Raw genomic sequence first — 72089 nt, 5'->3', positions numbered from 1 at the left:
GAGGTATGCAGGTGTGTGCATCAGCATAATGACGAAAACTTCGTGCAAGTTTAGAAAAATAATAATTAGATTGGTTTCTGTCATTCTTCTCTATTACATTATTATTGCAAAAATGTGCTCTAGTATGGCACGATTAAAGATACAGTTCAAGTACATCATTTTCTAGCACCTTCAGATTCATAGCAACATAGAGAGGAATGGTTAAAAATTTGCTTTGCTTCTCTGACCTTCATTTAGGACCTTCTCATGTTTGCTAAGCTTCTTAAAGTATCAAAGACGCCTTCCAGGGTTTACAGGCAGCTTGAGTACATTATGCCAGATTGTGGAGAAGCTGCAGAGGTCGCAGCTTCTATAGTGGTGTCTGGTAAATGCAAGTTTCTTGCATGATGCATTATGCTCAGTACCAATTAGATTAAGTTATCATTTTAGCAAAAATCTTTGTTTTGCAGATATATATCAATGTGTGTCCTAAGAACTGCACTTTTTATTAGAGTTGCTCATTCTCTAAGTCTACTGTTCAGTGTTGTAAAATGCATGTTTCTTGGACAGCATAGTGTTTGGCCTTCCGCTGAACGTAGTACTGGCCCATTTGCATGTGCATAAAGCTGCAGTAAGCCAAATGTGAAAAGATAAGGGCTAATACGATACAGCCATGTAGCAAAATTTACACGTAAGCAAACTGTTTGATGCGATCCCTAGGAAAGTAAGCAAAAGTATAAAAATGTGCTTATATGATAAACAGTACCTATGTTTCAGGCGCATGGCTTTCTACCGCCATATTCCATAACAGTTCATTATTTAACACTGCAAAACTATTTGCCCTGTTTATGTCTAACTGCTCTAAATTCGAAAATTTTTATTGATTGCACTGTGAAGGTTTTGGCCGTGACTTAAGTCACTGCCAGAATAAAATTTATAGTTGTGGCCGTCCTATGTGTGATAACAAAAAACCATTTTGGAACCAGGTGACTGTTATGCAGTATGCTAAATGTGTGTATTTGAAGTCACTTATATTTTCATTGTAACCATGTATAAAGTATGTATGTACACATCTCGAAGCCATAGACTGTAATTTTAATTGAAGGTGTTATTGTGTGCAGTAGGTCTTTTTGTAAGCATTGTCTAGAATTTGCGCTACATTAAGGTGTAGTGAAGCCAAGCGAAAAATATTGTTAAGACAAAATGGGTGAAGTACATCCTTAAGAGCCTTAAGCGCATTTAGATGACTTTACAGCATGTAGTAAAACAAGAATGGGAACTGAGGTGCTTAATTTGTTTTCATTATTACCATATGGCACCAGCATGCAATGAAGGCAAAAGAGGAAGAGAAGTGAAGTGCACCAAAGGGCAACTCGCTCCTTATGGGAGCTGCATTCACATCTGCATGATGCATGCAATCTTTGAGTTATAGCAGCAGCTATCCACCTGTTCACTTTGTTGCACATTTGTATTGTTTATGTACTAAGTCTGGCCCTGGAAGTGCTAGGCAGTGCCACTCATGGCATTGGTGCTGCATGCAACACATCCTTCTAACCACAGATGTCATGTATTATGTGAACCTAAGTTCTTTTGAATTCATGTAACCCACAAAAGTTCCATTTGAAAGGATGTGCCATATTTGCCACCATTGCCATGAGTAGCACTGGCTGACAGTCATAGGACAAGACGTTAACCTTGCTCAGCTATTACGGAAAACTATTTTACATACAAATGTGGTAATTAGTATGTACATGCCAAAAGCCTCATAGAATAAAATCTTTTACCCGCATCTTACAATGATTGTTATTTTGCTTTAACTCAGGATGCCTTTCCACCTGCATTGCATCCTGTGGCTGACCACTCCAACGATCTTGGCAGAATCGTTACACCGGTGTGTTTTTTTTTAAATTCTCAGTAGTGATATTTTGTAGTTTACGTTCGATGTAAATGCCCAGATCGAATTAAAAACAGGTTAAAAGATGAGCTCACAGGCACTGTATCCAAACGTTTGTTAGGAAGGAAAATTTTTGTTTCAAGTTGTCATTATAGCAACACAAGAGGGTGTGCTCGTCAAACCACCAGTACCTCGCAAGCAACAGCATTATACCATGGAAGAAGCCAAAACAGGCGAAAACCTGTACTAAACTAGGGACTGCATTAAGACATTTTGGAGGCTTAAACTATTTCTTGGGTTACTCTAATTGCTTGAACTGAACTGACATGTCCTGCAAAACAGCTTGCATTCGCATTTGATACAATCTGCAGCAAAATGTGAACAAAGGGCTGCAATACTCTAAGGCCCTACTATTGAAGTAGCAACCAGTCTTCCCAGTCTACTGCAGCCTCAGGAAAATGATATGTGGTACACTGCACCACATGCACACACAACAAATTTTAATCCGTAAGCATCTGTACACTGTGCTTGTGCAGGACTGGGCAACTGGCTGTTCATGACTGAAACAACTACGTACTTCAAGACTATTGGGAGGCCACCATCTTTTTCAGTCATTGTAACAGTCCATAAACATATGGATTTCCATGAACATTTTGTGTGCCACACATTTCTTTGTCGTTTTTTCACACTCCTGCTTTGATGGCTGTGAGACACTTCAGGCTGGCTGAAGAAAGTGGTAGCCTAGTAGCTGGTCTCACAAAGTTATTTTGATTTTTTAGAGCCAACTTGCTTTGGACAATGTTGAATAACACATCAAAAGGCACGGGAATATTGACAAGGTTAGAATGACTTTGAAAGAAGTTTATGAGGGTTCTTTTTTAACTCTGATCTGTCTGCTGAGACCAAATAATGTCAGCTTTTAATGAAGCAATGTTCAGGTTGGAAAACTGCAAGGCTGTGTGGATACTCAAATACCATCATTGCTTCATATAGCTGAAGTTGCTCCATGACATCAAGGCAGAAGCAAATGACATGGCAAAGGAAAGGTTGGCGGAGTAAGGACTCTTCGTGGCAATTATGTAGGTTCAAAGGCTATCGCACTGAATAAGAAAATGTGTTCCCGATACAGCGTGAACATAGTGTTAATGCTGAAGAACAAACTGGCACCATCTGCCTAGTCGTACACAAGCATGTGCACAGAAAGGGATGCCTGTTGGCCTTGAGGGCCACCACTGCAGGGATCAGCTGCTATTGCTATCACATAGAATGTGACAACAGATGACTATAGTTCACACCTTTGCTGCAGCTCGCTGGCTGGGCAATTGAAGCCTTGATTGTAAGGTTGAAAAGTTTCAATCACAAGGTGGCAATTTAGTTGCCAACTCTTACAGCATGGTTCACTACTCGGTGCTGCAGTGCTGGATATATTCGACCAAACCTGGTGCGAGTTCTCATGACTACCCATGTTCAAGCTGCCGCTAGATACTTAGTTGATAAAGTCATTGAAAATTAAATTTGGTCATCGAAGGAGTCATGAAAACAATGCACACAAGGCTTGTAGCGTGCTCACTTGGTATGGCATCAGTTAAAACACTATGTGCAGAGATGCTGGCAGAAGTGCAGCAGAAGTGTGGATTGAGGAGACAAAAATATAAGCTGTTCAAGTTCCACATATAACAGACCGATAATAAATCGTCGTTCAGCAAGAACTCTGGCAAAAGGGGCAAGCCGCACTCCCCACGACGAAAGCTATAAAAACAGTACTGTTATTGCAGCAAAATTGCCTATAGCTCTTTTGTGAAAGATCATGCCAACTGAATAACCAATATAAAAGCATCAAGTTGCTCCAATAAAAGCCTTTGTTACACTACACACCAGACTGGGATGTAAGGTCTAGATTGTTTTGTAGCCAAGATGCCCACAAGCAATGCTTAAAACATGTAAACACTTGGAATTACCTGTGATTAAACTGCTGATTAAACTTATTAACACTTCACAGCTGGTATCACAATGTTGTTTTCTATGCGACAGAAAGATTCCAGCACATGGCGGCCACAATTCTCCTAGAGGCCAATGCAGACACACGGTGCCAGCAAGCATGGACTAAAGATTTTTCCATATGGATTGATGTAGTCTACCACATTTGGTTTTCTTGGGGGCACAGTCATATTTGGGGTAACAATTTTCTGCCTGAATATTCATCGCAGGGAGCACTGCAGCCAGCTAAAGAGAGTTTCTTGTTCACACCTTGCCACACATGTAGACTTGGCCCATTTTTCTAGGCACATTTGTTGGATTCAAGAAAGAACACAGAGTAACTTAAGAACTTTATTCCTTCTAGATTTAAGGCGTGGGCCAGGTATCCACCATTGTTTTAAAAATTTTATCGAACTGGGAAAGATTCTTTCTTGAAAGTCCTCGCATATCAGCTTGATACAGTCCCTGGCTTAGTATGGGTGCATGTGCTGTGGGTTTTTTTTAGTCTGTTTAAAAGGTCGTTTTCCTTTTGAGTGTTTCAGTTGCAAGGAAATCACAAATATATTTTCATTTCAGCAACCCTTGTGACATTACAGAATTTCTTTACATATTGCAACCAAGCTTATTTTTTAAACACATGCCTTTCTTTCAGCATGAAAAAAACATCTTAGATGAAACAAGGCAAAAACGGCTGCTTATGCATTTGTACGATATTCCATCTGAGAGGGGTGAAAAGTAATAAAATGTTCTACTTTCATAATTTTTCTACCATGTGTACAAAATTTCCTAATAGGAATGAAGCGAATTCACTTTTTGCACTAGCCTATTACAGAAACAAAAATGACGAACAGCTTTTAAGGGGGCCCTCAGAGGAGCCCAGTCCGTGCGTGTCTTCTTTTCTAGCGCAGCCGTCGCTGCACATGGCTGTGAGTACAGCTGAGCACATCAGCCTGCGCACCCTGTTCTATAGGTGAACTGCTGCGTGTGGAAGGGGTGGACGTGCTGATATGGCGTGGTATTATGTGCACAGTCTTCCCACGTGTTTAGTACTGGGGGTTGCGTAATCTGTAGTTTCGGAGATGCATTGAAGTGAGAGACAGACAAAGCGTTCGCCTCCACTGCGAGCACTTTTCATGATGGTGCTGTCCCACTGCGTGTGGCAGCATCAAAGAGGTCAGAGTGGATGCAAAAGCAAGGCTAGGTTTGCTTCATACTGCCTATGCGACGGTATCGTTGACACACCGTGAAGCCATATCTTTGGTCGCAGACTCTCAAATTCAAAATTTTTTTCTCATTCAGATTTGATTTTTCTGACTGCGGCCCTTTTTGTGGGAAAACAATCCATTTGCAAATGTACTTATTTGACTAAAAGGTGGAATCACAGTACAACAAACCAAATTGCTGATTTTAGTGGATTCGTTAAGCTGGGTCCTTTGTACATGCCTCCAGAAAAATCTGACCATCGTCTGCTCACACTCCACCGTGCCCGCCCGTGTAGGAATAAACTTAATTTTGCTTGGCCACGATGCTTATCGGTGTAGTAGCTGTCGTGTGTCCACCCATACACATTTTGTCGGCGACTCGAAAACCTCAAAGAACAGCTGTATTTTGCTTATGTGCATTCACTAATTAAATAAGTATGTGTTTGCTAGGATCCCCATAATATTGAGTTAGCTGGTGTACTTGAAAATGTTCAAAATATGGCAGTTAGATTTGTAATAGGAAGTCATACTAAAAAGCTTTGTATTAATGAGAGTAAGGGTAAGCTGCAGTGGCAGGATTTCAGACTAGGAAATCTCTTCAGTTAAAATTATTTCACAGCATGTACTGTTCCAAACATGTAGATATAGAGAAATCCATATCAGGCTATCATCATACCTCACAAGAAAGAGATTAGACTAAAAAGGTTTATTAATTTCCTTTTACTTATAGGTGATGCCGCACATTGTTTTTTTCTTGGACCAAAGTGACTGCAAGGTTTCTCCGCCTGCAAATGTTTGCATAGTTTTCAAAGATAATTCCCTCCGTGCTTTGTATGCTTGATTTGAATGTAAGTTACATTACACAGAATGTATACACCCCCTGCAATGCCAGGACAGGCGAAGCAGGTACTAAATGAATAACCACAAAAGGATTTTGGAGCGAGCAAAAATGGCATGTGTGTAAAGATATGCGTAGATGTCCTGTTGGTGTTGCTGTCAAACAAGAAATTGTGATATCGTGACTGATTGTGATATTGTGACTGAGCAAAATAACTAAATGTGTGCTTGCCAAACTATAGCTGTCCTTTGCACCTTGATTGTGACTTAGCTTCCAAAAGAAGTTTTCTTTGTTTTGTCTTGTTCTTTTTCTGTTAAAATTTACTTTTTTCTTTGTTTACTTTCGTTTGGGTTTTTGTAGCTATATCATGTGCACATGTGACCGATAATACCGTCTGGAAGTTAGTTGTGGCTGGCATTTCTCACTGCCTGTCGTTTGTTCAATGTGTGTATTAAAGTCAATAGAGCACCAACCAGTATAAACCAGTGTGTTGAATTTGTTTTCTTGTTTTAGTATGAATGATCTGACTGGTTATGTGCCAAAATAAACAATTAGATTATGAAAACAAAGTTCATCAGAACATGCCATTCGTTTTACTTATAAGTACCCTATTTCAACTACAGAACCCACATGTTCAGGCATGTAGATTTAAGTAGAACAAGTCTTCTTGCGATTCTTGGTTCTGAACAGGTAAGAGCAGTGCTAAGGACACAAAGTGAGTCCACATAGATAAATGGCATGGTGCACTGTGCGCTGACTGATAATTGATGTGTTTTTGCAACAGACAAGCAAATAAATATCCAGTAACGCCTTGTCAAAGGCACGAAAGCACATAAAGAAGCAGGGGGTGGTCACATACAAATATGCCGTGGTTGTAGGTTTGTTAACAAGCATGCCACTTTCCTATAACTTCAGAAAACAGGTGCTGTGCTGACACATTCGTCTTTTTTTTGTTGTTATTTTGTGGGATTTGGTTAGTTTCTGGGTTAATGGTTGCTGCTTTCGCTAACATGTTGCACTTGTGAAATTCGGGCCGTCATCTGCACTGTTTACAGTGTATGTACTCTAATGGTCACATTATAGTGGTGCTTAATCGTGAAGGCTCATTCCAATATAGACTTGTTTGCTCTACATGTGGTTTTCTTCGTGCCAAAGGAATAAGATATACTATGTTTGTGTCAGAAGGAAAGAAACTGAGACTGGTGTCTATTATTGCACATAAATCTACACTTAGTTGCGTTAACATTTTCGCATAATTTCAACAACTTATTTAGGGCATTTCTGTAACATTCACACTCTGGCTTATCCACTTAGGTGTAAGGAATAAAGGCAAAACAGCAAAGCATTGCAGTGGATTTCACTTAATGCTCTCGATTCTTGTTACCTTCCTGGCAGCTTTTCTTTTTGGAAAAGCATATGTACAAAAGCATGTTTTGACCAAATAGGCTGCTGTTTACGAGGCTTTCCAAGCACCACTATAACGCGACAAAACAGTGTGTGGCCATTTGGTTATACAAATTCTGGTGTAATGACACCACAAAAAGTAAATGAAGAAAGATATGTACGCAAATGACACAAGCACCGGATCTCACTTCAAGCTTTAAAATAAGGAAGCAGGCAAATTTAATAAAAGGTGGAGACATGATGTGATAATACCTGTTAAAAAAATTCTTTATGCAGTGCAACTAATGGGTCAGTGATACATTTGTCCTTTTTTAATGTTGCAAGCCACAATTACCTTTCATGTTGTCAGGTCGTAATACCTGGCTACAACGCAAGTTTTGTGGAACACAGGACTGCAGTCACATTCTTTGCAGTATCTAACATTGTGTGAGGGAGGGTTGTTTCACACAGGTGACTCATACTCCCTCAATCTACCTCATTTCGCATTAATAGAGCATCCCATCTGTCTGATGTAGGCACGGCCTTATGATGGCAGCAGACTACGCAACGCTTGCGGCCTAGCTCACTAGATGCATATTGTTCTTCAAGCCACAACCAACCTTTTCCTTTTTTTGGCTTCTGCCTTTTGTTACAGCACAAAACTCTCCTAGCAAGGGCCTGAGAAAACAATGATTTGTGCAACTAAATTAGCAATGAATATAGAATATAATGAATGAGATGATGAAGTAAAAAAGTGGTTGCAGTTGTTTCGTATGCATTTGTAATTTTCATGGATAAGTGTGTAGCTGATCCCTACGGGCAAAATTTTTTTTGTCTGTATGAAACGTGGAGAGATTTGCTCTGATGAGAAAAAAAGACTAAAGCCAGAAAAACAAATCAATTTGTTTGTTGCGTGCAGCACAATTTGCAGGAGGTGCACTGTGCAACGGAGGTTATGTACAGTCTGCCATTCCCATCCAGTCATGCTTGCATTACATAGACACACAATTTTAATAATTTCAGATTGAGGCTAATGAAGTTTGCATGCAACAACACTCATCCGCACGTTCTGATGCACTACAAAATAGATTGGTTCGTTCCTGTGTTCTTCAAAACTCATAGCCAGAAATTATGAGCAGACGTACATAACATAATTAGGCTTTGGAAGATTAGCATGAATAGGACAAATGCATCAGTCATTCTCAGTTACATTGCATGAAGAATTTGTTTTTGAAATAATGACATCACTTCATGTCACTACATGTTGTATGTGATGTCTGTTTTCTTATTAAAGCCAGAGTTGAGGTTAGGCGCTTGTGCCCTGCATGTCTTTCTCTTCGTTTGCTTCTGTGGTGCCATTACACCAGAATAAATCCATGACAGGAGCTGCCAGTCCATGCAGTTATACTACATTGGGCTCAGTACGGCTGGTGGCCTGACTGTGACAAGTTCGAAGTAGCAGTAAGAACTTCAGAAGGGCAGAATTTTGTGTCAGTTGGGGGTGCATATTAAAGTATGATGAAGCAATAGATGGAACAGACAGGTGGGAAAGTGCTACAGACAACTGTGAAAGTTTACTGGAAAGTTTCACTGCAGCAGGACAATGCGTGCATTATCCTGGTTCAGCAAAATTTGCCAATTTTCCTAGTTGTCAGTAGCACTTGCCCATCTACATTACACTTCACCGTACACTAATAGCAGTAACAACAGCAGCCAACTGACCCGAGCAATAATCAAAGCCCACAGAATTGCCAAATTGTAGGAGAAATGTTTCAGTGTAACACATGTTTTGCTAACTGACAAGTCTGCAAACCGATGATCAGGTCTATTTTTCATGCACATACATTCTTTTGTAGAACTGCTTCCTGCTTTGGTTTTTTATGGCTTTTAGGAAGCATTTTAAGGTACGTAACTGTTTGTCTGTTCTAAAATTAAATCTGTTGTCTGCCAGCACTATGTGTCATTACTGTATAAGCCCTTGCTTTGCCAGTGTCCTTCGCACTGTTCCCAACTAAATATGAATTACCAAATAACCATTTTTTTAATTTTCAGATTATGAAAAGAATACTCTAAATATGTATTTCATTAGAAAAATTTTCTCAATTTTAGGAAGAAGTCCGGCTGGCCCCAAGCCTGGTGTGAAATGAAGAAATGGCACTCCACATCAATTCATGTTTACTTGTCATCATAGCCAGTCTGTTAGCTTAATTTTTGGTTCTTCCTATTGAATTCCCAAGAAAGCTACCAACTCTCATTCATTGAAAAGAAATTTTTCCACTTGGAAACGCAGCCATGCACAAAGCCTTTGAGCTCATTAATATCTTTATTTTTTAAAGAAATTGCAGCTCCTGCGTGGAGCAATAGGTTGAATAAGACGCGGGTAAATGAAAACATGGCGACATTAGTCATCAACAGTTGTCCAACAAAGGAAGTCTCATGCTGGAGCGAACAGCTTTGCAAGGGAACCAAATGGCTCCAGCCTGAGACATTCGTTGTTCAACCTGGCAAGTCTCCTTGTCGAAATATTTCCTCTAGCCCGAGACCTATATCCGTTCCACCACCCTCAACCAACAATACACCTATACATTTGGCAACTCATGGCAAGTTAACAAATTCACATTCAAAGAAAGAGAAGGTAGGTAGTGTGCACCCTGGAAGGTAGCATGAACAGTATTTTATTTACTTAATGAAATGCAGGTTTGCTATCCAATTACTTTATTTTGATCCCCATTTTATAATTGGACAGCATGGTTCCTAAGGGAGAATAATAATTCGAAGCTCACAAAATTTTGCTCCTTTATGTCCGTTAAATCCGTCCTGGTTGCTACACTATCAGCCCTGTCTGCAATTGCATTGCAGTGTTTTGAGTATGCACCCCACTTCAAAAGAATAGTTAGGCTTCTACCTCAGAATGTCTTCTACTGCATTGCAGCATGAATTTTATATCTGGGTGGTGACTGTGATACCATGTGCTTTTTAAATAAGACCAATATGCTATCTGAAGTGCAATTAAATGCAATCTCAAATGACCTCAGCACGGGGGACGACACAATTGGAGGCCAATGTGATAAGGAGGATTTGATTTCTGATAGCAAGGCACTTAAACGTGAGAAAGCATGACTAATTTCGTCTAAAGATGCTGCTATTAGATATGATCAGGAAAGGTACTTGTTCGTGGCTGCATGTGCAACATGTTACATTGCTGGCTTTATATATTGCACAGGGTACAGTGAAATGTTGCTGCTTGCACAATATTCAACTAAACATGGTAGCCATGCTAAAGTGTCCATGCAGAACACAACTCATCCACTATTATGGTCTACAGTGGAACCTCGATAAACGAAAATCACTTAAACAAAACTGCCGCTTAAACAGGACACCATCCTGGTAGTTGGCTGGCTCTCTGGAATGTCTCTCAGTAAATAGAACGCCTGGTAAATGGAACCAATTTCCCTGGCCCCTTGAGGCTCCATTTAAAGAGCGCCCACTATAAAAATATAGGGGGGATCCTGTTTGGAAGTTTTGCAAGTCTAGTCGTAAACAAAACCGCATTTCAGTGGGAGCGAAATGCAAAAGCACCCGTGTACTTAGACTTAGGTGCATGTTAAAGAACCTCAAGTTGTCCAAATTAATCCGGGGTTACTAGAAGGTTCGTAAAATACGATAATTTTTAATAGCTTGCTCTGAAATACAGCCCAATAACTACACTAAATTATGTAGCTTGTTTGTGTGATGAGTCCCAATTTCTTAATTTAGTACTTTGACATTTATCATATTTGTGTGCTAATCCATGCAAAATGCTGCTGATCGGCCTCATTATACAAGCGATTGTTAATTTGGAATGGCTTATTCAAGCAACTTAAACTTACAGCACAAACACAAAAGGAAGATACGACACACACTGGCGCTAACTTCCTTATTTCTTCGTCGTCGATGCAATATAAACCCTAGGCCACACAACCGCGCAGGCACTCGGAATACATTACAGAGATCTGCCAAATTATCACGTACGCAAACGTAGGAAGTCAAATTCGGATGGGTGCAGGGACAAAGATATGTCATTGATACAATTATCGCCTTGCCTTTTTATGTGGTAGGCCTCTAAAGCAAGCCGCGCATGCTCATTCTTGCTTTTGCCAAGAATTGACGTCCCATCAAGTTGTGCCTCACAATTGTTGCAATAGTTTATATGCACACCAAGGTGTGCTCCTCTATCTACATTTTTGTTTACTTTTGCGCATGTTCCCCGAGTCGCTCATTGACGCAATGCTCTATCTAGCCAAGCTATGTCTTACCACATGAGAGTGGAATGGTATAAACCCCACCGACAGCGCGCGACACATATGAAGCAAATGCCAAATTTGGCATCCTCCTCTGCTCTCTCCGCAGATGCGGAAGCATAGCTTTAAAAGTTTGTTCGGCGCAGAAAATGCCGAAGGAACACTATGCCTGCAAGCAAATTTCTTGAGTTGATAGGTGACCTTATGTGTTTACGGGACCACGCAGGGAACATGCGCAAAAAGTGAACAAAAATGTAGATATAGGAGTGCACCTTGTTGCGCATATAAACTATTGCAACAGTTGTGAGACACGACTTGATGGGACGTCGATTCTTGGCAAAAGCAAGAATGAGCATGCGTGACTTGCCTTAGAAGCCTACCACATAAAAAGTCAAGGTGATAATTGCATCAATGACATATCTTTGTCCCTGCACCCATCTGAATTTGACTTGCTACGTTTGCATATGTGATAATTTGGTAGATCTCTGTAATGTAATCTGTGCGCCTGTGCGGTTGTGCGGCGTAGGGTTTATATATGCATAGACGATGAAGAAATAAAGAAGTCATTAGCGCCAGTGTGTGTCGTATCTGCCTTTTGTGGTCCGTCTTAGGTGTTTGCGCTGTAAGTTTAAGTTCAGAATTATGTACCAACTAGGCTCAAATGAAGTTTTAGTGTTAGTCAAGCAAGCTCAATATGTAGTCTGTGCAAAAGTGTGGAGTGTCAGTACTAACACTACAAAGCAACAATTCAAACACATGGCTCTGTAGTTACAGTTCAATATGAAACGAGGTAAGATTTCTTAGCATTTCTTTCATTTACTAATTTCATTGTGTTAGGACATGTAGAATACTAGTAACTGGCATGCTTACAATGTACATTGTTCTTTTTTAAAATCTAGAAGATTGTTTTGCTGGAGCAGAAATGTGCTTTTGGGCCCGGAAGTAAACATATTATGTTTCTTACATATGATGCCTAATAAATGTTTTTCACTGTCAGTGTGTGTCTCGTGCATTTTTCCTTTCAGCAAGGAGCAACTGCTCTCGAGGCGTTTGCTGGCCTCGGAGGCACTGCCGATAACTAGCATTTTCGCTAGGACGACTGTATAAAAGCTTTGCAAAGATGTGCTCTGTGATCAGCGAAAGGAAAAAAACTGAAGACGTGCGGTGACGGGTTCATTCGCCATTGGACCACGTGTGCGCGTGACTTGGTCGATTCAGCGGTGGCCCTGCGCCGTCGATTGGACCACGTGTGGCGAGCCCGCGGCGAAATGCTTCGTGGCGGTACGCCGCGCCTTTGCAGCCGCAGACGGAATACCGCAGGCCAAAGTGTCGGACGCCGGCGTTCGCTCCGAGCAGGTGCGACGCCTGCGCGGGTGGCCTTGAGCCTTGATCGCCGGTGTTCGACATTTCGGCCTGCGGTGTTCCGTCTGGTGCTGTAAGCGCGTGACCCGCGCCACCAAGGATTTCGCTACGTGCTTGCCGCACCTAAACTAAAATGCCTTTAATTGCTTCACAAAACTCCCATTGTACCTCCCAGTCAAATGGGGGTGAAGTGGGCATATTACGTACTCCCGTTGTGTGCCCAAATAATGCCCGTCAATGGGAGTTTTATTGTACGCCCTTTCAATGGGCGCAAAAAGATGTACAAAAGGGAATGCGCTAGAGGACAAGCAAAAAATGCCCATCTGGGTGTTTTTTTGTTTACAGTGTAGAGCTATACTATTGCCGCGCAACCTTGAGCGATCGGAAAGCGCGTTTCCCACTCTTGGCCGGCGGAGAGGGGAGGCTTCGTTCCGGCCGCGAAACTCTTCACATCTCTGTAAGGTGCCTGGTGGTGGGCTCGTGCTGACGATGCCCTCTCGGTGAGCGCATACTTCCCCCCTCATCTTTTAAGAGGTTCACTACATACAAGCATTTGTCTCGCAAACTAGATTTATTTCAAGGGAATTTTCCACGTCTCAATAATTTCTTTCATCGTATTCGACTGCTGATTGCCGTGTTATAGTTTGTTAACGAAGCTTTCCCTCAAGTCAAAATATTTTAAGGCAGTTTTCCCAGTCTCTAAAGCCGCTCGAGTTCACTCTGCTCCTCTGGCGGCCATTTTTCCAAGAAATTATGCCTTCCTACCACTCAGAATCAGCAAAAATCGACTGTCGCGGACAACATCAGTTCCTTTCCACATAAGTATGAGGCTCGGAGCAGGAGCTATGGCGCTTGAAAGTAACCAGTGGCTTGACGAACCAACCGACTGAGCTACCTTTCCGGGCAACATTGAAGTTATATTTATATTCGAGTGCTGATTGCAGTGTTATAGTTTATTAACGAAGCTTCCCCTCAAGTCTAAATATTTTAAGGCAGGTTGTCGTGTGCGTATCATGGACACGCAAGCTTATATCGCTTTCCGTTTCCCTTCCATGGTTACGCTTTAAAACCACGGCGCTGAAATATTGCTTTCCTCTCCTTCAACTGCTACACGCAGAGACAAAACAACAGCGCGCGCATGCGATCCCATAGATGAGATGAATACATATATATAGATATGTATCAGTCATAGCTCTCGTAGTATAGCCTTCTGAGCCGTTTCCTTTCTTTTCTTTTTTTTCTTTGAAAGAAGTCCTATTAGGGTTATTATAGTTACACGAAGGTATTTTGCCCTCGCCAGCAGCAGTACTTGAGATAGCTATTCTGGCGGCTAGCTTCCCACGCTCTGCGTGCCGACCTCGCACCTGTTTAAGCTTTTCCTAGACACTAGAGCTATACTATTACCGCGCAACCTTGAGCGATCGGAAAGCGCGTTTCCCACTCTTGGCCGGGGGAGTGGGGAGGCTTCGTTCCGGCCGCGAAGCTCTCCACATCTCTGTAAGGTGCCTGGTGGTGGGCTCGTGCTTACGATGCCCTCTCGGTGAGCGCATACTTCCCCCCTCATCTTTTAAGAGGTTCAATACATACAAGCATTTGTCTCGCAAACCAGATTTATTTCAACGGAATTTTCCACGTCTCAATCATTTCTCTCGTCGTATTCGAGTGCTGATTGCCGTGTTATAGTTTGTTAACGAAGGTTTCCCTCAAGTCAAAATATTTTAAGGCAGTTTTCCTAGTCTCTAAAGCCGCTCGAGTTGACGCTGCTCCTCTGGCGGCCATTTTTCCAAGAAATTATGCCTTCCAACTGCTCAGAATCAGCAAAAATCGACTGTCGCGGACAACATGAGTTCCTTTCCACATAAGTATGAGGCTCGGAGCAGGAGCGATGGCGCTTGAAAGTAACCGGTGCCTTGACGAACCAACCGACTGAGCTTCCTTTCCGGGCAACATTGAAGTTGTATTTATATTCGAGTGCTGATTGTAGTGTTATAGTTTATTAACGAAGCTTCCCCTCAAGTCTAAAAATTTTAAGGCAGTTTGTCGTGTGCGTATCATGGACACGCATGCTTATATCGCCCTACGTTTCTCTACCACGGTTGCGCTTAAAACCACGGCGCTGAAATATTGCTTTCCTCTCCTTCAACTACTACACGCAGAGATAAAACAACAGCGCGCGCATTCGATCCCATAGATGAGATGAATACATATATATAGGTATGTATTAGTCCCAGCTCTCGTAGTATAGCCTTCTGAGCCGTTTCCTTTTTTTCTTTTTTTTTTCTTTGAAAGAAGTCCTATTAGGGTTATTATAATTACACGAAGATATTCTGCCCTCGCCAGCAGCAGTACTTGAGATAGCTATTCTGGCGGCTAGCTTCCCACGCTATGCGTGCCGCCCTCGCACCTGTTTAAGCTTTCCCTAGACGCTAGAGCTACACTATTGCCGCGCAACCTTGAGCGATCGGAAAGCGCGTTTTCCACTCTTGGCCGGCGGAAAGGGGAGGCTTCATTCCGGCCGCGAAGCTCTCCACATCTCTGTAAGGTGCCTGGTGGTGGGCTCGTGCTGACGATGCCCTCTCGGTGAGCGCATACTTCCCCCCTCATGTTTTAAGAGGTTCAATACATACAAGCATTTGTCTCGCAAACCAGATTTATTTCAAGGGAATTTTCCACGTCTCACTAATTTCCCTCGTCGTATTCGAGTGCTCATTGCCGTGTTACAGTTTGTTAACGAAGCTTTCCCTCAAGTCAAAATATTTTAAGGCAGTTTTCCTAGTCTCTAAAGCCGCTCGAGTTCACTCTGCTCCTCTGGCGGCCATTTTTTCAAGAAATTATGCCTTCCAACCACTCAGAATCAGCAAAAATCGACTGTCGCGGACATCAGTTCCTTTCCACATAAGTATGAGGCTCGGAGCAGGAGCTATGGCGCTTGAAAGTAACCGGTGGCTTGACGAACCAACCGACTGAGCTACCTTTCCGGGCAACATTGAATTTATAATTATATTCGAGTGCTGATTGCCGTGTTATAGTTTATTAACGAAGCTTCCCCTCAAGTCTAAATATTTTAAGGCAGTTTTTGGTGTGCGTATCATGGACACGCATGCTTTTATCGCCTTCCGTTTCCCTACCACGGTTGCGCTTTAAAACCACGGCGCAGAAATATTGCTTTCCGCTCCTTCAACTACTACACGCAGAGACAAACAACACCGCGCGCATGCGATCCCATAGATGAGATGAATACATATATATAGGTATGTATTAGTCATAGCTCTCGTAGTATAGCCTTCTGAGCCGTTTCCCTTTTTTCTTTTTTTTCTTTGAAAGAAGTCCTATTAGGGTTATTATAATTACACGAAGGTATTCTGCCCACGCCAGCAGCAGTACTTGAGATAGCTATTCTGGCGGCTAGCTTCCCACGCTATGCGTGCCGCCCTCGCACCTGTTTAAGCTTTTCCTAGACGCTAGAGCTACACTATTGCCGCGCAACCTTGAGCGATCGGAAAGCGCGTTTCCCACTCTTGGCCGGCGGAGAGGGGAGGCTTCGTTCCGGCCGCGAAGCTCTCCACATCTCTGTGGGGTGCCTGGTGGTGGGCTCGTGCTGACGATGCCCTCTCGGTGAGCGCATACTTCCCCCCTCATCTTTTAAGAGGTTCACTACATACAAGCATTTGTCTCGCAAACCAGATTTATTTCAAGGGAATTTTCCACGTCTCAATAATTTCTCTCGTCGAATTCGAGTGCTGATTGCCGCGTTATAGTTTGTTAACGAAGCTTTCCCTCAAGTCAAAATATTTTAAGGCAGTTTTCCTAGTCTCTAAAGCCGCTCGAGTTCACGCTGCTCCTCTGGCGGCCATTTTTCCTAGAAAATATGCCTTCCAACTACTCAGAATCAGCAAAAATCGACTGTCGCGGACAACATCAGTCCCTTTCCACATAAGTATGAGGCTCGGAGCAGGAGCTATGGCGCTTGAAAGTAACCGGTGGCTTGACGAACCAACCGACTGAGCTACCTTTCCGGGCAACATCGAAGTTATATTTATATTCGAGTGCTGATTGTAGTGTTATAGTTTATTAACGAAGCTTCCCCTCAAGTCTAAATATTTTAAGGCAGTTTGTCGTGTGCGTATCATGGACACGCATGCTTATATCGCCTTCCGTTTCCCTACCACGGTTGCACTTTAAAACCACGGCGCTGAAATATTGCTTTCCTCTCATTCAACTACTACACGCAGAGACAAAACAACAGCGCGCGCATGCGATCCCATAGATGAGATGAGTACATATATATAGATATGTATCATTCATAGCTCTCGTAGTATAGCCTTCTGAGCCGTTTCCTTTTTTTCTTTTTTTTCTTTGATAGAAGTCGTATTAGGGTTATTAAAATTACACGAAGGTATTCTGCCCTCGCCAGCAGCAGTACTTGAGATAGCTATTCTGGTGGCTAGCTTCCCACGCTATGCGTGCCGCCCTCGCACCTGTTTAGGCTTTTCCGAGACGCTAGATCTATACTATTCCCGCGAAACCTTGAGCGATCGGAATACCCGTTTTCCACTCTTGGCTGGCGGAGAGGGGAGGCTTCGTTCCGGACGCGAAGCTCTCCACATCCCTGTAAGGTGCCTGCTTGTGGTCTCGTGCTGACGATGCCCTCTCGGTGAGCGCATACTTCCCCCCTCATCTTTTAAGAGGTTGAATACATACAAGCATTTGTCTCGCACACCAGATTTATTTCAAGGGAATTTTCCACGTCTCAGTCATTTCTCTCGTCGTATTCGAGTGCTGATTACCGTGTTATAGTGTGTTAACGAAGCTTTCCCTCAAGTCAAAATATTTTAAGGCAGTTTTCTTAGTCTCTAAAGCCGCTCGAGTACACGCTGCTCCTCTGGCGGCCATTTTCCCAAGAAATTATGCCTTCCAACAACTCAGAATCACCAAAATCGACTGTCGCAGACAACATCAGTGCCTTTCCACGTAAGTATGAGGCTCGGAGCAGGAGCTATGGCGCTTGAAAGTAACCGGTGGCTTGACGAACCAACCGAATGAGCTACCTTTCCGGGCAACATCGAAGTTAAATTTATATTCGAGTGCTGATTGTAGTGTTATAGTTTATTAACGATGCTTCCCCTCAAGTCTAAAAATATTAAGGCAGTTTGTTGTGTGCGTATCATGGACACGCATGCTTATATCGCCTTCCATTTCCCTACCATGGTTGCGCTTTAAAACCACGGCGCTGAAATATTCTGAATACATATATATAGATATGTATCAGTCATAGCTCTCGTAGTATAGCCTTCTGAGCCGTTTCCTTTTTTTTATTTTTTTTCTTTGAAAGAAGTCCTATTAGGGTTATTATAGTTACACGAAGGTATTTTGCCCTCGCCAGCAGCAGTACTTGAGATAGCTATTCTGGCGCCTAGCTTTCCACGCTATGCGTGCCGCCCTCGCACCTGTTTAACCTTTTCCTAGACGCTAGAACTATACTATTAGCGCGCAACCTTGAGCGGTCGGAAAGCGCGTTTTCCACTCTTAGCCGGCGGAGAGGGGAGGCTTCGTTCCGGCCGCGAAGCTCTCCACATCTCTGTAAGTTGCCTGGTGGTGGGCTCGTGCTGACGATGCCCTCTCGGTGAGCGCATACTTCCCCCCTCATCTTTTAAGAGGTTCACTACTTACAAGCATTTGTCTCGCAAACCAGATTTATTTCAAGGGAATTTTCCACGTCTGAATAATTTCTCGCGTCGAATTCGAGTGCTGATTGCCGTGTTATAGTTTGTTAACGAAGCTTTCCCTCAAGTCAAAATATTTAAGGCAGTTTTCCTAGTCTCTAAAGCCGCTCGAGTTCACGCTGCTCCTCTGGCGGCCATTTTTCCAAGATAATATGCCTTCCAACCACTTAGAATCAGCAAAAATCGACTGTCGCGGACAACCTCAGTCCCTTTCCACATAAGTATGAGGCTCGGAGCAGGAGCTATGGCGCTTGAAAGTAACCGGTGGCTTGACGAACCAACCGACTGAGCTACCTTTCCGGGCAACATTAAAGTTATAATTATATTCGAGTGCTGATTGCCGTGTTCTGTTTATTAACGAAGCTTCCCCTAAAGTCTAAATATTTTAAGGCAGTTTTCCGTGTGCGTATCATGGACACGCATGCTTATATCGCCTTCCGTTTCCCTACCACGGTTGCGCTTTAAAACCACGGCGCTGAAATATTGCTTTCCTCTCCTTCAACTACTACACGCAGAGACAAAACAACAGCGCGCGCATGCGATCCCATAGATGAGATGAATACATATATGTAGATATGTATCAGTCATAGCTCTCGTAGTATAACCTTCTGAGCCGTTTCCTTTTTTTTCTTTTTTTTTGAAAGAAGTCCTATTAGGGTTATTATAATTACACGAAGGTTTTTTGCCCTCGCCAGCAGCAGTACTTGAGATAGCTATTGTGGCGGCTAGCTTCCCACGCAATGCGTGCCGCCCTCGCACCTGTTTAAGCTTTTCCTAGACGCTAGAGCTATACTATTGCCGCGCAACCTTGAGCGATCGGAAAGCGCGTTTTCCACTCTTGGCCGGCGGAAAGGGGAGGCTTCTTTCCGGCCGCGAAGCTCTCCACATCTCTGTAAGGTGCCTGGTGGTGGGCTCATGCTGACGATGCCCTCGCCGTTATCGCATACTTCCCCCCTCATCTTTTAAGAGGTTCAATACATACAAGCATTTGCCTCGCAAACCAGATTTATTTCAAGGGAATTTTCCACGTCTCAATGATTTCCCTCATCGTATTCGAGTGCTCATTGCCGTGTTATAGTTTGTTAACGAAGCTTTCACTCAAGTCAAAATATTTTAAAGCAGTTTTCCCAGTCTCTAAAGCCGCTCGAGTTCACTCTGCTCCTCTGGCGGCCATTTTTCCAAGAAATTATGACTTCCAACCACTCAGAATCAGCAAAAATCGACTGTCGCGGACAACATCAGTTCCTTTCCACATAAGTATGAGGCTCGGAGCAGGAGCTATGGGGCTTGAAAGTAACCGGTGGCTTGACGAACCAACCGACTGAGCTACCTTTCCGGGCAACATTGAATTTATAATTATATTCGAGTGCTGATCGCCGTGTTATAGTTTATTAACGAAGCTTCCCCTCAAGTCTAAATATTTTGAGGCAGTTTTTCGTGTGCGTATCATGGACACGCATGCTTTTATCGCCTTCCGTTTCCCTACCACGGTTGCGCTTTAAAACCACGGCGCTGAAATATTGCTTTCCTCTCCTTCAACTACTGCACGCAGAGACAAAACAACAGCGCGCGCATGCGATCCCATAGAAGAGATGAATACATATATATATATATGTATCAGTCATAGCTCTCGTAGTATAGCCTTCCGAGCCGTTTCCTTTTTTTCTTTTTTTTCTTTGATAGAAGTCCTATTAGGGTTATTATAATTACACGAAGGTATTCTGCCCTCGCCAGCAGCAGTACTTGAGAGAGCTATTCTGGTGGCTAGCTGCCCACGCTATGCGTGCCGCCCTCGCACCTGTTTAACCTTTTCCTAGACGGTAGAACTATACTATTGCCGCGCAACCTTGAGCGATCGGAAAGCGCGTTTTCCACTCTTGACAGGCGGATAGGGGAGGCTTCGTTCCGGCCGCGAAGCTCTCCACATCTCTGTAAGGTGCCTGGTGGTGGTCTCGTGCTGACAATGCCCTCTCGGTGAGCGCATACTTCCCCCCTCTTCTTTTAAGAGGTTCAATACATACAAGCATTTGTCTCGCGAACCAGATTTATTTCAAGGGAATTTTCCACGTCTCAATAATTTCTCTCGTCGTATTCGAGTGCTGATTGCCGTGTTATAGTTTGTTAACGAAGCTTTCCCTCAAGTCAAAATATTTAAGGCAGTTTTCCTAGTCTCTAAAGCCGCTCGAGTTCACGCTGCTCCTCTGGCGGCCATTTTTCCAAGTAATTATGCCTTCCAACCACTCAGAATCAGCAAAAATCGACTGTCGCGGACAACATCAGTCCCTTTCCACATAAGTATGAGGCTCGGAGCAGGAGCTATGGCGCTTGAAAGCAACCGGTGTCTTGACGAACCAACCGACTGAGCTACCTTTCCGGGCAACATTAAAGTTATAATTATATTCTAGTGCTGATTGCCGTGTTATGTTTATTAACGAAGCTTCCCCTCAAGTGTAAATATTTTAAGGCAGTTTTTCTTGTGCGTATCATGGACACGCATGCTTATATCGCCTTCCGTTTCCCTACCACGGTTGCGCTTTAAAACCACGGCGCTGAAATATTGCTTTCCTCTCCTTCAACTACTAACGCAGAGACAAAACAACAGCGCGTGCATGCGATCCCATAGATGAGATGAATACATATATATAGATATGTATCAGTCATAGCTCTCGTAGTATAGCCTTCTGAGCCGTTTCTTTTTTTTCTTTTTTTCTTTGAAAGAAGTCCATTAGGGTTATTATAATTACACGAAGGTATTTTACCCTCGCCAGCAGCAGTACTTGAGATAGCTATTCTGGCGGCTAGCTTTGTACGCTATGCGTGCCACCCTCGCACCTGTTTAAGCTTCTCCTTGACGCTAGAGCTATACTATTGCCGCGTAAGCTTGAGGGATCGGAAAGTGCGTTTTCCACTCTTGGCCGGCGGAGACGTCAGGCTTCGTTCCGGCCGCGAAGCTCTCCACATCTCTGTAAGGTGCCTGGTGGTGGTCTCGTGCTGACGATGCCCTCTCCGTGAGCGCATACTTCCCGCCCCCATCTTTTAAGAGGTTCAATACATACAAGCATTTGTCTCGCAAACCAGATTTATTTCAAGGGAATTTTCCACGTCTCAATAATTTCTGTCGTCGTTTTCGAGTGCTGATTGCCGTGTTATAGTTTGTTAACGAAGCTTTCCCTCAAGTCAAAATATTTTAAGGCAGTTTTCCTAGTCTCTAAAGCCGCTCGAGTTCACGCTGCTCCTCTGGCGGCCATTTTTCCAAGAAATTATGCCTTCCAACCACTCAGAATCAGCAAAAATCGACTGTCGCGGTCAACATCAGTCCCTTTCCACGTAAGTATGAGGCTCGGAGCAGGAGCTATGGCGCTTGAAAGTAACCGGTCGCTTGACGAACCAACCGACTGAGCTACCTTTCCGGGCAACATTAAAGTTATAATTATATTCGAGTGCTGATTGCCGTGTTATGTTTATTAACGATGCTTCCCCTCAAGTCTAAATATTTTAAGGCAGTTTTTCGTGTGCGTATCATGGACACGCATGCTTATATCGCCTTCCGTTTCCCTACCACGGTTGCGCTTTAAAACCACGGCGCTGAAATATTGCTTTCCTCTCCTTCAACTACTAACGCAGAGACAAAACAACAGCGCGCGCATGCGATCCCATAGATGAGATGAATACATATATATAGATATGTATCAGTCATAGCTCTCGTAGTATAGCCTTCTGAGCCGTTTCTTTTTTTTCTTTTTTTCTTTGAAAGAAGTCCTATTAGGGTTATTATAATTACACGAAGGTATTTTACCCTCGCCAGCAGCAGTATTTGAGATAGCTATTCTGGCGGCTAGCTTCCCACGCTATGCGTGCCGCCCTCGCACCTGTTTAAGCTTTTCCTAGACGCTAGAGCTAAACTATTGCCGCGCAACATGAGCGATCGGAAAGCGCATTTACCACTCTTGGCCGGCGGAGAGGGGAGGCTTCGTTCCAGCCGCGAAGCTCTCCACATCTCTGTAAGGTGCCTGGTGGTGGTCTCGTGCTGACGATGCCCTCTCGGTGAGCGCATACTTCCCCCCCCCCCATCTTTTAAGAGGTTCAATACATACAAGCATTTGTCTCGCAAACCAGATTTATTTCAAGGGAATTTTCCACGCCTCAATAATTTCTCTCGTCGTATTCGAGTGCTGATTGCCGTGTTATAGTTTGTTAACGAAGCTTTTCCTCAAGTCAAAATATTTTAAGGCAGTTTCCCTAGTCTCTAAAGCCGCTCGATTTCACGGTGCTCCTCTGGCGGCCATTTTTCCAAGAAATTATGCCTTCCAACCACTCAGAATCAGCAAAAATCGACTGTCGCGGACAACATCAGTCCCTTTCCAGATAAGTATGAGGCTCGGAGCAGGAGCTATGGCGCTTGAAAGTAACCGGTCGCTTGACGAACCAACCGACTGAGGTAGCTTTCCGGGCAACATTGAAGTTATAATTATATTCGATTGCTGATTGTCGTGTTATTGCTTATTAACGAAGCTTCCCCTCAAGTCTAAATATTTTAAGGCAGTTTGTCGTGTGCGTATCTTGGACACGCATGCTTATATCGCCTTCCGTTTCCCTACCACGGTTGCGCTAAAAACTACGGCACTGAAATAGTGCTTTCCTCTCCTTCAGCTACTACACGCAGAGACAAAACAACAGCGCGCCCATGCGATCCCATAGATGAGATGAATACATATATGTAGATATGTATCAGTCATAGCTCTCGTAGTATAGCCTTCTGAGCCGTTTCTTTTTTTTTTTTCTTTTTTTCTTTGAAAGAAGTCCTATTAGGGTTATTATAATTACACGAAGGTTTTTCGCCCTCGCCAGCAGCGGTACTTGAGATAGCTATTCTGGCGGCTAGCTTTCCACGCTATGCGTGCCGCCCTCGCACCTGTTTAAGCTTTTCCTAGACGATAGAGCTATACTATTGCCGCGCAACCTTGAGCGATCGGAAAGTGCGTTTTCCACTCTTGGCCGGCGGAGAGGGGAGGCTTCGTTCCGGCCGCGAAGCTCTCCACATCTCTGTAAGTTACCTGGTGGTGGTCTCGTGCTAACGATGCCCTCTCGGTGAGCGCATACTTCCCCCCTCATCTTTTAAGAGATTCAATATATACAAGAATTTATCTCGCAAACCAGATTTATTACAAGGGAATTTTCCACGTCTCAATAATTTCTGTCGTCTTATTCGAGTGCTGATTGCCGTGTTATAGTTTGTTAACGAAGCTTTCCCTCAAGTCAAAATATTTTAAGGCAGTTTTCCTTGTCTCTAAAGCCGCTCGAGTTCACGCTGCTCCTCTGGCGGCAATTTTTCCAAGAAATTATGCCTTCCAACCACTCAGAATCTGCAAAAATCGACTGTCGCGGTCAACATCAGTCCCTTTCCACGTAAGTGTGAGGCTCGGAGCAGGAGCTATGGCGCTTGAAAGTAACCGGTGGCTTGACGAACCAACCGACTGAGCTACCTTTCCGGGCAACTTTGAAGCTTTAATTATATTCGAGTGCTGATTGTAGTGTTATAGTTTATTAACGAAGCTTCCCCTCAAGTCTAAAAATTTTAAGGCAGTTTGTCGTGTGCGTATCATGGACACGCATGCTTATATCGCCTTCCATTTCCCTACCACGGTTGCGCTTTAAAACCACGGCGCTGAAATATTGCTTTCCTCTCCTTCAACTACTACACGCAGAGACAAAACAACAGCGCGCGCATGCGATCTCATAGATGAGATGAGTAAATATATAGAGATTTGTATCATTCATAGCTCTCGTAGTATAGCCTTCTGAGCCGTTTCCTTTTTTTCTTTTTTTTCTTTGATAGAAGTCGTATTAGGGTTATTAAAATTACACGAAGGTATTCTGCCCTCGCCAGCAGCAGTATTTGAGATAGCTATTCTGGTGGCTAGTTTCCCACGCTATGCGTGCCGCCCTCGCACCTGTTTAGGCTTTTCCGAGACGCTAGAGCTATACTATTCCCGCGAAACCTTGAGCGATCGGAATACCCGTTTTCCACTCTTGGCTGGCGGAGAGGGGAGGCTTCGTTCCGGACGCGAAGCTCTCCACATCTCTGTAAGGTGCCTGCTTGTGGTCTCGTGCTGACGATGCCCTCTCGGTGAGCGCATACTTCCCCCCTCATCTTTTAAGAGGTTGAATACATACAAGCATTTGTCTCGCAAACCAGATTTATTTCAAGGGAATTTTCCACTCATTTCTCTCGTCGTATTCGAGTGCTGATTACCGTGTTATAGTTTGTTAACGAAGCTTTCCCTCAAGTCAAAATATTTTAAGGCAGTTTTCTTAGTCTCTAAAGCCGCTCGAGTACACGCTGCTCCTCTGGCGGCCATTTTTCCAAGAAATTATGCCTTCCAACAACTCAGAATCACCAAAATCGACTGTCGCAGACAACATCAGTGCCTTTCCACGTAAGTATGAGGCTCGGAGCAGGAGCTATGGCGCTTGAAAGTAACCGGTGGCTTCACGAACCAACCGACTGAGCTACCTTTCCGGGCAACATCGAAGTTAAATTTATATTCGAGTGCTGATTGTAGTGTTATAGTTTATTAACGAAGCTTCCCCTCAAGTCTAAAAATATTAAGGCAGTTTGTTGTGTGCGTATCATGGACACGCATGCTTATATCGCCTACCATTTCCCTACCATGGTTGCGCTTTAAAACCACGGCGCTGAAATATTCCTTTCCTCTCCTTCAACTGCTACACGCAGAGACAAAACAACAGCGCGCGCATGCGATCCCATAGATGAGATGAATACATATATATAGATATGTATCAGTCATAGCTCTCGTAGTATAGCCTTCTGAGCCGTTTCCTTTTTTTTATTTTTTTTTCTTTGAAAGAAGTCCTATTAGGGTTATTATAGTTACACGAAGGTATTTTGCCCTCGCCAGCAGCAGTACTTGAGATAGCTATTCTGGCGCCTAGCTTTCCACGCTATGCGTGCCGCCCTCGCACCTGTTTAACCTTTTCCTAGACGCTAGAACTATACTATTAGCGCGCAACCTTGAGCGGTCGGAAAGCGCGTTTTCCACTCTTAGCCGGCGGAGAGGGGAGGCTTCGTTCCGGCCGCGAAGCTCTCCACATCTCTGTAAGTTGCCTGGTGGTGGGCTCGTGCTGACGATGCCCTCTCGGTGAGCGCATACTTCCCCCCTCATCTTTTAAGAGGTTCACTACTTACAAGCATTTGTCTCGCAAACCAGATTTATTTCAAGGGAATTTTCCACGTCTCAACAATTTCTCTCGTCGTATTCGAGTGCTCATTGCCGTGTTATAGTTTGTTAACGAAGCTTTCCCTGAAGTCAAAATATTTTAAGGCAGTTTTACCAGTCTCTAAAGCCGCTCGAGTTCACTCTGCTCCTATGGCGGCCATTTTTCCAAGAAATTATGCCTTCCAACCACTCAGACTCAGCAAAAATCGACTGCCGCAGGCAACATCAGTTCCTTTCCGCATAAGTATGAGGCTCGGAGCAGGAGCTATGGCGCTTGAAAGTAACCGGTGGCTTGACGAACCAACCGACTGAGTTACCTTTCCGGGCAACATCGAAGTTATATTTATATTCGAGTGCTGATTGTAGTGTTATAGTTTATTAACGAAGCTTCCCCTCAAGTCTAAAAATTTTAAGGCAGTTTGTCGTGTGCGTATCATGGACACGCATGCTTATATCGCCTTCCATTTCCCTACCACGGTTGCGCTTTAAAACCACGGCGCTGAAATATTGCTTTCCTCTCCTTCAACTACTACACGCAGAGACAAAACAACAGCGCGCGCATGCGATCTCATAGATGAGATGAGTAAATATATATAGATATGTATCATTCATAGCTCTCGTTGTATAGCCTTCTGAGCCGTTTCCTTTTTTTCTTTTTTTTCTTTGATAGAAGTCGTATTAGGGTTATTAAAATTACACGAAGGTATTCTGCCCTCGCCAGCAGCAGTACTTGAGATAGCTATTCTGGTGGCTAGCTTCCCACGCTATGCGTGCCGCCCTCGCACCTGTTTAGGCTTTTCCGAGACGCTAGAGCTATACTATTCCCGCGAAACCTTCAGCGATCGGAATACCCGTTTTCCACTCTTGGCTGGCGGAGAGGGGAGGCTTCGTTCCGGACGCGAAGCTCTCCACATCTCTGTAAGGTGCCTGCTTGTGGTCTCGTGCTGACGATGCCCTCTCGGTGAGCGCATACTTCCCCCCTCATCTTTTAAGAGGTTGAATACATACAAGCATTTGTCTCGCAAACCAGATTTATTTCAAGGGAATTTTCCACGTCTCAGTCATTTCTCTCGTCGTATTCGAGTGCTGATTACCGTGTTATAGTTTGTTAACGAAGCTTTCCCTCAAGTCAAAATATTTTAAGGCAGTTTTCTTAGTCTCTAAAGCCGCTCGAGTACACGCTGCTCCTCTGGCGGCCATTTTTCCAAGAAATTATGCCTTCCAACAACTCAGAATCACCAAAATCGACTGTCGCAGACAACATCAGTGCCTTTCCACGTAAGTATGAGGCTCGGAGCAGGAGCTATGGCGCTTGAAAGTAACCGGTGGCTTGACGAACCAACCGACTGAGCTACCTTTCCGGGCAACATCGAAGTTAAATTTATATTCGAGTGCTGATTGTAGTGTTATAGTTTATTAACGAAGCTTCCCCTCAAGTCTAAAAATATTAAGGCAGTTTGTTGTGTGCGTATCATGGACACGCATGCTTATATCGCCTTCCATTTCCCTACCATGGTTGCGCTTTAAAACCACGGCGCTGAAATATTCCTTTCCTCTCCTTCAACTGCTACACGCAGAGACAAAACAACAGCGCGCGCATGCGATCCCATAGATGAGATGAATACATATATATAGATATGTATCAGTCATAGCTCTCGTAGTATTGCCTTCTGAGCCGTTTCCTTCTTTTATTTTTTTTCTTTGAAAGAAGTCCTATTAGGGTTATTATAGTTACACGAAGGTATTTTGCCCTCGCCAGCAGCAGTACTTGAGATAGCTATTCTGGCGCCTAGCTTTCCACGCTATGCGTGCCGCCCTCGCACCTGTTTAACCTTTTCCTAGACGCTAGAACTATACTATTAGCGCGCAACCTTGAGCGGTCGGAAAGCGCGTTTTCCACTCTTAGCCGGCGGAGAGGGGAGGCTTCGTTCCGGCCGCGAAGCTCTCCACATCTCTGTAAGTTGCCTGGTGGTGGGCTCGTGCTGACAATGCCCTCTCGGTGAGCGCATACTTCCCCCCTCATCTTTTAAGAGGTTCACTACTTACAAGCATTTGTCTCGCAAACCAGATTTATTTCTAGGGAATTTTCCACGTCTGAATAATTTCTCGCGTCAAATTCGAGTGCTGATTGCCGTGTTATAGTTTGTTAACGAAGCTTTCCCTCAAGTCAAAATATTTAAGGCAGTTTTCCTAGTCTCTAAAGCCGCTCGAGTTCACGCTGCTCCTCTGGCGGCCATTTTTCCAAGATAATATGCCTTCCAACCACTTAGAATCAGCAAAAATCGACTGTCGCGGACAACCTCAGTCCCTTTCCACATAAGTATGAGGCTCGGAGCAGGAGCAATGGCGCTTGAAAGTAACCGGTGGCTTGACGAACCAACCGACTGAGCTACCTTTCCGGGCAACATTGAATTTATAATTATATTCGAGTGCTGATTGCCGTGTTATAGTTTATTAACGAAGCTTCCCCTCAAGTCTAAATATTTTAAGGCAGTTTTTCGTGTGCGTATCATGGACACGCATGCTTTTATCGCCTTCCGTTTCCCTACCACGGTTGCGCTTTAAAACCACGGCGCTGAAATATTGCTTTCCTCTCCTTCAGCTACTACACGCAGAGACAAAACAACAGCGCGCGCATGCGATCCCATAGATGAGATGAATACATATATGTAGATATGTATCAGTCATAGCTCTCGTAGTATAACCTTCTGAGCCGTTTCCTTTTTTTTCTTTTTTTTTTGAAAGAAGTCCTATTAGGGTTATTATAATTACACGAAGGTTTTTTGCCCTCGCCAGCAGCAGTACTTGAGATAGCTATTGTGGCGGCTAGCTTCCCACGCAATGCGTGCCGCCCTCGCACCTGTTTAAGCTTTTCCAAGACGCTAGAGCTATACTATTGCCGCGCAACCTTGAGCGATCGGAAAGCGCGTTTTCCACTCTTGGCCGGCGGAAAGGGGAGGCTTCTTTCCGGCCGCGAAGCTCTCCACATCTCTGTAAGGTGCCTGGTGGTGGGCTCATGCTGACGATGCCCTCTCGGTGAGCGCATACTTCCCCCCTCATCTTTTAAGAGGTTGAATACATACAAGCATTTGTCTCGCAAACCAGATTTATTTCAAGGGAATTTTCCACGTCTCACTCATTTCTCTCCTCGTATTCGAGTGCTGATTGCCGTGTTATAGTTTGTTAACGAAAGTTTCCCTCAAGTCAAAATATTTTAAGGCAGTTTTCCTAGTCTCTAAAGCCGCTCGAGTTCACGCTGCTCCTCTGGCGGCAATTTTTCCAAGAAATAATGCCTTCCAACCGCTCAGAATCAGCAAAAATCGACTGTCGCGGACAACATCAGTTCCTTTCCACGTAAGTATGAGGGTCGGAGCAGGAGCTATGGAGCTTGAAAGTAACCGGTGGCTTGACGAAACAACCGACTGAGCTACCTTTCCGGGCAACATTGAATTTATAATTATCTTCGAGTGCTGATCGCCGTGTTATAGTTTATTAACGAAGCTTCCCCTCAAGTCTAAATATTTTAGGGCAGTTTGTCGTGTGCGTATCATGGACACGCATGCTTATATCGCCTTCCGTTTCCCTACAACGGTTGCGCTTTAAAACCACGGCGCTGAAATATTGCTTTCCTCTCCTTCAACTACTACACGCAGAGACAAAACAACAGCGCGCGCATGCGATACCATAGATGAGATGAATACATATATATATATATATATATGTATCAGTCATAGCTCTCGTAGTATAACCTTCTGAGCCGTTTCCTTTTTTTTCTTTTTTTTCTTTGAAAGAAGTCCTATTAGGGTTATTATAATTACACGAAGGTATATTGCCCTCGCCAGCAGCAGTACTTGAGATAGCTATTCTGGCGGCTAGCTTCCCACGCTATGCGTGCCGCCCTCGCACCTGTTTAAGCTTTTCCTAAATGCTAGAGCTATACTATTGCCGCGCAACCTTGAGCGGTCGGAAAGCGCGTTTTCCACTCTTGGCCGGCGGAGAGTGGAGGCTTCGTTCGGGCCGCGAAGCTCTCTACATCTCTGTAAGGTGCCCTGTGGTGGTCTCGTGCTGACGATGCCCTCTCGGTGAGCGCATACTTCCCCCCTCATCTTTTAAGAGGTTCAATACATACAAGCATTTGTCTCGCAAACCAGATTTATTTCAAGGGAATTTTCCACGTCTCAATAATTTCTCTCGTCGTATTCGAGTGCTGTTTGTCGTGTTATAGTTTGTTAACGAAGCTTTTCCTCAAGTCAAAATATTTTAAGGCAGATTTCCTAGTCTCTAAAGCTGCTCGAATTCACGCTGCTCCTCTGGCGGCCATTTTCCCGAGAAATGATGCCTTCCAACAACTCATAATCAGGAAAAATCGACTGTCGCGGACAACATCAGTCCCCTTCGACATAAGTATGAGGGTCGGAGCAGGAGCTATGGCGCTTGAAAGTAACCGGTGGCTTGACGAACCAACCGACTGAGGTACCTTTCCGGGCAACTTTGAAGTTTTAATTATATTCGAGTGCTGATTGCCATGTTACAGTTTTTTAACGAAGCTTCCCCTCAAGTCTAAATATTTTAAGGCAGTTTGTCGTGTGCGTATCATGGACACGCATGCTTATATCGCCTTCCGTTTCCCTGCCACGGTTGCGCTTTAAAACCACGGCGCTGAAATATTGCTTTCCTCTCCTTCAGCTACTACACGCAGAGACAAAACAACAGCGCGCGCATGCGATACCATAGATGAGATGAATACATATATACATATGTATCAGTCATAGCTCTCGTAGTATAGCCTTCTGAGCTGTTTCCTTTTTTTCTTTTTTTTTCTTTGAAAGAAGTCGGTTTAGGGTTATTATAATTACAAGAAGGTATTTTACCCTCGCCAGATGCAGTATTTCAGACAGCTATTCTGGCGGCTAGCTTCCCACGCTATGCGTGCCGCCCTCGCACCTGTTTATGCTTTTCCTAGACGCTAGAGCTATACTATTGCCGCGCAACGTTGAGCGATCGGAACGCGCGTTTTCCACTCTTGGCCGGCGGATAGGGGAGGCTTCGTTCCGGCCGCGAAGCTCTCCACATCTCTGTAAGGTGCCTGGTGGTGGTCTCGTGCTGACGATGCCCTCTCGGTGAGCGCATACTTCCCCCCTCATCTTTTAAGAGGTTCAATACATACAAGCATTTGTCTCGCAAACCAGATTTATTTCAAGGGAATTTTCCACGTCTCAATAATTTCTCTCGTCGTATTCGAGTGCTGTTTGTCGTGTTATAGTTTGTTAACGAAGCTTTTCCTCAAGTCAAAATATTTTAAGGCAGATTTCCTAGTCTCTAAAGCTGCTCGAATTCACGCTGCTCCTCTGGCGGCCATTTTCCCGAGAAATGATGCCTTCCAACAACTCATAATCAGGAAAAATCGACTGTCGCGGACAACATCAGTCCCTTTCGACATAAGTATGAGGGTCGGAGCAGGAGCTATGGCGCTTGAAAGTAACCGGTGGCTTGACGAACCAACCGACTGAGGTACCTTTCCGGGCAACTTTGAAGTTTTAATTATATTCGAGTGCTGATTGCCATGTTACAGTTTTTTAACGAAGCTTCCCCTCAAGTCTAAATATTTTAAGGCAGTTTGTCGTGTGCGTATCATGGACACGCATGCTTATATCGCCTTCCGTTTCCCTGCCACGGTTGCGCTTTAAAACCACGGCGCTGAAATATTGCTTTCCTCTCCTTCAGATACTACACGCAGAGACAAAACAACAGCGCGCGCATGCGATACCATAGATGAGATGAATACATATATACATATGTATCAGTCATAGCTCTCGTAGTATAGCCTTCTGAGCTGTTTCCTTTTTTTCTTTTTTTTTCTTTGAAAGAAGTCGGTTTAGGGTTATTATAATTACACGAAGGTATTTTACCCTCGCCAGATGCAGTATTTCAGACAGCTATTCTGGCGGCTAGCTTCCCACGCTATGCGTGCCGCCCTCGCACCTGTTTATGCTTTTCCTAGACGCTAGAGCTATACTATTGCCGCGCAACATTGAGCGATCGGAACGCGCGTTTTCCACTCTTGGCCGGCGGATAGGGGAGGCTTCGTTCCGGCCGCGAAGCTCTCCACATCTCTGTAAGGTGCCTGGTGGTGGTCTCGTGCTGACGATGCCCTCTCGGTGAGCGCATACTTCCCCCCTCTTCTTTTAAGAGGTTCAATACATACAAGCATTTTTCTCACAAACCAGATTTATTTCAAAGGAATTTTCCACGTCTCAATAATTTCTCTCGTCGTATTCGAGTGCTGATTGCAGTGTTATAGTTTGTTAACAAAGCTTTCCCTCAAGTCAAAATACTTTAAGGCAGTTTCCTAGTCTCTAAAGCCGCTCGAGTTCACGCTGCTCCTCTGGCGGCCATTTTTCCAAGAAATTATGCCTTTCAACCACTCAGAATCAGCAAAAATCGACTGTCGCGGTCAACATCAGTCCCTTTCCACGTAAGTATGAGGCTCGGAGCAGGAGCTATGGCGCTTGAAAGTAACCGGTGGCTTGACGAACCAACCGACTGAGCTACCTTTCCGGGCAACATTGAAGTTTTAATTATATTCGAGTGCTGATTGCCGTGTTATGTTTATTAACGAAGCTTCCCCTCAAGTGTAAATATTTTAAGGCAGTTTCTCTTGTGCGTATCATGGACACGCATGCTTATATCGCCTTCCGTTTCCCTACCACGGTTGCGTTTTGAAAACCACGGCGCTGAAATATTGCTTTCCTCTCCTTCAACTACTTACGCAGAGACAAAACAACAGCGCGCGCATGCGATCCCATAGATGAGATGAATACATATATATAGATATGTACCAGTCATAGCTCTCGTAGTATAGCCTTCTGAGCCGTTTCTTTTTTTTCTTTTTTTCTTTGAAAGAAGTCCTATTAGGGTTATTATAATTACACGAAGGTATTTTACCCTCGCCAGCAGCAGTACTTGAGAGAGCTATTCTGGTGGCTAGCTGCCCACGCTATGCGTGCCGCCCTCGCACCTGTTTAAGCTTCTCCTTGACGCTAGAGCTATACTATTGCCACGTAAGCTTGATCGATCGGAAAGTGCGTTTTCCACTCTTGGCCGGCGGAGAGGAGGGGCTTCGTTCCGGCCGCGAAGCTCTCCACATCTCTGTAAGGTGCCTGGTGGTGGTCTCGTGCTGACGATGCCCTCTCGGTGAGCGCATACTTCCCTCTCTTCTTTTAAGAGGTTCAATACATACAAGCATTTGTCTCGCAAACCAGATTTATTTCAAGGGAATTTTCCACGTCTCAATAATTTCTGTCGTCGTTTTCGAGTGCTGATTGCCGTGTTATAGTTTGTTAACCAAGCTTTCCCTCAAGTCAAAATATTTTAAGGCAGTTTTCCTAGTCTCTAAAGCCGCTCGAGTTCACGCTGCTCCTCTGGCGGCCATTTTTCCAAGAAATTATGCCTTCCAACCACTCAGAATCAGCAAAAATCGACTGTCGCGGTCAACATCAGTCCCTTTCCACGTAAGTATGAGGCTCGGAGCAGGAGCTATGGCGCTTGAAAGTAACCGGTGGCTTGACGAACCTACCGACTGAGCTACCTTTCCGGGCAACATTAAAGTTATATTTATATTCGAGTGCTGATTGCCGTGTTATGTTTATTAACGAAGCTTCCCCTCAAGTCTAAATATTTTAAGGCAGTTTGTCGTGTGCGTATCATGGACACGCATGCTTATATCGCCTTCCGTTTCCCTACCACGGTTGCGCTTTAAAACCACGGCGCTGAAATATTGCTTTCCTCTCCTTCAACTACTAACGCAGAGACAAAACAACAGCGCGCGCATGCGATCCCATAGATCAGATGAATGCATATATATAGATATGTATCACTCATAGCTCTCGTAGTATAGCCTTCTGAGCCGTTTCCTTTTTTGTTTTTTTTCTTTGAAAGAAGTCCTATTAGGGTTATTATAATTTCACGAAGCTATTTTGCCCTCGCCAGCAGCAGTACTTGTGATAGCTATTCTGGCGGCTAGCTTCCCACGCTATGCGTACCGCCCTCGCACCTGTTTAAGCTTTTCCTAGATGATAGAGCTATTCTATTGCCGCGCAACCTTGAGCGATCGGAAAGCGCGTTTTCCACTCTTGGCCGGCGGAGAGGGGAGGCTTCGTTCCGGCCGCGAAGCTCTCCACATCTCTGTAAGGTGCCTGGTGGTGGTCTCGTGCTGACCATGCCCTCTCGGTGTGCGCATACTTCCCCCCTCATCTTTTGGGAGGTTCAATACATACAAGCATCTGTCTCGCAAACCAGATTTATTTCAAGGGAATTTTCCACGTCTCAATAATTTCTCTTGTCGTATTCGAGTGCTGATTGCCGTGTTATAGTTTGTTAACGAAGATTTCCCTCAAGTCAAAATATTTTAAGGCAATTTTCCTAGTCTCTATAGCCGCTCGAGTTCACGCTGCTCCTCTGGCGGTCATTTTTCCAAGAAATTATGCCTCCAGCCACTCAGAATCAGCAAAAAGCGACGGTAACGGTCAACATCAGTCCCTTTCCACGTAAGTATGAGGCTCGGAGCAGGAGCTATGGCGCTTGAAAGTAACCGGTGGCTTGACGAACCAACCGACTGAGCTACCTTTCCGGGCAACATTGAAGTTATAATTATATTCGAGTGCTGATTGCCGTGTTATAGTTTATAACGAAGCTTCCCCTTAAGTCTAAATATTTTAAGGCAGTTTGTCGTGTGCGTATCTTGGACACGCATGCTTATATCGCCTTCCGTTTCCCTACCACGGTTGCGCTTTAAAACCACGGCGCTGAAATATCGTTTTCCTCTCCTTCAGCTACTACACGCAGAGACAAAACAACAGCGCGCGCATGCGATCCCATAGATGAGATGAATACATATATATAGATCTGTATCACTCATAGCTCTCGTAGTATAGCCTTCTGAGCCGTTTACTTTTTTTTCTTTTTTTTCTTTGAAATAGGTCGTATTAGGGTTATTATAATTACACGAAGGTATTTTACCCTTGCCAGCAGCAGTATTTGAGATAGCTATTCTGGCGGTTAGCTTCCCACGCTATGCGGCCGCCATCGCACCTGTTTAAGCTTTTCCTAGACGCTAGAGCTATACTATTGCCGCGCAACCTTGAGCGATTGGAAAGCGCGTTTTCCACTCTTGGCCGGTGGATAGGGGAGGCTTCGTTCCGGCCGCGAAGCTCTCCATATCTCTGTAAGGTGCCTGGTGGTGGTCTCGTGCTGACGATGCCCTCTCGGTGAGCGCATACTTCCCCCCTCATCTTTTAAGAGGTTCAATACATACAAGCATTTGTCTCGCAAAACATATTTATTTCAAGGGAATTTTCCACGTCTCAATAATTTCTCTCGTCGTATTCGAGTGCTGATTGCCGTGTTATAGTTTGTTAACGAAGCTTTCCCTCAAGTCTAAATATTTTAAGGCAGTTTTCCTAGTCTCTAAAGCCGCTCGAGTTCACGCTGCTCCTCTGGCGGCCATTTTTCCAAGAAATTATGCCTTCCAACAACTCAGAATCACCAAAATCGACTGTCGCAGACAACATCAGTGCCTTTCCACGTAAGTATGAGGCTCGGAGCAGGAGCTATGGCGCTTGAAAGTAACCGGTGGCTTGACGAACCAACCGACTGAGCTACCTTTCCGGGCAACATCGAAGTTAAATTTATATTCGAGTGCTGATTGTAGTGTTATAGTTTATTAACGAAGCTTCCCCTCAAGTCTAAAAATATTAAGGCAGTTTGTTGTGTGCGTATCATGGACACGCATGCTTATATCGCCTACCATTTCCCTACCATGGTTGCGCTTTAAAACCACGGCGCTGAAATATTCCTTTCCTCTCCTTCAACTGCTACACGCAGAGACAAAACAACAGCGCGCGCATGCGATCCCATAGATGAGATGAATACATATATATAGATATGTATCAGTCATAGCTCTCGTAGTATAGCCTTCTGAGCCGTTTCCTTTTTTTTATTTTTTTTTCTTTGAAAGAAGTCCTATTAGGGTTATTATAGTTACACGAAGGTATTTTGCCCTCGCCAGCAGCAGTACTTGAGATAGCTATTCTGGCGCCTAGCTTTCCACGCTATGCGTGCCGCCCTCGCACCTGTTTAACCTTTTCCTAGACGCTAGAACTATACTATTAGCGCGCAACCTTGAGCGGTCGGAAAGCGCGTTTTCCACTCTTAGCCGGCGGAGAGGGGAGGCTTCGTTCCGGCCGCGAAGCTCTCCACATCTCTGTAAGTTGCCTGGTGGTGGGCTCGTGCTGACGATGCCCTCTCGGTGAGCGCATACTTCCCCCCTCATCTTTTAAGAGGTTCACTACTTACAAGCATTTGTCTCGCAAACCAGATTTATTTCAAGGGAATTTTCCACGTCTCAACAATTTCTCTCGTCGTATTCGAGTGCTCATTGCCGTGTTATAGTTTGTTAACGAAGCTTTCCCTGAAGTCAAAATATTTTAAGGCAGTTTTACCAGTCTCTAAAGCCGCTCGAGTTCACTCTGCTCCTATGGCGGCCATTTTTCCAAGAAATTATGCCTTCCAACCACTCAGACTCAGCAAAAATCGACTGCCGCAGGCAACATCAGTTCCTTTCCGCATAAGTATGAGGCTCGGAGCAGGAGCTATGGCGCTTGAAAGTAACCGGTGGCTTGACGAACCAACCGACTGAGTTACCTTTCCGGGCAACATCGAAGTTATATTTATATTCGAGTGCTGATTGTAGTGTTATAGTTTATTAACGAAGCTTCCCCTCAAGTCTAAAAATTTTAAGGCAGTTTGTCGTGTGCGTATCATGGACACGCATGCTTATATCGCCTTCCATTTCCCTACCACGGTTGCGCTTTAAAACCACGGCGCTGAAATATTGCTTTCCTCTCCTTCAACTACTACACGCAGAGACAAAACAACAGCGCGCGCATGCGATCTCATAGATGAGATGAGTAAATATATATAGATATGTATCATTCATAGCTCTCGTTGTATAGCCTTCTGAGCCGTTTCCTTTTTTTCTTTTTTTTCTTTGATAGAAGTCGTATTAGGGTTATTAAAATTACACGAAGGTATTCTGCCCTCGCCAGCAGCAGTACTTGAGATAGCTATTCTGGTGGCTAGCTTCCCACGCTATGCGTGCCGCCCTCGCACCTGTTTAGGCTTTTCCGAGACGCTAGAGCTATACTATTCCCGCGAAACCTTCAGCGATCGGAATACCCGTTTTCCACTCTTGGCTGGCGGAGAGGGGAGGCTTCGTTCCGGACGCGAAGCTCTCCACATCTCTGTAAGGTGCCTGCTTGTGGTCTCGTGCTGACGATGCCCTCTCGGTGAGCGCATACTTCCCCCCTCATCTTTTAAGAGGTTGAATACATACAAGCATTTGTCTCGCAAACCAGATTTATTTCAAGGGAATTTTCCACGTCTCAGTCATTTCTCTCGTCGTATTCGAGTGCTGATTACCGTGTTATAGTTTGTTAACGAAGCTTTCCCTCAAGTCAAAATATTTTAAGGCAGTTTTCTTAGTCTCTAAAGCCGCTCGAGTACACGCTGCTCCTCTGGCGGCCATTTTTCCAAGAAATTATGCCTTCCAACAACTCAGAATCACCAAAATCGACTGTCGCAGACAACATCAGTGCCTTTCCACGTAAGTATGAGGCTCGGAGCAGGAGCTATGGCGCTTGAAAGTAACCGGTGGCTTGACGAACCAACCGACTGAGCTACCTTTCCGGGCAACATCGAAGTTAAATTTATATTCGAGTGCTGATTGTAGTGTTATAGTTTATTAACGAAGCTTCCCCTCAAGTCTAAAAATATTAAGGCAGTTTGTTGTGTGCGTATCATGGACACGCATGCTTATATCGCCTTCCATTTCCCTACCATGGTTGCGCTTTAAAACCACGGCGCTGAAATATTCCTTTCCTCTCCTTCAACTGCTACACGCAGAGACAAAACAACAGCGCGCGCATGCGATCCCATAGATGAGATGAATACATATATATAGATATGTATCAGTCATAGCTCTCGTAGTATTGCCTTCTGAGCCGTTTCCTTCTTTTATTTTTTTTCTTTGAAAGAAGTCCTATTAGGGTTATTATAGTTACACGAAGGTATTTTGCCCTCGCCAGCAGCAGTACTTGAGATAGCTATTCTGGCGCCTAGCTTTCCACGCTATGCGTGCCGCCCTCGCACCTGTTTAACCTTTTCCTAGACGCTAGAACTATACTATTAGCGCGCAACCTTGAGCGGTCGGAAAGCGCGTTTTCCACTCTTAGCCGGCGGAGAGGGGAGGCTTCGTTCCGGCCGCGAAGCTCTCCACATCTCTGTAAGTTGCCTGGTGGTGGGCTCGTGCTGACAATGCCCTCTCGGTGAGCGCATACTTCCCCCCTCATCTTTTAAGAGGTTCACTACTTACAAGCATTTGTCTCGCAAACCAGATTTATTTCAAGGGAATTTTCCACGTCTGAATAATTTCTCGCGTCAAATTCGAGTGCTGATTGCCGTGTTATAGTTTGTTAACGAAGCTTTCCCTCAAGTCAAAATATTTAAGGCAGTTTTCCTAGTCTCTAAAGCCGCTCGAGTTCACGCTGCTCCTCTGGCGGCCATTTTTCCAAGATAATATGCCTTCCAACCACTTAGAATCAGCAAAAATCGACTGTCGCGGACAACCTCAGTCCCTTTCCACATAAGTATGAGGCTCGGAGCAGGAGCTATGGCGCTTGAAAGTAACCGGTGGCTTGACGAACCAACCGACTGAGCTACCTTTCCGGGCAACATTGAATTTATAATTATATTCGAGTGCTGATTGCCGTGTTATAGTTTATTAACGAAGCTTCCCCTCAAGTCTAAATATTTTAAGGCAGTTTTTCGTGTGCGTATCATGGACACGCATGCTTTTATCGCCTTCCGTTTCCCTACCACGGTTGCGCTTTAAAACCACGGCGCTGAAATATTGCTTTCCTCTCCTTCAGCTACTACACGCAGAGACAAAACAACAGCGCGCGCATGCGATCCCATAGATGAGATGAATACATATATGTAGATATGTATCAGTCATAGCTCTCGTAGTATAACCTTCTGAGCCGTTTCCTTTTTTTTCTTTTTTTTTGAAAGAAGTCCTATTAGGGTTATTATAATTACACGAAGGTTTTTTGCCCTCGCCAGCAGCAGTACTTGAGATAGCTATTGTGGCGGCTAGCTTCCCACGCAATGCGTGCCGCCCTCGCACCTGTTTAAGCTTTTCCTAGACGCTAGAGCTATACTATTGCCGCGCAACCTTGAGCGATCGGAAAGCGCGTTTTCCACTCTTGGCCGGCGGAAAGGGGAGGCTTCTTTCCGGCCGCGAAGCTCTCCACATCTCTGTAAGGTGCCTGGTGGTGGGCTCATGCTGACGATGCCCTCTCGGTGAGCGCATACTTCCCCCCTCATCTTTTAAGAGGTTGAATACATACAAGCATTTGTCTCGCAAACCAGATTTATTTCAAGGGAATTTTCCACGTCTCACTCATTTCTCTCCTCGTATTCGAGTGCTGATTGCCGTGTTATAGTTTGTTAACGAAAGTTTCCCTCAAGTCAAAATATTTTAAGGCAGTTTTCCTAGTCTCTAAAGCCGCTCGAGTTCACGCTGCTCCTCTGGCGGCAATTTTTCCAAGAAATAATGCCTTCCAACCGCTCAGAATCAGCAAAAATCGACTGTCGCGGACAACATCAGTTCCTTTCCACGTAAGTATGAGGGTCGGAGCAGGAGCTATGGAGCTTGAAAGTAACCGGTGGCTTGACGAAACAACCGACTGAGCTACCTTTCCGGGCAACATTGAATTTATAATTATCTTCGAGTGCTGATCGCCGTGTTATAGTTTATTAACGAAGCTTCCCCTCAAGTCTAAATATTTTAGGGCAGTTTGTCGTGTGCGTATCATGGACACGCATGCTTATATCGCCTTCCGTTTCCCTACAACGGTTGCGCTTTAAAACCACGGCGCTGAAATATTGCTTTCCTCTCCTTCAACTACTACACGCAGAGACAAAACAACAGCGCGCGCATGCGATACCATAGATGAGATGAATACATATATATATATATATATATATGTATCAGTCATAGCTCTCGTAGTATAACCTTCTGAGCCGTTTCCTTTTTTTTCTTTTTTTTCTTTGAAAGAAGTCCTATTAGGGTTATTATAATTACACGAAGGTATTTTGCCCTCGCCAGCAGCAGTACTTGAGATAGCTATTCTGGCGGCTAGCTTCCCACGCTATGCGTGCCGCCCTCGCACCTGTTTAAGCTTTTCCTAAATGCTAGAGCTATACTATTGCCGCGCAACCTTGAGCGGTCGGAAAGCGCGTTTTCCACTCTTGGCCGGCGGAGAGTGGAGGCTTCGTTCGGGCCGCGAAGCTCTCCACATCTCTGTAAGGTGCCCTGTGGTGGTCTCGTGCTGACGATGCCCTCGCCGTTATCGCATACTTCCCCCCTCATCTTTTAAGAGGTTCAATACATACAAGCATTTGCCTCGCAAACCAGATTTATTTCAAGGGAATTTTCCACGTCTCAATGATTTCCCTCATCGTATTCGAGTGCTCATTGCCGTGTTATAGTTTGTTAACGAAGCTTTCACTCAAGTCAAAATATTTTAAAGCAGTTTTCCCAGTCTCTAAAGCCGCTCGAGTTCACTCTGCTCCTCTGGCGGCCATTTTTCCAAGAAATTATGCCTTCCAACCACTCAGAATCAGCAAAAATCGACTGTCGCGGACAACATCAGTTCCCTTCCACATAAGTATGAGGCTCGGAGCAGGAGCTATGGCGCTTGAAAGTAACCGGTGGCTTGACGAACCAACCGACTGAGCTACCTTTCCGGGCAACATTAAAGTTATAATTATATTCGAGTGCTGATTGCCGTGTTATGTTTATTAACGAAGCTTCCCCTCAAGTCTAAATATTTTAAGGCAGTTTTCGTGTGCGTATCATGGACACGCATGCTTATATCGCCTTCCGTTTCCCTGCCACGGTTGCGCTTTAAACCCACGGCTCTGAAATATTGCTTTCCTCTCCTTGAACTACTACACGCAGAGACAAAACAACAGCGCGTGCATGCGATCCCATAGATGAGATGAATACATATATATAGATATGTGTCAGTCATAGCTCTCGTAGTATAGCCTTCTGAGCCGTTCCTTTCTTTTTCTTTTTTTCTTTGAGAGAAGTCCTATTAGGGCGATTATAATTACACGAAGGTTTTTTGCCCTCGCCAGCAGCAGTACTTGAGATAGCTATTCTGGCGGCTAGCTTCCCACGCAATGCGTGCCGCCCTCGCACCTGTTTAAGCTTTTCCTAGACGATAGAGCTATACTATTGCCGCGCAACCTTGAGCGATCGGAAAGCGCGCTTTCCACTCTGGGCCGGCGGATAGGGGAGGCTTCGTTCCGGCCGCGAAGCTCTCCACATCTCTGTAAGGTGCCTGGTGGTGGTCTCGTGCTGACGATGCCCTCTCGGTAAGCGCATACTTCCCCCCTCTTCTTTTAAGAGGTTCATTACATACAAGCATTTGTCTCGCAAACCAGATTTATTTCAAGGGAATTTTCCACGTCTCAATAATTTCTCTCGTCGTATTCGAGTGCTGATTGCCGTGTTATAGTTTGTTAATGAAGCTTTCCTTCAAGTCAAAATATTTTAAGGCAGCTTTCCTAGTCTCTAAAGCCGCTCGAGTTCACGCTGCTCCTCTGGCGGCCATTTTTCCAAGAAATTATGCCTTCCAACCACTCAGAATCAGCGAAAATCGACTCTCGCGGACAACATCAGTCCCTTTCCACGTAAGTATGAGGCTCGGAGCAGGAGCTATGGCGCTTGAAAGTAACCGGTGGCTTGACGAACCAACCGACTGAGCTACCTTTCCGGGCAACATTCAAGTTTTAATTATATTCGAGTGCTGATTGCCGTGTTATAGTTTATTAACGAAGCTTCCCCTCAAGTCTAAATATTTTAAGGCAATTTGACGTGTGCGTATGATGGACACGCATGCTTATATCGCCTTCCGTTTCCCTACCACGGTTGCGCTTTAAAACTACGGCGCTGAAATAGTGCTTTCCTCTCCTGCAGCTACTACACGCAGAGACAAAACAACAGCGCGCGCATGGGATCCCATAGATGAGATGAATACATATATACATATGTATCAGTCATAGCTCTCGTAGTATAGCCTTCTGAGCCGTTTCTTTTTTTCTTTTTTTCTTTGAAAGGAGTCGTATTAGGGTTATTATAATTACACGAAGGTATTTTGCCCTCGCCAGCAGCAGTACTTGAGATAGCTATTCTGGCGGCTAGCTTTCCACGCTAAGCGTGCCGCCCTCGCACCTGTTTAAGCTTTTCCTAGACGCTAGAGCTATACTATTGCCGCGCAACCTTGAGCGATCGGAACGCGCGTTTTCCACTCTTGGCCGGCGGATAGGGGAGGCTTCGTTCCGGCCGCGAAGCTCTCCACATCTCTGTAAGGTGCCTGGTGGTGGTCTCGTGCTGACGATGCCCTCTCGGTGAGCGCATACTTCCCCCCTCATCTTTTAAGAGGTTCAATACATACAAGCATTTGTCTCGCAAACCAGATTTATTTCAAGGGAATTTTCCACGTCTCAATAATTTCTCTCGTCGTATTCGAGTGCTGTTTGTCGTGTTATAGTTTGTTAACGAAGCTTTTCCTCAAGTCAAAATATTTTAAGGCAGATTTCCTAGTCTCTAAAGCTGCTCGAATTCACGCTGCTCCTCTGGCGGCCATTTTCCCGAGAAATGATGCCTTCCAACAACTCATAATCAGGAAAAATCGACTGTCGCGGACAACATCAGTCCCCTTCGACATAAGTATGAGGGTCGGAGCAGGAGCTATGGCGCTTGAAAGTAACCGGTGGCTTGACGAACCAACCGACTGAGGTACCTTTCCGGGCAACATTGAAGTTTTAATTATATTCGAGTGCTGATTGCCATGTTACAGTTTTTTAACGAAGCTTCCCCTCAAGTCTAAATATTTTAAGGCAGTTTGTCGTGTGCGTATCATGGACACGCATGCTTATATCGCCTTCCGTTTCCCTGCCACGGTTGCGCTTTAAAACCACGGCGCTGAAATATTGCTTTCCTCTCCTTCAGCTACTACACGCAGAGACAAAACAACAGCGCGCGCATGCGATACCATAGATGAGATGAATACATATATACATATGTATCAGTCATAGCTCTCGTAGTATAGCCTTCTGAGCTGTTTCCTTTTTTTCTTTTTTTTTCTTTGAAAGAAGTCGGTTTAGGGTTATTATAATTACACGAAGGTATTTTACCCTCGCCAGATGCAGTATTTCAGACAGCTATTCTGGCGGCTAGCTTCCCACGCTATGCGTGCCGCCCTCGCACCTGTTTATGCTTTTCCTAGACGCTAGAGCTATACTATTGCCGCGCAACGTTGAGCGATCGGAACGCGCGTTTTCCACTCTTGGCCGGCGGATAGGGGAGGCTTCGTTCCGGCCGCGAAGCTCTCCACATCTCTGTAAGGTGCCTGGTGGTGGTCTCGTGCTGACGATGCCCTCTCGGTGAGCGCATACTTCCCCCCTCATCTTTTAAGAGGTTCAATACATACAAGCATTTGTCTCGCAAACCAGATTTATTTCAAGGGAATTTTCCACGTCTCAATAATTTCTCTCGTCGTATTCGAGTGCTGTTTGTCGTGTTATAGTTTGTTAACGAAGCTTTTCCTCAAGTCAAAATATTTTAAGGCAGATTTCCTAGTCTCTAAAGCTGCTCGAATTCACGCTGCTCCTCTGGCGGCCATTTTCCCGAGAAATGATGCCTTCCAACAACTCATAATCAGGAAAAATCGACTGTCGCGGACAACATCAGTCCCTTTCGACATAAGTATGAGGGTCGGAGCAGGAGCTATGGCGCTTGAAAGTAACCGGTGGCTTGACGAACCAACCGACTGAGGTACCTTTCCGGGCAACTTTGAAGTTTTAATTATATTCGAGTGCTGATTGCCATGTTACAGTTTTTTAACGAAGCTTCCCCTCAAGTCTAAATATTTTAAGGCAGTTTGTCGTGTGCGTATCATGGACACGCATGCTTATATCGCCTTCCGTTTCCCTGCCACGGTTGCGCTTTAAAACCACGGCGCTGAAATATTGCTTTCCTCTCCTTCAGCTACTACACGCAGAGACAAAACAACAGCGCGCGCATGCGATACCATAGATGAGATGAATACATATATACATATGTATCAGTCATAGCTCTCGTAGTATAGCCTTCTGAGCTGTTTCCTTTTTTTCTTTTTTTTTCTTTGAAAGAAGTCGGTTTAGGGTTATTATAATTACACGAAGGTATTTTACCCTCGCCAGATGCAGTATTTCAGACAGCTATTCTGGCGGCTAGCTTCCCACGCTATGCGTGCCGCCCTCGCACCTGTTTATGCTTTTCCTAGACGCTAGAGCTATACTATTGCCGCGCAACGTTGAGCGATCGGAACGCGCGTTTTCCACTCTTGGCCGGCGGATAGGGGAGGCTTCGTTCCGGCCGCGAAGCTCTCCACATCTCTGTAAGGTGCCTGGTGGTGGTCTCGTGCTGACGATGCCCTCTCGGTGAGCGCATACTTCCCCCCTCTTCTTTTAAGAGGTTCAATACATACAAGCATTTTTCTCACAAACCAGATTTATTTCAAAGGAATTTTCCACGTCTCAATAATTTCTCTCGTCGTATTCGAGTGCTGATTGCAGTGTTATAGTTTGTTAACAAAGCTTTCCCTCAAGTCAAAATACTTTAAGGCAGTTTCCTAGTCTCTAAAGCCGCTCGAGTTCACGCTGCTCCTCTGGCGGCCATTTTTCCAAGAAATTATGCCTTTCAACCACTCAGAATCAGCAAAAATCGACTGTCGCGGTCAACATCAGTCCCTTTCCACGTAAGTATGAGGCTCGGAGCAGGAGCTATGGCGCTTGAAAGTAACCGGTGGCTTGACGAACCAACCGACTGAGCTACCTTTCCGGGCAACATTGAAGTTTTAATTATATTCGAGTGCTGATTGCCGTGTTATGTTTATTAACGAAGCTTCCCCTCAAGTGTAAATATTTTAAGGCAGTTTCTCTTGTGCGTATCATGGACACGCATGCTTATATCGCCTTCCGTTTCCCTACCACGGTTGCGCTTTAAAACCACGGCGCTGAAATATTGCTTTCCTCTCCTTCAACTACTTACGCAGAGACAAAACAACAGCGCGCGCATGCGATCCCATAGATGAGATGAATACATATATATAGATATGTACCAGTCATAGCTCTCGTAGTATAGCCTTCTGAGCCGTTTCTTTTTTTTCTTTTTTTCTTTGAAAGAAGTCCTATTAGGGTTATTATAATTACACGAAGGTATTTTACCCTCGCCAGCAGCAGTACTTGAGAGAGCTATTCTGGTGGCTAGCTGCCCACGCTATGCGTGCCGCCCTCGCACCTGTTTAAGCTTCTCCTTGACCCTAGAGCTATACTATTGCCGCGTAAGCTTGATCGATCGGAAAGTGCGTTTTCCACTCTTGGCCGGCGGAGAGGAGGGGCTTCGTTCCGGCCGCGAAGCTCTCCACATCTCTGTAAGGTGCCTGGTGGTGGTCTCGTGCTGACGATGCCCTCTCGGTGAGCGCATACTTCCCTCTCTTCTTTTAAGAGGTTCAATACATACAAGCATTTGTCTCGCAAACCAGATTTATTTCAAGGGAATTTTCCACGTCTCAATAATTTCTGTCGTCGTTTTCGAGTGCTGATTGCCGTGTTATAGTTTGTTAACCAAGCTTTCCCTCAAGTCAAAATATTTTAAGGCAGTTTTCCTAGTCTCTAAAGCCGCTCGAGTTCACGCTGCTCCTCTGGCGGCCATTTTTCCAAGAAATTATGCCTTCCAACCACTCAGAATCAGCAAAAATCGACTGTCGCGGTCAACATCAGTCCCTTTCCACGTAAGTATGAGGCTCGGAGCAGGAGCTATGGCGCTTGAAAGTAACCGGTGGCTTGACGAACCTACCGACTGAGCTACCTTTCCGGGCAACATTAAAGTTATATTTATATTCGAGTGCTGATTGCCGTGTTATGTTTATTAACGAAGCTTCCCCTCAAGTCTAAATATTTTAAGGCAGTTTGTCGTGTGCGTATCATGGACACGCATGCTTATATCGCCTTCCGTTTCCCTACCACGGTTGCGCTTTAAAACCACGGCGCTGAAATATTGCTTTCCTCTCCTTCAACTACTAACGCAGAGACAAAACAACAGCGCGCGCATGCGATCCCATAGATCAGATGAATGCATATATATAGATATGTATCACTCATAGCTCTCGTAGTATAGCCTTCTGAGCCGTTTCCTTTTTTGTTTTTTTTCTTTGAAAGAAGTCCTATTAGGGTTATTATAATTTCACGAAGCTATTTTGCCCTCGCCAGCAGCAGTACTTGTGATAGCTATTCTGGCGGCTAGCTTCCCACGCTATGCGTACCGCCCTCGCACCTGTTTAAGCTTTTCCTAGATGATAGAGCTATTCTATTGCCGCGCAACCTTGAGCGATCGGAAAGCGCGTTTTCCACTCTTGGCCGGCGGAGAGGGGAGGCTTCGTTCCGGCCGCGAAGCTCTCCACATCTCTGTAAGGTGCCTGGTGGTGGTCTCGTGCTGACCATGCCCTCTCGGTGTGCGCATACTTCCCCCCTCATCTTTTAAGAGGTTCAATACATACAAGCATCTGTCTCGCAAACCAGATTTATTTCAAGGGAATTTTCCACGTCTCAATAATTTCTCTTGTCGTATTCGAGTGCTGATTGCCGTGTTATAGTTTGTTAACGAAGATTTCCCTCAAGTCAAAATATTTTAAGGCAATTTTCCTAGTCTCTATAGCCGCTCGAGTTCACGCTGCTCCTCTGGCGGTCATTTTTCCAAGAAATTATGCCTCCAGCCACTCAGAATCAGCAAAAAGCGACGGTAACGGTCAACATCAGTCCCTTTCCACGTAAGTATGAGGCTCGGAGCAGGAGCTATGGCGCTTGAAAGTAACCGGTGGCTTGACGAACCAACCGACTGAGCTACCTTTCCGGGCAACATTGAAGTTATAATTATATTCGAGTGCTGATTGCCGTGTTATAGTTTATAACGAAGCTTCCCCTTAAGTCTAAATATTTTAAGGCAGTTTGTCGTGTGCGTATCTTGGACACGCATGCTTATATCGCCTTCCGTTTCCCTACCACGGTTGCGCTTTAAAACCACGGCGCTGAAATATCGTTTTCCTCTCCTTCAGCTACTACACGCAGAGACAAAACAACAGCGCGCGCATGCGATCCCATAGATGAGATGAATACATATATATAGATCTGTATCACTCATAGCTCTCGTAGTATAGCCTTCTGAGCCGTTTACTTTTTTTCTTTTTTTTTCTTTGAAATAGGTCGTATTAGGGTTATTATAATTACACGAAGGTATTTTACCCTTGCCAGCAGCAGTATTTGAGATAGCTATTCTGGCGGTTAGCTTCCCACGCTATGCGGCCGCCATCGCACCTGTTTAAGCTTTTCCTAGACGCTAGAGCTATACTATTGCCGCGCAACCTTGAGCGATTGGAAAGCGCGTTTTCCACTCTTGGCCGGTGGATAGGGGAGGCTTCGTTCCGGCCGCGAAGCTCTCCATATCTCTGTAAGGTGCCTGGTGGTGGTCTCGTGCTGACGATGCCCTCTCGGTGAGCGCATACTTCCCCCCTCATCTTTTAAGAGGTTCAATACATACAAGCATTTGTCTCGCAAAACATATTTATTTCAAGGGAATTTTCCACGTCTCAATAATTTCTCTCGTCGTATTCGAGTGCTGATTGCCGTGTTATAGTTTGTTAACGAAGCTTTCCCTCAAGTCTAAATATTTTAAGGCAGTTTTCCTAGTCTCTAAAGCCGCTCGAGTTCACGGTGCTCCTCTGGCGGCCATTTTTCCAAGAAATTATGCCTTCCAACCACTCAGAATCAGCAAATATTGACTGTCGCGGACAACATCAGTCCCTTTCCACATAAGTATGAGGCTCGGAGCAGGAGGTATCGCGCTTGAATGTAACCGGTGGCTTGAACCAACCGACTGAGCTACCTTTCCGGGCAACATTGAAGTTAAAATTATATTGGAGTGCTCATTGCCGTGTTATAGTTTATTAACGAAGCTTCCCCTCAAGTCTAAATATTTTAAGACAGTTTGTCGTGTGCGTATGATGGACACGCATGCTTATATCGCCTTCCGTTTCCCTACCACGGTTGCGCTTTAAAACCATGGCGCTGAAATATTGCTTTCCTCCTCTTCAACTACTACACGCAGAGAGAAAACAACAGCGCGTGCATGCGATCCCATAGATGAGATGAATACATATATATAGATCTGTATCAGTCATAGCTCTCGTAGTATAGCCTTCTAAGCCGTTTCCTTTTTTCTTTCTTTTTTTTCTTTGAAAAAAGTCGTATTAGGGTTATTATAATTACACGAAGGTATTTTACCCTTGCCAGCAGCAGTATTTGAGATAGCTATTCTGGCGGTTAGCTTCCCACGCTATGCGGCCGCCATCGCACCTGTTTAAGCTTTTCCTAGACGCTAGAGCTATTCTATTGCCGCGCAACCTTGAGCGATCGGAAAGCGCGTTTTCCACTCTTGGCCGGCGGAGAGGGGAGGCTTCGTTCCGGCCGCGAAGCTCTCCACATCTCTGTAAGGTGCCTGGTGGTGGTCTCGTGCTGACGATGCCCTCTCGGTGAGCGCATACTTTCCCTCTCATCTTTTAAGAGGTTCAATACATACAAGCATTTGTCTCGCAAACCAGATTTATTTCAAGGGAATTTAACACGTCTCAATAATTTCTCTCGTCATATTCGAGTGCTGATTGCCGTGTTATAGTTTGTTAACGAAGCTTTCCCTCAAGCCAAATATTTTAAGGCAGTTTTCCTAGTCTCTAAAGCCACTCGAGTTCACGCTGCTCCTCTGGCGGCCATTTTTCCAAGAAATTATGCCTTCCAACCACTCAGAATCAGCAAAAATGGACTGTCGCGGACAACACCAGTCCCTTTCCACATGAGGCTCGGAGCAGGAGTTATGGCGCTTGAAATTAACCGGTGGCTTGACGAACCAACCGACTGAGCTACCTTTCCGGGCAACATTGAAGTTATAATTACATTCTAGTGCTGATTGCCGTGTTATAGTTTATTAACGAAGCTTCCCCTCAAGTCTAAATATTTTAGGGCAGTTTGTCGTGTGCGTATCATGGACACGCATGCTTATATCGCCTTCCGTTTCCCTACCACTTTTGCGCTTTAAAACCACGGCGCTGCAATATTGCTTTCCTCTCCTTCAACTACTACACGCCGAGACAAAACAACAGCGCGCGCATGCGATCCCATAGATCAGATGAATGCATATATATAGATATGTATCACTCATAGCTCTCGTAGTATAGCCTTCTGAGCCGTTTCCTTTTTTGTTTTTTTTCTTTGAAAGAAGTCCTATTAGGGTTATTATAATTTCACGAAGCTATTTTGCCCTCGCCAGCAGCAGTACTTGTGATAGCTATTCTGGCGGCTAGCTTCCCACGCTATGCTTGCCGCCCTCGCACGTGTTTAAGCTTTTCCTAGACGCTAGAGCTATACTTTTGCCGCGCAACCTTGAGCGATCGGAAAGCGCGTTTTCCACTCTTGGCCGGCGGAGAGGGGAGGCTTCGTTCCGGCCGCGAAGCTCTCCACATCTCTGTAAGGTGCCTGGTGGTGGTCTCGTGCTGACCATGCCCTCTCGGTGTGCGCATACTTCCCCCTTCATCTTTTAAGAGGTTCAATACATACAAGCATCTGTCTCGCAAACCAGATTTATTTCAAGGGAATTTTCCACGTCTCAATAATTTCTCTTGTCGTATTCGAGTGCTGATTGCCGTGTTATAGTTTGTTAACGAAGATTTCCCTCAAGTCAAAATATTTTAAGGCAATTTTCCTAGTCTCTATAGCCGCTCGAGTTCACGCTGCTCCTCTGGCGGTCATTTTTCCAAGAAATTATGCCTCCAGCCACTCAGAATCAGCAAAAAGCGACGGTAACGGTCAACATCAGTCCCTTTCCACGTAAGTATGAGGCTCGGAGCAGGAGCTATGGCGCTTGAAAGTAACCGGTGGCTTGACGAACCAACCGACTGAGCTACCTTTCCGGGCAACATTGAAGTTATAATTATATTCGAGTGCTGATTGCCGTGTTATAGTTTATAACGAAGCTTCCCCTTAAGTCTAAATATTTTAAGGCAGTTTTTCTTGTGCGTATCATGGACACGCATGCTTATATCGCCTTCCGTTTCCCTACCACGGTTGCGCTTTAAAACCACGGCGCTGAAATATCGTTTTCCTCTCCTTCAGCTACTACACGCAGAGACAAAACAACAGCGCGCGCATGCGATCCCATAGATGAGATGAATACATATATATAGATCTGTATCACTCATAGCTCTCGTAGTATAGCCTTCTGAGCCGTTTACTTTTTTTTCTTTTTTTTTCTTTGAAATAGGTCGTATTAGGGTTATTATAATTACACGAAGGTATTTTACCCTTGCCAGCAGCAGTATTTGAGATAGCTATTCTGGCGGTTAGCTTCCCACGCTATGCGGCCGCCATCGCACCTGTTTAAGCTTTTCCTAGACGCTAGAGCTATACTATTGCCGCGCAACCTTGAGCGATTGGAAAGCGCGTTTTCCACTCTTGGCCGGTGGATAGGGGAGGCTTCGTTCCGGCCGCGAAGCTCTCCATATCTCTGTAAGGTGCCTGGTGGTGGTCTCGTGCTGACGATGCCCTCTCGGTGAGCGCATACTTCCCCCCTCATCTTTTAAGAGGTTCAATACATACAAGCATTTGTCTCGCAAAACATATTTATTTCAAGGGAATTTTCCACGTCTCAATAATTTCTCTCGTCGTATTCGAGTGCTGATTGCCGTGTTATAGTTTGTTAACGAAGCTTTCCCTCAAGTCTAAATATTTTAAGGCAGTTTTCCTAGTCTCTAAAGCCGCTCGAGTTCACGGTGCTCCTCTGGCGGCCATTTTTCCAAGAAATTATGCCTTCCAACCACTCAGAATCAGCAAAAATCGACTGTCGCGGACAACATCAGTCCCTTTCCACATAAGTATGAGGCTCGGAGCAGGAGGTATCGCGCTTGAATGTAACCGGTGGCTTGAACCAACCGACTGAGCTACCTTTCCGGGCAACATTGAAGTTAAAATTATATTGGAGTGCTCATTGGCGTGTTATAGTTTATTAACGAAGCTTCCCCTCAAGTCTAAATATTTTAAGACAGTTTGTCGTGTGCGTATGATGGACACGCATGCTTATATCGCCTTCCGTTTCGCTACCACGGTTGCGCTTTAAAACCATGGCGCTGAAATATTGCTTTCCTCCTCTTCAACTACTACACGCAGAGACAAAACAACAGCGCGCGCATGCGATCCCATAGATGAGATGAATACATATATATAGATCTGTATCAGTCATAGCTCTCGTAGTATAGCCTTCTGAGCCGTTTCCTTTTTTCTTTCTTTTTTTTCTTTGAAAAAAGTCGTATTAGGGTTATTATAATTACACGAAGGTATTTTGCCCTTGCCAGCAGCAGTATTTGAGATAGCTATTCTGGCGGTTAGCTTCCCACGCTATGCGGCCGCCATCGCACCTGTTTAAGCTTTTCCTAGACGCTAGAGCTATTCTATTGCCGCGCAACCTTGAGCGATCGGAAAGCGCGTTTTCCACTCTTGGCCGGCGGAGAGGGGAGGCTTCGTTCCGGCCGCGAAGCTCTCCACATCTCTGTAAGGTGCCTGGTGGTGGTCTCGTGCTGACGATGCCCTCTCGGTGAGCGCATACTTCCCCTCTCATCTTTTAAGAGGTTCAATCCATACAAGCATTTGTCTCGCAAACCAGATTTATTTCAAGGGAATTTTCCACGTCTCAATAATTTCTCTCGTCATATTCGAGTGCTGATTGCCGTGTTATAGTTTGTTAACGAAGCTTTCCCTCAAGCCAAATATTTTAAGGCAGTTTTCCTAGTCTCTAAAGCCACTCGAGTTCACGCTGCTCCTCTGGCGGCCATTTTTCCAAGAAATTATGCCTTCCAACCACTCAGAATCAGCAAAAATGGACTGTCGCGGACAACACCAGTCCCTTTCCACATGAGCCTCGGAGCAGGAGTTATGGCGCTTGAAATTAACCGGTGGCTTGACGAACCAACCGACTGAGCTACCTTTCCGGGCAACATTGAAGTTATAATTATATTCTAGTGCTGATTGCCGTGTTATAGTTTATTAACGAAGCTTCCCCTCAAGTCTAAATATTTTAGGGCAGTTTGTCGTGTGCGTATCATGGACACGCATGCTTATATCGCCTTCCGTTTCCCTACCACTTTTGCGCTTTAAAACCACGGCGCTGAAATATTGCTTTCCTCTCCTTCAACTGCTACACGCCGAGACAAAACAACAGCGCGCGCATGCGATCCCATAGATCAGATGAATGCATATATATAGATATGTATCAGTCATAGCTCTCGTAGTATAGCCTTCTGAGCCGTTTCCTTTTTTTTCTTTGTTTTTCTTTGAAAGAAGTCCTATTACGGTTATTATAATTTCACGAAGCTATTTTGCCCTCGCCAGCAGCAGTACTTGAGATAGCCATTCTGGCGGCTAGCTTCCCACGCTATGCTTGCCGCCCTCGCACGTGTTTAAGCTTTTCCTAGACGCTAGAGCTATACTATTGCCGCGCAACCTTGAGCGATCGGAAAGCGCGTTTTCCACTCTTGGCCGGCGGAGAGGGGAGGCTTCGTTCCGGCCGCGAAGCTCTCCACATCTCTGTAAGGTGCCTGGTGGTGGTCTCGTGCTGACGATGCCCTCTCGGTGAGCGCATACTTCCCCCTCATCTTTTAAGAGGTTCAATACATACAAGCATCTGTCTCGCAAACCAGATTTATTTCAAGGGAATTTTCCACGTCTCAATAATTTCTCTCGTCGTATTCGAGTGCTGATTGCCGTGTTATAGTTTGTTAACGAAGATTTCCCTCAAGTCAAAATATTTTAAGGCAATTTTCCTAGTCTCTAAAGCCGCTCGAGTTCACGCTGCACCTCTGGTGGCCATTTTTTCAAGAAATAATGCCTTCCAACCACTCAGAATCAGCGAAAATCGACTGTCGTGGACAACATCAGTCCCTTTCCACATAAGTATGAGGCTCGGAGCAGGAGCTATGGCGCTTGAAAGTCCCCGGTGGCTTGACGAACCAACCGACTGAGCTACCTTTCCGGGCAACATTGAAGTTATAATTATATTCGAGTGCTGATTGCCGTGTTATAGTTTATTAACGAAGCTTCCCCTCAAGTCTAAATATTTTAAGGCAGTTTGTCGTGTGCGTATCATGGACACGCATGCTTATATCGCCTTCCGTTTCCCTACTACGGTTGCGCTTTAAAACCACGGCCCTGAAATATTGCTTTCCTCTCCTTCAACTACTACACGCAGAGACAAAACAACAGCGCGCGCATGCGATCCCATAGATGAGATGAATACAAATATATAGATATGTGTCAGTCATAGCTCTCGTAGTGTAGCCTTCTGAGCCGTATCCTTTTTTTTCTTTGAAAGAAGTCCTAAGGGGGTTATTATAATTACACGAAGGTATTTTGCCCTCGCCAGCAGCAGTACTTGAGATAGCTATTCTGGCGGCTACCTTCCCACGCTATGCGTTCCGCCCTCACACCTGTTTAAGCTTTTTCTGGACGCTAGAGCTATACTATTGCCGCGCAACCTTGAGCGATCGGAAAGCGCGTTTTCCACTCTTGGCCGGCGGAGAGGGAAGGCTTCGTTCCGGCCGCGAAGCGCTCCACATCTCTGTAAGGTGCCTGGTGGTGGTCTCGTGCTGACGATGCCCTCTCGGTGAGCGCATACTTCCCCCCTCATCTTTTAAGAGGTTCAATACATACAAGAATTTGTCTCGCAAACCAGATTTATTTCAAGGGAATTTTCCACGTCTCAATAATTTCTCTCGTCGTATTCGAGTGCTGATTGCCGTGTTATAGTTTGTTAACGAAGCTTTCCCTCAAGTCAAAATATTTTAAGGCAGTTTTCCTAGTCTCTAAAGCCGCTCGAGTTCACGCTGCTCCTCTGGCGGCCATTGTTCCAAGAAATTATGCCTTCCAACCACTCAGAATCAGCGAAAATCGACTGTCGCGGACAACAATAGTCCCTTTCCACATGAGTATGAGGCTCGGAGCAGGTGCTATGGCGCTTGAAAGTCCCCGGTGGCATGACGAACCAACCGACAGAGCTAACTTTCCGGGCAACATTGAAGTTATAATTATATTCGAGTGCTGATTGCCGTGTTATAGTTTATTAACGAAGCTTCCCCTCAAGTCTAAATATTTTAAGGCAGTTTGTCGTGTGCGTATCATGGACACGCATGCTTATATCGCCTTCCGTTTCCCTACCACGGTTGCGCTTTAAAACCACGGCGCTGAAATATTGCTTTCCTGTCGTTCAACTTCTACACGCACAGACAAAACAACAGCGCGCGCATGCGATCCCATAGATGAGATGAATACATATATATATAGATATGTGTCAGTCATAGCTCTCGTAGTAGAGCCTTCGGAGCCGTTTCCTTTTTTTCTTTTTTTTTCTTTGAAAGAAGTCCTATTAGGGTTATTATAATTACACGAAGGTATTTTGCCCTCGCCAGCAGCAGTACTTGAGATAGCTATTCTGGCGGCTAGCTTCCCACGCTATGCGTGCCGCCCTCGCACCTGTTTAAGCTTTTCCGAGACGCTAGAACTATACTATTGCCGCGCAACCTTGAGCGATCGGAAAGCGCGTTTTCCACTCTTGGCCGGCGGAAAGGGAAGGCTTCGTTCCGGCCGCGAAGCTCTCCACATCTCTGTAAGGTGCCTGGTGGTGGTCTCGTGCTGACGATGCCCTCTCGGTGAGCGCATACTTCCCCCCTCATCTTTTAAGAGGTTCAATACATACAAGCATTTGTCTCGCAAACCAGATTTATTTCAAGGGAATTTTCCACGTCTCAATAATTTCTCTCGTCGCATTCGAGTGCTGATTGCCGTGTTATTGTGTGTTAACGAAGGTTTCCCTCAAGTCAAAATATTTTAAGGCAGTTTTCCTAGTCTCTAAAGCCGCTCGAGTTCACGGTGCTACTCTGGCGGCCATTTTTCCAAGAAATTATGCCTTCCAACCACTCAGAATCAGCAAAAATCGACTGTCGCGGACAACATCAGTCCCTTTCCACATAAGTATGAGGCTCGGAGCAGGAGGTATCGCGCTTGAATGTAACCGGTGGCTTGAACCAACCGACTGAGCTACCTTTCCGGGCAACATTGAAGTTAAAATTATATTGGAGTGCTCATTGCCGTGTTATAGTTTATTAACGAAGCTTCCCCTCAAGTCTAAATATTTTAAGACACTTTGTCGTGTGCGTATGATGGACACGCATGCTTATATCGCCTTCCGTTTCCCTACCACGGTTGCGCTTTAAAACCATGGCGCTGAAATATTGCTTTCCTCCTCTTCAACTACTACACGCAGAGACAAAACAACAGCGCGCGCATGCGATCCCATAGATGAGATGAATACATATATATAGATCTGTATCAGTCATAGCTCCCGTAGTATAGCCTTCTGAGCCGTTTCCTTTTTTCTTTCTTTTTTTTCTTTGAAAAAAGTCGTATTAGGGTTATTATAATTACACGAAGGTATTTTACCCTTGCCAGCAGCAGTATTTGAGATAGCTATTCTGGCGGTTAGCTTCCCACGCTATGCGGCCGCCATCGCACCTGTTTAAGCTTTTCCTAGACGCTAGAGCTATTCTATTGCCGCGCAACCTTGAGCGATCGGAAAGCGCGTTTTCCACTCTTGGCCGGCGGAGAGGGGAGGCTTCGTTCCGGCCGCGAAGCTCTCCACATCTCTGTAAGGTGCCTGGTGGTGGTCTCGTGCTGACGATGCCCTCTCGGTGAGCGCATACTTCCCCTCTCATCTTTTAAGAGGTTCAATACATACAAGCATTTGTCTCGCAAACCAGATTTATTTCAAGGGAATTTTCCACGTCTCAATAATTTCTCTCGTCATATTCGAGTGCTTATTGCCGTGTTATAGTTTGTTAACGAAGCTTTCCCTCAAGCCAAATATTTTAAGGCAGTTTTCCTAGTCTCTAAAGCCACTCGAGTTCACGCTGCTCCTCTGGCGGCCATTTTTCCAAGAAATTATGCCTTCCAACCACTCAGAATCAGCAAAAATGGACTGTCGCGGACAACACCAGTCCCTTTCCACATGAGGCTCGGAGCAGGAGTTATGGCGCTTGAAATTAACCGGTGGCTTGACGAACCAACCGACTGAGCTACCTTTCCGGGCAACATTGAAGTTATAATTATATTCTAGTGCTGATTGCCGTGTTATAGTTTATTAACGTAGCTTCCCCTCAAGTCTAAATATTTTAGGGCAGTTTGTCGTGTGCGTATCATGGACACGCATGCTTATATCGCCTTCCGTTTCCCTACCACTTTTGCGCTTTAAAACCACGGCGCTGAAATATTGCTTTCCTCTCCTCCAACTGCTACACGCCGAGACAAAACAACAGCGCGCGCATGCGATCCCATAGATCAGATGAATGCATATATATAGATATGTATCAGTCATAGCTCTCGTAGTATAGCCTTCTGAGCCGTTTCCTTTTTTTTCTTTGTTTTTCTTTGAAAGAAGTCCTATTAGGGTTATTATAATTTCACGAAGCTATTTTGCCCTCGCCAGCAGCAGTACTTGAGATAGCCATTCTGGCGGCTAGCTTCCCACGCTATGCTTGCCGCCCTCGCACGTGTTTAAGCTTTTCCTAGACGCTAGAGCTATACTATTGCCGCGCAACCTTGAGCGATCGGAAAGCGCGTTTTCCACTCTTGGCCGGCGGAGAGGGGAGGCTTCGTTCCGGCCGCGAAGCTCTCCACATCTCTGTAAGGTGCCTGGTGGTGGTCTCGTGCTGACGATGCCCTCTCGGTTAGCGCATACTTCCCCCCTCATCTTTTAAGAGGTTCAATACATACAAGCATCTGTCTCGCAAACCAGATTTATTTCAAGGGAATTTTCCACGTCTCAATAATTTCTCTCGTCGTATTCGAGTGCTGATTGCCGTGTTATAGTTTGTTAACGAAGATTTCCCTCAAGTCAAAATATTTTAAGGCAATTTTCCTAGTCTCTAAAGCCGCTCGAGTTCACGCTGCACCTCTGGTGGCCATTTTTTCAAGAAATAATGCCTTCCAACCACTCAGAATCAGCGAAAATCGACTGTCGTGGACAACATCAGTCCCTTTCCACATAAGTATGAGGCTCGGAGCAGGAGCTATGGCGCTTGAAAGTCCCCGGTGGCTTGACGAACCAACCGACTGAGCTACCTTTCCGGGCAACATTGAAGTTATAATTATATTCGAGTGCTGATTGCCGTGTTATAGTTTATTAACGAAGCTTCCCCTCAAGTCTAAATATTTTAAGGCAGTTTGTCGTGTGCGTATCATGGACACGCATGCTTATATCGCCTTCCGTTTCCCTACCACGGTTGCGCTTTAAAACCACGGCCCTGAAATATTGCTTTCCTCTCCTTCACCTACTACACGCAGACAAAACAACAGCGCGCGCATGCGATCCCATAGATGAGATGAATACAAATATATAGATATGTGTCAGTCATAGCTCTCGTAGTGTAGCCTTCTGAGCCGTATCCTTTTTTTTCTTTGAAAGAAGTCCTAAGGGGGTTATTATAATTACACGAAGGTATTTTGCCCTCGCCAGCAGCAGTACTTGAGATAGCTATTCTGGCGGCTACCTTCCCACGCTATGCGTTCCGCCCTCACACCTGTTTAAGCTTTTTCTGGACGCTAGAGCTATACTATTGCCGCGCAACCTTGAGCGATCGGAAAGCGCGTTTTCCACTCTTGGCCGGCGGAGAGGGAAGGCTTCGTTCCGGCCGCGAAGCTCTCCACATCTCTGTAAGGTGCCTGGTGGTGGTCTCGTGCTGACGATGCCCTCTCGGTGAGCGCATACTTCCCCCCTCATCTTTTAAGAGGTTCAATACATACAAGCATTTGTCTCGCAAACCAGATTTATTTCAAGGAAATTTTCCACGTCTCAATAATTTCTCTCGTCGCATTCGAGTGCTGATTGCCGTGTTATTGTGTGTTAACGAAGCTTTCCCTCAAGTCAAAATATTTTAAGGCAGTTTTCCTAGTCTCTAAAGCAGCTCGAGTTCACGCTGCTCCTCTGACGGCCATTTTTCTAAGAAATTATGCCTTCCAACCACTCAGAATCAGCGAAAATCGACTGTCGCGGACAACATCAGTCCCTTTCTACATAAGTATGAAGCTCGGAGCAGGAGCTACGGCGCTTGAATTTAACCGGTGGCTTGACGAAACAACCGACTGAGCTACCTTTCCGGGCAACATTGAAGTTATAATTATATTCGAGGGCTGATTGCCGTGTTATAGTTTGTTAAGGAACCTTCCCCTCAAGTCTAAATATTTTAAGGTAGTTTGTCGTGTGCGTATCATGGACACGCATGCTGATATCGCCTTCCGTTTCCCTACCACGGTTGCGCTTTAAAACCACGGCGCTGAAATATTGCTTTCCTCTCCTTCAACTACTACATGCACAGACAAAACAACAGCGCGCGTATGCGATCCCATAGATGAGATGAATACACATATATATATAGATATGTATCAGTCATAGCTCTAATAGTAGAGCCTTCGGAGCCATTTCCTTTTTTTCCTTTTTTTTCTTTGAAAGAAGTCCTATTAGGGTTATTATATTTACACGAAGGTATTTTGCCCTCGCCAGCAGCAGTACTTGAGATAGCTATTCTGGCGGCTAGCTTCCCGCGCTATGCTTGCCACCCTCGCACCTGTTTAAGCTTTTCCTAGACGCTAGAGCTATACTATTGCCGCGCAACCTTGTGCGATCGGAAAGCGCGTTTTCCACTCTTGGCTTGCGGAGAGGGGAGGCTTCTTTCCGGCCGCGAAGCTCTCCACATCTCTGTAAGGTGCCTGGTGGTGGTCTCGTGCTGACGATGCCCTCTCGGTGAGCGCATACTTCCCCCCTCATCTTTTAAGAGGTTCAATACATACAAGCATTTGTCTCGCAAACCAGATTTATTTCAAGGGAATTTTCCACGTCTCAATAATTTCTCTCGTCGCATTCGAGTGCTGATTGCCGTGTTATTGTGTGTTAACGAAGCTTTCCCTCAAGTCAAAATATTTTAAGGCAGTTTTCCTAGTCTCTAAAGCCGCTCGAGTTCACGCTGCTCCTCTGACGGCCACTTTTCTAAGAAATTATGCCTTCCAACCACTCAGAATCAGCGAAAATCGACTGTCGCGGACAACATCAGTCCCTTTCTACATAAGTATGAAGCTCCGAGCAGGAGCTACGGCGCTTGAATTTAACCGGTGGCTTGACGAAACAACCGACTGAGCTACCTTTCCGGGCAACATTGAAGTTATAATTATATTCGAGTGCTGATTGCCGTGTTATAGTTTGTTAAGGAAGCTTCCCCTCAAGTCTAAATATTTTAAGGTAGTTTGTCGTGTGCGTATCATGGACACGCATGCTGATATCGCTTTCCGTTTCCCTACCACGGTTGCGCTTTAAAACCACGGCGCTGAAATATTGCTTTCCTCTCCTTCAACTACTACACGCAGAGACAAAACAACAGCGCGCGCATGCGATCCCATAGATGAGATGAATACACATATATACATATGTATCAGTCATAGCTCTCGTAATAGAGCCTTCTGAGCCGTTTCCTTTTTTTTTTCTTTGAAAGAAGTCCTATTAGGGTTATTATAATTACACGAAGGTATTTTGCCCTCGCCAGCAGCAGTACTTGAGATAGCTATTCTGGCGGCTAGCTTCCCACGCTATGCGTGCCGCCTTCGCACCTGTTTACGCTTTTCCTAGACGCTAGAGCTATACTATTGCCGCGCAACCTTGAGCGATCGGAAAGCGCGTTTTCCAATCTTCGCCGGCGGAGTGGGGAGGCTTCGTTCCGGCCGCGAAGCTCTCCACATCTCTGTAAGGTGCCTGGTGTTGGTCTCGTGCTGACGATGCTCTCTCGGTGAGCGCATACTTCCCCCCTCATCTTTTAAGAGGTTCAATACATACAAGCATTTGTCTCGCAAACCAGATTTATTTCAAGGGAATTTTCCACGACTCAATAATTTCTCTCGTCGTATTCGAGTGCTGATTGCCGTGTTATAGTTTCTCAACGAAGCTATCCCTCAAGTCAAAATATTTTAAGGCAGTTTTCGTAGTCTCTAAAGCCACTCGAGTTCACACTGCTCCTCTGGCGGCCATTTTTCCAAGAAATTATGCCTTCCAACCACTCAGAATCGGCAAAAATGGACTGTCGCGGACATCAGTCCCCTTCCACATAAGTATGAGGCTCGGAGCAGGAGCTATGGCGCTTGAAAGTAACCGGTGGCTTGACGAACCAACCGACTGAGCTACCTTTACGGGCAACATTGATGTTATAATTATATTCGAGTGCTGATTGCCGTGTTATAGTTTATTAACGAAGCTTCCCCTCAAGTCTAAATATTTTAGGGCTGTTTGTCGTGCGCGTATCATGGACACGCATGCTTATATCGCCTTCCGTTTCCATACCACGGTTGCGCTTTAAAACCACGGCGCTGAAATATTGCTTTCCTCTCCTTCAACTACTACACGCAGAGACAAAACAACAGCGCGCGCATGCGATCCCATAAATGAGATGAATACATATATATAGATATGTATCAGTCATAGCTCTCGTAGTATAGCCTTCTGAGCCGTTTCCTTTTTTTTCTTTTTTTTCTTTGAAAGAAGTCCTATTAGGGTTATTATAATTACACGAAGGCATTTTGCCCTCGGCAGCAGCAGTACTTGAGATATTTATTCTGGCGGCTAGCTTCCCACGCTATGCGTGCCGCCCTCGCACCTGTTTAAGCTTTTCCTAGACGCTAGAGCTATACTATTGGCGCGCAACCTTGAGCGATCGGAAAGCGCGTTTTCCACTCTTGGCCGGCGGAGAGGGGAGGCTTCGTTCCGGCCGCGAAGCTCTCCAGATCTCTGTAAGGTGCCTGGTGGTGGTCTCGAGCTGACGACGCCCTCTCGGTGAGCGCATACTTCCCCCCTCATCTTTTAAGAGGTTCAATACATACAAGCATTTGTCTCGCAAACCAGATTTATTTCAAGGGAATTTTCCACGTCTCAATAATTTCTCTCGTCGTATTCGAGTGCTGATTGCCGTGTTATAGTTTGTTAACGAAGCTTTCCCTCAAGTCAAAATATTTTAATGCAGTTTTCCTAGTCTCTAAGGCCACTCGTGTTCACGCTGCTCCTCTCGCGGCTATTTTTCCAAGAAAATATGCCTTCCAACCACTCAGATTCAGCAAAAATTGACTGTCGCGTACAACATCAGTCCCTTTCCACATAAGTATGAGGCTCGGAGCAGGAGCTATGGCGCTTGAAAGTAACCGGTGGCTTGACGAACCAACCGACTGAGCTACCTTTCCGGGCAACATTGATGTTATAATTATATTCGAGTGCTGATTGCCGTGTTATAGTTTATTAACGAAGCTTCCCCTCAAGTCTAAATATTTTAGGGCTGTTTGTCGTGCGCGTATCATGGACACGCATGCTTATATCGCCTTCCGTTTCCCTACAACACTTGGGCTTTGAAACCATGGCGCTGAAATATTGCTTTCCTCTCCTTCGACTACTACACGCAGAGACAAAACAACAGCGCGCGCATGCGATCCCATAGATGAGATGAATACATATATATAGATATGTATCAGTCATAGGTCTCGTAGTATTGCCTTCTGAGCCGTTTCCTTTTCTTTCTTTTTTTTTCTTTGAAAGAAGTCCTATTACGGTTATTATGATTACACAAAGGTATTTTGCCCTCGCCAGCAGCAGTACTTGAGATAGCTATTCTGGCGGCTAGCTTCCCACGCTATGCGTGCCGCCCTCGCACCTGTTTAAGCTTTTCCAAGACGCTAGAGCTATACTATTGGCGCGCAAGCTTGAGCGATCGGAAAGCGCGTTTTCCACTCTTGGCCGGCGGAGAGGGGAGGCTTCGTTCCGGCCGCGAAGCTCTCCACATCTCTGTAAGGTGCCTGGTGGTGGTCTCGTGCTGACGATGCCCTCTCGGTGAGCGCATACTTCCCCCCTCATCTTTTAAGAGGTTCAATACATACGAGCATTTCTCTCGCAAACCAGATTTATTTCAAGGGAATTTTCCACGTCTCAATAATTTCTCTCGTCGTATTCGAGTGCTGATTGCCGTGTTATAGTTTCTCAACGAAGCTTTCCCTCTAGTCAAAATATTTTAATGAAGTTTTCGTTGTCTCTAAAGCCACTCGAGTTCACGCTGCTCCTCTGGCGGCCATTTTTCCAAGAAATTATGCCTTCCAACCACTCAGAATCAGCAAAAATCGACTGTCGCGGACATCAGTCCCTTTCCACATAAGTATGAGGCTCGGAGCAGGAGCTATGGCGCTTGAAAGTAACCGGTGGCTTGACGAACCAACCGACTGAGCTACCTTTACGGGCAACATTGATGTTATAATTATATTCGAGTGCTGATTGCCGTGTTATAGTTTATTAACGAAGCTTCCCCTCAAGTCTAAATATTTTAGGGCTGTTTGTCGTGCGCGTATCATGGACACGCATGCTTATATCGCCTTCCGTTTCCCTACAACAGTTGGGCTTTGAAACCACGGCGCTGAAATATTGCTTTCCTCTCCTTCGACTACTACACGCAGAGACAAAACAACAGCGCGCGCATGCGATCCCATAGATGAGATGAATACATATATATAGATATGTATCAGTCATAGGTCTCGTAGTATTGCCTTCTGAGCCGTTTCCTTTTCTTTCTTTTTTTTCTTTGAAAGAAGTCCTATTACGGTTATTATGATTACACAAAGGTATTTTGCCCTCGCCAGCAGCAGTACTTGAGATAGCAATTCTGGCGGCTAGCTTCCCACGCTATGCGTGCCGCCCTCGCACCTGTTTATGCTTTTCCTAGACGCTAGAGCTATACTATTGCCGCGCAACCTTGAGCGATCGGAAAGCGCGTTTTCCACTTTTGGCCGGTGGAGAGGGGAGGCTTCGTTCCGGCCGCGAAGTTCTCCACATCTCTGTAAGGTGCCTGGTGGTGGTCTCGTGATGACGATGCCCTCTCGGGGAGCGCATACTTCCCCCCTCATCTTTTAAGAGGTTCAGTACATACAAGCATTTGTCTCGCAAACCAGATTTATTTCAAGGTAATTTTCCACGTCTCAATAACTTCTGTCGTCGTATTCGAGTGCTGATTGCCGTGTTATAGTTTCTCAACGAAGCTTTCCCTCAAGTCAAAATATTTTAAGGCAGTTTTCGTAGCCTTTAAAGCCACTCGAGTTCACGCTTCTCCTCTGGGGGCCATTTTTCCAAGAAATTATGCCTTCCAACCACTCAGAATCAGCGAAAATCGACTGTCGCGGACAACATCAGTCCCTTTCTACATAAGTATGAAGCTCTGAGCAGGAGCTACGGCGCTTGAAAGTAACCGGTGGCTTGACGAAACAACCGACTGAGCTACCTTTCCGGGCAACATTGAAGTTATAATTATATTCGAATGCTGATTGCCGTGTTATAGTTTATTAACGAAGCTTCCTCTCAAGTCTAAATATTTTAAGGCAGTTTGTCGTCTGCGTATCATGGACACTCATGCTTATATCGCCTTCAGTTTCCCTACCATGGTTGCGCTTTAAAACCAGGGCGCTGAAATATTGCTTTCCTCTCCTTCAACTACTACACGCAGAGACAAAACAACAGCGCGCGCATGCGATCCCATAGATGAGATGAATACACATATATAGATATGTATCAGTCATAGCTCTCGTAGTATAGCCTTCTGAGTCGTTTCCTTTTTTCTTTTTTTTTTCTTTGAAAGAAGTCCTATTAGGATTATTATAATTACACGATGGTATTTTGCCCTCGCCAGCAGCAGTACTTGAGATAGCTATTCTGGCGGCTAGCTTCCCACGCTATGCGTGCCGTCCTCGCACCTGTTTAAGCTTTTCCTTGACGCTAGAGCTATACTATTGCCGCGCAACCTTGAGCGATCGGAAAGCGCGTTTTCCACTCTTGGCCGGCGAAGAGGGGAGGCATCGTTCCGGCTGCGAAGCTCTCCACATCTCTGTAAGGTGCCTGGTGGTGGTCTCGTGCTGACGATGCCCTCTCGGTGAGCACATACTTCCCCCCTCATCTTTTAAGAGGTTCAATACATACAAGCATTTGTCTCGCAAACCAGATTTATTTTAATGGAATTTTCCACGTCTCAATACTTTCTCTCGTCGTATTCGAGTGCTGATTGCCGTGTTATAGTTTGTTAACGAAGCTTTCCCTCAAGTCAAAATATTTTAAGGCAGTTTTCCTAGTCTGTAAAGCCGCCCGAGTTCACGCTGCTCCTCTGGCGGCCATTTTTCCAAGAAATTATGCCTTCCAACCACTCAGAATCAGCAAAAATCGACTGTCGCGGACCACATCAGTCCCTTTCCACATAAGTATGAGGCTCGGAGCAGGAGCTATGGCGCTTTAAAGTAACCGGTGGCTTGACGAAACAACCGACTGAGCTACCGTTCCGGGCAACATTGAAGTTATAATTATATTCGAGTGCTGATTGCCGTGTTATAGTTTATTAACAAAGCTTCATATCAAGTCTAAATATGTTGAGGCAGTTTGTCGTGTGCGTATCATGGACACGCATGCTTATATCGCCTTCCGTTTCCCTACCACGGTTGCGCTTTAAAACCAAGGCGCTGCAATATTGCTTATCTCTCCTTCAACTACTACACGCCGAGACAAACCAACAGCGAGCGCATGCGATCCGATACATTAGGTGAATATATATATATAGATATGTATCAGTCATAGCTCTCGTAGTATAGCCTTCTGAGCCGTTTCCTTTTTTTCTTTTTTTTTTCTTTGAAAGAAGTCCTATTAGGGTTATTATAATTACACGATGGTATTTTGCCCTCGCCAGCAGCTGTACTTGAGATAGCTATTCTGGCGGCTAGCTTCCCACGCTATGCGGGCCGCCCTCGCACCTGTTTAGGCTTTTCATAGACGCTAGAGCTATACTATTGCCCGCAACCTTGAGCGAACGGAAAGCGCGTTTTCCACTCTTGGCCGGCGGAGAGGGGAGGCTTCGTTCCGGCCGCGAAGCTCTACACATCTCTGTAAGGTGCCTGGTGCTGGTCTCGTGCTGACGATGCCCTCTCGGTGAGCGCATACTTCCCCCCTCAGTTTTTAAGAGGTTCAATACATACAAGCATTTGTCTCGCAAACCAGATTTATTTCAAGGGAATTTTCCACGTCTCAAATTATTTCGCTCGTCGTATTCGAGTGCTGATTGCCGTACTATAGTTTGTTAACGAAGCTTTCCCTGAAGTCAAAATATTTTAAGGCAGTTTTCCTAGTCTCTAAAGCCGCTCGAGCTCACGCTGCTCCTCTGGCGGCCATTTTTCCAAGAAATTGTGCCTTCCAACCACTCAGAATCAGCAAAAGATCGACTGTCGCGGACAACATCAGTCCCTTTCCACATAAGTATGAGGCTCGGAGCAGGAGCTATGGCGCTTGAAACTAACCGGGGACTGATGTTGTCCGCGACAGTCGATTTTTGCTGATTCTGAGTGGTTGGAAGGCATAATTTCTTGGAAAAATGGCCGCTAGAGGAGCAGCGTGAACTCGGGCGGCTTTACAGACTAGGAAAACTGCCTTAAAATATTTTGACTTGTGGGAAAGCTTCGTTAACAAACTATAACACGGCAATCAGCACTCGAATACGACGAGAGAAATTATTGAGACGTGGAAAATTCCCTTAAAATAAATCTGGTTTGCGAGACAAATGCTTGTATGTATTGAACCTCTTAAAAGATGAGGGGGGAAGTATGCGCTCACCGAGAGGGCATCGTCAGCACGAGACGACCACCAGGCACCTTACAGAGATGTGGAGAGCTTCGCGGCCGGAACGAAGCCTCCCCTCTTCGCCGGCCAAGAGTGGAAAACGCGCTTTCCGATCGCTCAAGGTTGCGCGGCAATAGTATAGCTCTAGCGTGAAGGAAAGGCTTAAACAGGTGCGAGGGCGGCACGCATAGCGTGGGAAGCTAGCCGCCAGAATAGCTATCTCAAGTACTGCTGCTGGCGAGGGCAAAATACCTTCGTGTAATTATAATAACACTAATAGGACTTCTTTCAAAGAAAAAAAAGAAAAAAGGAAACGGCTCAGAAGGCTATACTACGAGAGCTATGACTGATACATATCTATATATATGTATTCATCTCATCTATGGGATCGCAAACGCGCGCTGTTGTTTTGTCTCTGCGTGTAGTAGTTGAAGGAGAGGAAACCAATATTTCAGCGCCGTGGTTTTAAAGCGCAACCATGGTAGGGAAACTGAAGGCGATATAAGCATGAGTGTCCATGATACGCAGACGACAAACTGCCTTAAAATATTTAGACTTGAGGGGAAACTTCGTTAATAAACTATAACACGGCAATCAGCACTCGAATATAATTATAACTTCAATGTTGCCCGGAAAGGTAGCTCAGTCGGTTGGTTCGTCAAGCCACCGGTTACTTTCAAGCGCCATAGCTCCTGCTCCGAGACTCATACTTATGTGGAAAGGGACTGATGTCCGCGACAGTCGATTTTTGCTGATACTGAGTGGTTGGAAGGCATAATTTCTTGGAAAAATGGCCCCCAGAGGAGAAGCGTGAACTCGAGTGGCTTTAAAGACTACGAAAACTGCCTTAAAATATTTTGACTTGAGGGAAAGCTTCGTTGAGAAACTATAACACCGCAATCAGCACTCGAATACGACGACAGAAGTTATTGAGACGTGGAAAATTACCTTGAAATAAATCTGGTTTGCGAGACAAATGCTTGTATGTACTGAACCTCTTAAAAGATGAGGGGGGAAGTATGCGCTCACCGAGAGGGCATCGTCATCACGAGACCACCACCAGGCACCTTACAGGGATGTGGAGAACTTCGCGGCCGGAACGAAGCCTCCCCTCTCCGCCGGCCAAAAGTGGAAAACGCGCTTTCCGATCGCTCAAGGTTGCGCGGCAATAGTATAGCTCTAGCGTCTAGGAAAAGCATAAACAGGTGCGAGGGCGGCACGCATAGCGTGGGAAGCTAGCCGCCAGAATTGCTATCTCAAGTACTGCTGCTGGCGAGGGCAAAATACCTTCGTGTAATTATAATAACCCTAATAGGACTTCTTTCAACGAAAAAAATATAAAAAAAGGAAACGGCTCAGAAGGCTATACTACGAGAGCTATGACTGAAACATATCTATATATATGTATTCATTTCATCTATGGGATCGCATTTGCGCACTGTTGTTTTGTCTCTGCGTGTAGTAGTTGAAGGAGAGGAAAGCAATATTTCAGCGCCGTGGTTTTAAAGCGCAACCGTGGTAGGGAAACGGAAGGCGATATAAGCATGCGTGTCCATGATACGCACACGACAAACAGCCCTAAAATATTTAGACTTGAGGGGAAGCTTCGTTAATAAACTATAACATGGCAATCAGCACTGGAATATAATTATAACTTCAATGCTGCCCGGAAAGGTAGCTCAGTCGGTTGGTTCGTCAAGCCACCGGTTACTTTCAAGCGCCATAGCTCCTGTTCCGAGCCTCATACTTATGTGGAAAGGGACTAATGTCCGCGACAGTCGATTTTTGCTGATTCTGAGTGGTTGGAAGGCATAATTTCTTGGAAAAATGGCCGCCAGAGGAGCAGCGTGAACTCGAGTGGCTTTAGAGACAACGAAAACTTCATTAAAATATTTTGACTAGAGCGAAAGCTTCGTTGAGAAACTATAACACGGCAATCAGCACTCGAATACGACGAGAGAAATTATTGAGACGTGGAAAATTCCCTTGAAATAAATCTGGTTTGCGAGAGAAATGCTCGTATGTATTGAACCTCTTAAAAGATGAGGGGGGAAGTATGCGCTCACCGAGAGGGCATCGTCAGCACGAGACCACCACCAGGCACCTTACAGAGATGTGGAGAGCTTCGCGGCCGGAACGAAGCCTCCCCTCTCCGCCGGCCAAGAGTGGAAAACGCGCTTTCCGATCGCTCAAGCTTGCGCGCATATAGTATAGCTCTAGCGTCTTGGAAAAGCTTAAACAGGTGCGAGGGCGGCACGCATAGCGTGGGAAGCTAGCCGCCAGAATAGCTATCTCAAGTACTGCTGCTGGCGAGGGCAAAATACCTTTGTGTAATCATAATAACCGTAATAGGACTTCTTTCAAAGAAAAAAAAGAAAGAAAAGGAAACGGCTCAGAAGGCAATACTACGAGACCTATGACTGATACATATCTATATATATGTATTCATCTCATCTATGGGATCGCATGCGCGCGCTGTTGTTTTGTCTCTGCGTGTAGTAGTCGAAGGAGAGGAAAGCAATATTTCAGCGCCGTGGTTTCAAAGCCCAACTGTTGTAGGGAAACGGAATGCGATATAAGCATGCGTGTCCATGATACGCGCACGACAAACAGCCCTAAAATATTTAGACTTGAGGGGAAGCTTCGTTAATAAACTATAACACGGCAATCAGCACTCGAATGTAATTATAACATCAATGTTGCCCGGAAAGGTAGCTCAGTCGGTTGGTTCGTCAAGCCACCGGTTACTTTCAAGCGCCATAGCTCCTGCTCCGAGCCTAATACTTATGTGGAAAGGGACTGATGTTGTACGCGACAGTCAATTTTTGCTGAATCTGAGTGGTTGGAAGGCATAATTTCTTGGAAAAATAGCCGCGAGAGGAGCAGCGTGAACACGAGTGGCTTTAGAGACTACGAAAACTGCCTTAAAATATTTTGACTTGAGGGATAGCTTCGTTGAGAAACTATAACACGGCAATCAGCACTCGAATACGACGAGAGAAATTATTGAGTCGTGGAAAATTCCCTTGAAATAAATCTGGTTTGCGAGACAAACGCTTGTATGTATTGAACCTCTTAAAAGATGAGGGGGGAAGTATGCGCTCACCGAGAGAGCATCGTCAGCACGAGACCACCACCAGGCACCTTACAGAGATGTGGAGAGCTTCGCGGCCGGAACGGAGCCTCCCCACTCCGCCGGCGAAGATTGGAAAACGCGCTTTCCGATCGCTCAAGGTTGCGCGGCAATAGTATAGCTCTAGCGTCTACGAAAAGCGTAAACAGGTGCGAAGGCGGCACGCATAGCGTGGGAAGCTGGCCGCCAGAATAGCTATCTCAAGTACTGCTGCTGGCGAGGGCAAAATACCTTCGTGTAATTATAATAACCCTAATAGGACTTCTTTCAAAGAAAAAAAAAGAAAAAAAAGGAAACGGCTCAGAAGGCTACACTACGAGAGCTATGACTGATACATATCTATATATATGTATTCATCTCATTTATGGGATCGCATGCTCGCGCTGTTGTTTTGTCTCTGCGTGTAGTAGTTGAAGGAGAGGAAAGCAATATTTCAGCGCCGTGGTTTTAAAGCGCAACCGTGGTATGGAAACGGAAGGCGATATAAGCATGCGTGTCCATGATCTTGTTGCGGCCAAGAAATCGATGCAACAGAGAGCGAGCAGGCAAAAACTCATCAGGAAGATACGCAAAAAGATCGCCGAAATCAACCGGGAGATCGAGACGCATTGCTCCCGCCTGTGCGAGCAAGAATGGCAAGAGCTGTGCGACACGATGAACGGGAACATGAACGTTGGACGCACCTGGAAGATTCTCAGGCACCTGCTCGACCCGGCAAGCACCAGAACGGCGACCCGTACAGAGATGGCCAAGCTGCGACACAAGTACAAGGACGACCCAGAGGCCTTCGCGGAAGAGATCGTGCAGACGCACCTCGCACGCCCGGAAGGGCAGAGTCACCCAGAGTACTGGGGGGCTCCCAACGAGGAGCTGGACACGGACTTTTCCGTGCAGGAAATTAGAACGGTCCTCCAGCTACTGAAGACCAACTCGGCGCCCGGTCCTGACAAGATCACCAACAAAATCCTGAGGAACGTGAACGACGACGCCATCGAGAAGCTCTGCGAGTACATCAACGCGTGCTGGAAGGTGGGCCGAATTCCGCAAGAGTGGAAGACCGCGGACGTTATACTGATACCAAAGCCGGGAAAACCGCTGGAGGTCCGAAACATGAGGCCGATCTCCCTCACGTCCTGCGTCGGGAAAGTGATGGAGCATGCCTGCCTTAATAGGGTGACGACGCTGCTCGAGAAGGAGGCCGCCTTCGGCACCCACATCATCGGTTTCTGGAAGGGCCTTTCAACGCAGGACGCCATGCTGCAGATCAAGGAACAGGTCGTGAACGCTCCGAGCACGCACGTGCGCGCCCTACTCGGGCTAGACCTCAAGAGCGCCTTCGACACTGTGAAGCACATGGCCATACTGGACAAGATCAGCCGACTCGATCTCGGGGCGAGGTTCCACCGATATGTCAGCAGCTTCCTGAATGGGCGCGAGGCGACAGTCAAGATCGACGGGGCACCACCACGAACGGTGCGAATGGGTGGTGCGGGAACGCCGCAGGGCTCCGTACTCTCCCCAATGCTTTTCAACCTCATCATGATCGGCCTGCCGGAGCGTCTTGACGCGATAGAGGGCATCAATCATACGATATACGCAGATGACGTGACGGTGTGGACCACGGAGAGCACGAGCGTCGGCGAAATGCAAGACCGACTGCAGCGGGCCGTCCGGAAGGTTGAGCGGTACCTAGAAGACACGGGACTCGTCTGCTCATCCGACAAGTCAGAGATGCTGCTCCACAGGCCACGCAAGAAAGGACCCCTTCCGCAGGCCGTGCTAGACGCTCGTCGTTTGGGCGTCCGCGTCACGACGAGGGAGGGGACCCGAATACCGACAGTGTCCAAGTTGCGAGTGCTCGGCCTGTGGCTGGAAGCGAACGGTGCCAACCGCGAGCTGGTTGCCCGACTGCAGAAGAAAGTGGCCGCCGCCACACACCTCGTGCGGCGGGTCGCGAACAAGCGGAAAGGAATGCAGGAACACAGCGTTACGAGGCTGATACAGGCGTATGCGCTGAGCCACATAGCGTACGTCGCCGCATACGCCGACTGGAACAGGAGCGAAACCGACAAGCTGAACGTGGCGATCCGCAGAGCGTTCAAGACCGCCCTGGGAGTACCCCAGTACACGCCAACCCACAGGCTCCTCGAGTTGGGCGTACACAACACGCTCGAGGAGATCGCCGAGGCGCAGAGAATCGCGCAGCTGGAGAGGCTGTCGAACACCGTAACGGGAAGATGAATCCTGGACTTGCTCGGGATTCGATACCACGAGGCGCGTGGCATGAAATAATCACTGCTACCGGAAGTCAGGGACGCCATACAGACGGAAAATATGCCGAAGAATATGCACCCGGTACATGACGTGCAAAGACGTATACGAAGGGCGGTAGCAATCCTCAAGAAGCATGGAAGACAAGAAGGCGTCCTCTTCGTCGATGCAGCCAGGTACCCACGGCTAGTCGGTGACTCTGATGGCGACAAGGAACGTCCACCACCACCGCCGCTACAAGGGAATGTGCGAGACGAGCCGCAGTTACCAGCACCACCACCACTACTGCTACTACGACAAAAACGGTAGCAGCAACAACGGCAACATCGACACGGCCGGCCGACGGCGGCGGCGCCCGCCTTCTCCATGGCAGTCGTAGATACAAAGGGAACGATCCGAGTCTCGGCATCAGCGAGGCTGCCGTCGGCCGAAGCAGCGGAAGAGATGGCCATAGCCCTCGCTGTACTCCACGGAGGTGCGGAGGATAGCCTGATTATCAGCGACTCCAAATCAGCGATTCGGAATTACACCAAAGGCTGGGTGTCCTCGGATGTGGCGCGCATGCTCAACGCCCGGGCCGGCGACTTCGGATCCGGCACCATTACAAACAAGTCCCTCAAGTGGTTCCCCGCGCACGTCGGGGAGCTTGGCAGTAACAGCAACAACAGCCACGACAATAAAGACACCAACAATGCTAACGGCCGACGTCGCAACGACACTCCACCCAACCACAACGAGGGCGCCCACCTCGTCGCGAGGCAGCTTACCCGCCGCGACGC

The sequence above is a fragment of the Dermacentor andersoni genome, unplaced genomic scaffold (assembly GCF_023375885.2).
Source record: "Dermacentor andersoni unplaced genomic scaffold, qqDerAnde1_hic_scaffold ctg00000039.1, whole genome shotgun sequence".
Lineage (NCBI taxonomy): Eukaryota > Metazoa > Arthropoda > Arachnida > Ixodida > Ixodidae > Dermacentor > Dermacentor andersoni.
The sequence above is the reverse complement of the archived record's forward strand: the minus strand, read 5'-3'. Positions refer to the sequence as shown.